The sequence below is a fragment of the Gymnoscopelus microlampas genome (assembly GCF_963454915.1).
Source record: "Gymnoscopelus microlampas genome assembly, chromosome: 22".
Classification (NCBI taxonomy): Eukaryota; Metazoa; Chordata; class Actinopteri; order Myctophiformes; family Myctophidae; genus Gymnoscopelus; species Gymnoscopelus microlampas.
Genome location: NC_139959.1, coordinates 10,223,316 through 10,295,404, shown reverse-complemented (window position 1 = coordinate 10,295,404; position 72,089 = coordinate 10,223,316). Strand labels below are relative to the sequence as shown.

Here is a 72,089-nt window from a genome sequence, read left to right as displayed (position 1 = left end):
TGCTTCATCACTCTCTAAGCTATTGGGGTCCTTGGCCTGAAAACCCTTGAAGACCCCTGATGTAGCCTACACATGATACACCATCCATGACCATGGCATTACTTAATGCTACCACTATGGTGCCTTTAAACATGCTTTATTATTAATCAAATCATTGACAGCAAAGACAATACCAACCTGATATATATATATAGGTGTGTGTGTGTGTGTGTGTGTGTGTGTGTGTGTGTGTGTGTGTGTGTTGTTGTAAGATACATATTAAAGGGCATTATAGCCTATGATAAATCTGAGTCTGCAGCATGAGACAGATAAAGTGCATGTCATTATCACTGGCAGCTCAAACAAAAAGGTATCAAGAAACAGTTTAGAACAAACTGGTGCTACACAAAAGAATGGAAAGCAAACAAAATTGCCAAAACATGTACAGGGAAACAATAGTTTTAGATACAGAGTATAGCAGCCTATGATGCCATGTGGTGAAGTCAGCAAAGCACATTATATAATATATAGGCTATATTCATTTAAATGTAACACATGTTTAAAACATGTACCATTTAATAATAGATCATCTTACAGCCCAAATGTGATTCTTGATCATTGTAATAATGCTAATAATAATATTAACAATAACAATAACAACAACAGTCCTAATCTAGATGAAGGATCTGCTCGTACACATTTTAATGCATCAACATGCACAGAAAACGCATTGTTCTGATATGATCATAAAGTGCAGAGCGCTTTCTTACCGTACTTCATCCATTCCTTGTCATATATTCCATGTCTGAGATGAAGAGTTTGTTGCGCGTCTTTCAGACACAAATCTCGCCTTCATTTCCATGTGCTCAGACACACCACGCGCTCCATGGAGCGCTCAGGATACACTATGGCACCGTTTCCCAAACAGTGGGTAGGGACCCATCTGTGGGTCGCGGAACGATTGTTATGGGTCACGAGTAAATGTCAAAACATAAATATAAAAACATGTTTAAAAACATGTCATGAATTAAAAGGGAATAAAAGTCAATGATTTTTCAAAAGAATGTCATGAATATTTATTCATTTTTTAAATCAAAGAAATTCCATAAATTAGAAAACAAATGTTTAAGAAGTAAAGTGAATATAGCCGATCTACAAGATCTGTAGATCGGCTATTTTCACCAGTTTGGGTACCCAAACGTCTCATTTCTCTTTGGGGTCTTGAGCTAAAAAGTTTGGGAACCAGTGCACTACAGTCAGACCGAGCGTGTGACGTCACGACCAGTCTAGGAATTAATGTCCTCTGGAGGGGGGGAAGGGGGGAGGTGCACACACTTCAAAGCGGAATATACTCAAAATATTCTTCCCCACGACGACTTTTGTTATCCCCCATGTGATGTTCATCATATATCAACGTTTTGAAATTAATCAGACAAGTGATGACAGGCCTATAATAAAGTCATCAACTGGCACTCTTACAGTATGAGACATATTTCAGTGTAATTGTAATATTTGAGGCTTTAGGCAAGCCTTGCATCTCACAAATACCCAAAACATATTGTATAGGGCATTTAGGTTGTAATGTTGTGAGAACATTTAATTAGAGGTATTGTAGTGATTGGATGCACCTGTTAGTGTAATTTGTAATGCTGCCTGCTACCTGCAGTAGTTGAGGAAGTTGAATCAAAAGGTTGTCTGACCATCATTTCAGTGAACAAGTGTTAATTCAAAAGAAGGAACACTAGTTGTCTCCCAAAGTGTCTGTGTGTGGGGGGGGGGGGGGGGGGGTAATCTGTGTGGAATAGGAGTTGGTCAGTGAAATTCGTATACAGAAGTCAGAATAATGTAGTGTTTAAAGACTCATTTGTTTGCTGTTTGCTTCAGCTCTTATGTATGTTAAATGAGACATAGGATGTTGGATACCAGAGAGACTAGAAATTACAACTGGATTTTTCTCTGAGCTCAAGAGTATTCATGACATTATTCTTGTGTTACCTACATATTCTAAATGAGTCTTCCAAGAGACAAGAAGGTGGCCACACACACTGGCAGCCAAAGTGCCAATATTTTATTCTGGATGCGGAAAACTACATCTTCAGCTTACCTTGACTTCTTTTTTCTGCCCATGCACCACCAGCAACAGGTCACATCACTCATTTTCATGGCTTGTTCTGCAGGTTTTAACTCCCAAGCCAGGTTAACAAAGGCTTATTAAAACTTACTGTTCTTGAATTGCTATGTAAACATGATTCATAACCCCCCCCTTCAAGCACCTTGGCACTATGGCAGGACTTACTGATTCATGTAGCTTTAGTCTCCTTTGACACCTTAAAATAACCTCCGGCAAAAGCATACCTGTAACGTTCTGTATGTTTTCTATATTATACCTACTGTATGTATGTACATACAGTATAGGGTTTAGGCTCACATAGGAACTCTGCTCATTAAGTGAAACGTTGTGCAGATACTATAGGAATATGTGAAATGTTATGCACAGGAACAAGAGACACATTTTCAACAAGAAATTCTCTTTATATTTCAAAAGAACCTAGAACATAATGTAAAACAATACACAAAAAACAACTGGGTCTGAACTTCCAGACAATTTAGATCCAAAAATACAATTCTTAGGAAATATTATATACAAAAACATAAAAATGTATATTTTACGCCGGGCACGGAACTGTGGGTAAGGCCCATTTTTAATATTTTATTAATAAAAATAAACTTTTAAATATTTAATCCACCCATAACTTCAATTGAGGCAGTCCAACATTGAAATCAAACAAGATTCCAGGAATCCTTTTCTTTTTTGCATTTGCATGCAATATTTTAACTATACACACTCGGAACTTGCATAAAAAACAATGAAGGCCAAGATTAAGAAGTCTATTATTGATTCTCCACAACAACTCAGGTGCGAGAGTTCTGCTGCAGCAGCGCGAGCCGCTGTCGTAACAGTTCACTCCTCCTCCTCAGCTGCTCCTTGAGGGAGACCAGCCGCTGCTCGTCATCCTGCATGCCGTAAATGCACTCCGTGGCCTTCTTCAGGATGACCACCTTGGCCGCCTTCTCGTTGTTGGCCACCTCGGGGATCTCGTCCCGCAAGGCGAAGAAGCTCAGCTTGAGCTCGTTCCTCCGCTGGCGCTCCAGCACGTTGTGAGTCCTTCTCTTGTCGTAGTCCTCCGTGTCGGACGTCGCCGCCGCCCGCGGACTGGAGCACTTGCGGTTGCTGCTGATCTGCTTGAGAACTCTGCTGTGGCTGTGGTGGCTGTGGCCGCTGCCACCAGTGATGCTATTGCTGCTGCTGCTAGTCTCCAGCTTCAGCCTCTTGACAGCCGGCTGCTCCTGCCTCGTGGAAGGGGGCGCGGCGTAATTATGCTGGTGGGTGGAGACATGGCATCTCTTCAGTACGAGCGGGCTGGGGTGTCTGCTGCTGTCTGACGGGCTGGAGGAGTCGCAGCGCTTCAGCTGTCTCTTCTCCACTGTGACCACATCGATCTCCTCTTCCTCCTCATCATCCTCCTCATCATCGTCATCATCTCCATCCTCATCTTCTAAAAAAAGGAGATCGATCAACACAAATAGTAAGCATCCACATACTGACTGACCCGAGTTGCATAGTTTACATTCCATGCTACTCTGAGTACAAACGACCACTTTCCACATCATCTGATCATAACCTTTGCAGCCCCTCACATAATCACACTAGTCTAGAATACAGCTAGGGGGTTATGCAACAAATTTCCCTGGTAAGCCCAAAATAAGGGCAGCACCTTCAAACACAAATAAAATATATATAAATCTGTACTAGATTCAGTCATGCCAGCACCCCCGCCCCCCCCCCCCCCACCTGTTTACTGTACATATTTTCCCCCCCACCCCGAACTGTTTACTGTACATATTCCCCCCCCCACCCCCAACTGTTTACTGTACATATTTTTTGTTGTTGATTACTACACATTTATATGTTTTTGCAACATTAAATGTTTCAATGAATTGAATACACATGGACCCCAATGGAAACAATGCTTTCTTGGGTTTTAATCATTTTAGCAGACCTTGAATAGAACTGTACTTTCTGTGCTATTCTTTTTATGCAAACTGTTAAGTATTCAATCAATCAATCAGTGAACATTAATTTCCATCTAACAGTGCCATCAATAAATTGCAAATGCAAAAAAAAGACATGCAGCAGACATGCAGCAGACGTAAATAAAGACAGGGTGTGAAGGGTGTGTGATTTAATGCTTATTCAGCAATACCTGAGTCACTACAACTGCTGCTGCTGCTCCCGCTGTTCGGTGGGGTATCCAGTGCCAAATCCTTAGGTGGCGTGACTGTGCTGCTGCTGCTTGGCTTGCTGTTGTTGTTGGGGGTCTCGGCTATCGGGTAGGGGAAGACCACCGAGGGGTCGATGCATTCCGACGCGGACGTGTTGAGATCCTGCAGGTAGTTGGAGTTCAGCCTCCCAGTGGCGCCGCCGCCACCACCAGCCCCACCGCCGCCGCACACCGCGCTACTGTCACCGACGACGGCGGACTCTTTCCTGGCGGCGTGCAGCGAGGCGAGCCGCTCCGACACCACCTTCTCCAGCTTGTCCGCGGCGGAGAAGCCGCTCCACATGCAGTCCTGGATGATGATGGACTTCAGGAAGGTCTGCGAGGCGTAGTCGGCGACGGCGTCGCAGATGATGCTCTGGTTCACGGCGTCGTCGCCCAGGAACTCGGTGACCATCTCCAGCTGGTCGGCGGTGGAGGGGAACAGGCTGGACAGCGACGGCCGGCGGCTGGGCGACAGCGGCGGCGTGGGCAGCAGCTCGAACTTCTTCCAGATGTCCTCGCTGGGCGCCGGAGGCTGGAGGTTCTGCTGCTGGTTGTAGTAGAAGTCCTCCTCCTCGTTGTCGTAGTAGAAGTACGGCTGCAGGGAGTCGTAGTCGTAGTCATAGTTTTTACTCGTCAGACTGGAATTTAACGGCATGGTGGCTGTGGCTGCCGTTGTTGTTGTTGTTGTTGTTCTTTTTCGTAGAGCTGACTGAAAAGAATGCAAGATATTAGTGGATATTCCGTAGAATTGTGCTGGTTTTCATGCATCAGTAGTAGTAGTATAGTAGCAGCAGCTGGCACTGACAGCCTGATCACAGTGCACACGTCAGTCCATAACACGCAGCTACTATGCACTACTACGCAAGCACGCGTTGCATGCATGCACCAAGACAGTGTTGCAGCAGGTGCTGCGTTTAACACAAAGTTGACTTGAAAAAAAAAAATGAAAAAAGGGAATTAGCATTTAGTCTTTTATAACGTGCATAATGTTCGTTTGTTTAACACTTTGCTTTTTTGCACACTGTTGGCGTGAGAACGGTATGTACAGGGCTGCCTGCCCTGCAGAAACAGAAACACCCCCCTCTTACCTTAGATGTGAAAACGTTGACAGCGGTCTATGGAAAAGCCGGGGGTAAAATACAACGCGATCCAATAAAGCGCTTAGGTGAAAAAGCGATCCAAATCCAAAGTACAGTTTGCCCCAAAAAGTATTCCACACGAGATTGTAAAACCATTAATTCCAGGCTCTGGGTGAGCGGGTGAGATGATGATCTTGTTGTTATTGATTTCAGGTGGAGTGGAAGTGGACGCATGCATGGAGTAGATCTGGCGGAGCTGCAGTGTAGGACCGTCATCAGCTGCATGAGAATCACAGCTGAGGATTCCTTCCGCGGCGGTCAATAAAAAGCTCGTTTTTAGTGCTGCCTGCTCCCCGCGTATCCGTCCGCCTGATTTTCCCGCTAAACGCCGGTGGGCTATTTATTTTTTAACGTTTACCTAACCGAAATATATCAAATGTCTTCTTGAATAACCTTTTGCTTGCAGAAGATTACGCACGGCCGCGGGACATTATACGCGCCGGGGGTTAATTGGGCTTTATGAGAATGACTGTGAACTGGGACTATTTGTTGCGGAAGGAGACTGAAAGTGGGAGGGGTTAGAGTAGAGTAGTGAGATTCGTCCATTGAAGCGCACAGCAGTCAGCCTTATATTACTACTACTGGAGCACAAGATATTATTAGACCTAAACAGTGGTGTAAAGTAACTAAGTACATGTACTTAAGTAAGTACACTTTTGAGGATTTTTTTTTACTTTACTGGAGTGTATCCAATTTTGAGTACTTTTACTTCTACTCCACTACATCTCAGTGGCAAATATTATACTTTTACTCCACTACAATTATTTGAAAATTACTAATTACTTTGTAGATTTTGATTATTATTACAAAACATACATTAACCACTTCAGTTCTATTCATTCCGATCTACAAGCTTGACTATTTTCAAAATATGTAAATACATTTAATATTTTTTATATATAGTATTTCTACATTGCGGTATTGATACTTTTACTTAAGTAAACTAATTGAGCACTTTTACCACCACTGGACCGATAAGATACAACTCCATGAACACTAAAGTACTCAAACTCTTGTCAAATGTGTCACGTTTTATGGTTTGCCAAACTTGCAGTGGAAAGGGATGTTGTCTCTCCAACCCCTGATTAAAACTCTGATCAGTGTTGGCAGACTTGCAGAGTGCAGACACTGCAAAGTCTAGTTAGAATAATGCCAAACAGTACATGTTAAGTACATGTTACCCTTAATTGGGTCACTTTGATTCAAATAGATTTTTCAGCGACCTTTTCGAAAACAACATTTATTATATTGTGAAAGTAAAATGTGTTGTTGTTTGGGAGGGATCTATCTGACCCATGAGCATAACATGTTTGACAAAATCAACATTTTGCACACATATTTTCCTTCATTGGTTGCTTGTATACACAATAAGGACACAGTTGGTGACCCAAGATAGTCCACTGTTATGACCTCCCCCCCCCCCCCCCCCCCCCCCCACACACACACACACACACACACACACACACAGACAGACAGACAGACAGACAGACAGACAGACAGACAGACAGACAGACAGACAGACAGACAGACAGACAGACAAACAAACAGACCCCAACCCCACCCCCTTGTCATTCTGCAAGTACAACAATACTTATCAGTAATGATGCTTCTCGCTTCTGATCAATTCTAAATTGCATAACCAAGTTTGGTGCTGCTGTTGATTCAGTGTTGAAAATGACAACAACCAGGCAGAGCTTTATGGTGAAAATTAATGCAGAGGGGCATGATTCATGTGTCTGAAGGATAATGCATGCTATGGATGGAGGACCCTTATTATGAGGCTTCCTTTGATGAGGGTGACTCCCCTTTGGGCGTGTATAATGTTTCTTTGACTCCCCCTTTTGTATGTCTTTCAAATTGAATGGGAAAATGAAATGCAACATAGAAGAACCTGTTTTAATTAGGCTAGGCCTATATGAGATATATTTTAATAATAGTTTCATTATAATCGTTTTAGAGACCCCAGGCCCAGACGTAAGAGGGTAATGCGGATTTCACCATAAATAGCTACACAGGACCACAATTTAAACAAGACCCTATGGGGCTTTTTGTATTATTATTATTATTATTATTTTTGTGTTTGGGCTTTTTTCATGATTGTATAATAGTATCTGTACTTTTTTTTTGACAAACTATTAATAAGAAGTAGATTTGAATTATTATTACAAAACATACTTCAGCCCTATTTAAACTTTTGCTATGTGAAAATAGCCGATCTACAAGCTTAAAAGGCATCATGCTTGTGAGTTTGTAGATCTGCTATTTTCAAAAGATTTTAATACCTTTTATACACAATGATACCTTGTGAAACATTCTAGTACTACTACTACTTTTACTCAAGTACATTTTTAATTCCAGATTTTTAAATTATAACAGAGTATTTCTACAATGCAGTATTGTTACTTTTAATAAGTAAAACATTTGAGTACTTTTTCCAGCACTGGTTGGGTGGGGCATAACATAAAACTAGGGTGATTTGTAAGAAGCCTATAACTTAATTGCCTGCAGAATGCATTGCTCTAATCAGGCAGTTATGCTGCACATAGTCTCGCGTCACCAGACTACTATTCCACAATCTCTGAATGCTACATTTGTAAATTGTGGGAGGCAACAGTCTGGCCACGCGAGACTATGCTGCACATGAAGCCTGCCTTGCTCGCACTCAATAACTCAGTTAACAATCAGTTACAGAAATCAAATCAGATGATGGAGAGAACTATCGCATTTAGGCAGTGGTGGAAAAAGTACCTACTCGCATTTTGTACTTAAGTAAAAGTAGCAATATCACAATGTAGAAATACTACCAGTATTCAAAATAAAGTAAGTAAAAGTACCATTTAAGTATCGGCATCAAAATATACTTAATAAGTAGCCTACTACAAGTAAAATTACTCATTATGCACAATGTTCCAATTTCAAGTTTCCAAATGTATTTAAAAAATCCTTTGAAAATAGCAGATCTACAAGCTCACAACTTGCATTGTGAGCTTGTAGCTCGGCTATTGTCAAAGTATATAGGTCTGAAGTGGTTAATGTATATTGTACAAAATAACTAGTAACTAAAGTTTTCAAATAATTGTAGTGGAGTAAAAAGTAGGCCTACAATATTCTTCCTCTGAGATGTAGAGGGGTAGAAGTAAAAGTACTGAAAACTGGCAATACTCCAGTAAAGTAAGAATACCTCAAAATTGTACTTAAGTACAGTACTTGGGTAAATGTACTTCGTTACTTTCCACCACTGCATTTAGATGGAAATTGGCTTCTCGGTCGGGAGTGATACTTTCATGGGCTTAGAGCGCCCTCTGCTGTATGTATTGTTATAGCACCACAGAAAGTAGTCAACAACAAATTCACATTTATGACGTTGTGCCCAACACTAAGAAACTATATCACTAAGAAATAATGATGCTAACAATAAATAGTTTAGTCTTTTGAATGTGTAAAACAATAAAGGTGCTGTTAAAAAAATATAATAATCCTAATCATTGTTATAGTGTTTGTTCAGTAACAGGGATCTCCCAGAGATAACTTCAATAGGAGTAATTCGAAATAATGCTAGATTAGTGCAATATGTTATTAAAGCTGATTAATATTGTAATGAGCAATGAAGAAAAGTATTAGAGATAGTATGTTTCTCAGGCCAAGGACCCCTAAGCTGAGAGAGAGATGAAGCAGGGACCCCCACTACATATTGGATTCATGTTAAATGTGTATTTTCAGACATTTAATGACTTAAACCCTCAATACTTTGTAAACTTGACCTTTGGCTCTGTACTTGGTCTGCTCTTTTTTCCCTCTACACCAAACCTCACAACGTGTGAGCTTGTATACTGCTATTTTCGGGCTAATGTTCCCCCCAGAATAGGGATGCGAGGGATCAAAGTGGTTAATGTAAAAATACAAAAGTCCTTATCACACAAAGATTTTGGCGGCCCCCCCTGCAGTATCTCTGAGGACCACCTGTTGAACTGTTATTGTTGTTGAGGTCTGTTGAAGACCCCTGCAGTAGCCTACAGTACATGGTATGTGATATCCTGTAAGTAAAACTATCAAATAAATTACACATAAAGGCGTACAAAACTGTACACCACACCTAACATCCACAAGGTTATATGTTACAACTGTATGCATTTACCTAGTTATTGTCTCCGCCAGGCCGAAAGGCATGGCGAGAGAGTATGTTTTACCCCCTGTCTGTCCATCCGTGTGTCCGTCCGTCCGTCCGTCCGTCTGTGTGTCCATCTGTCTGAACAGCTAATCTCCGGCACCGTTGGCCCGGTCGCTGCGAAACTGTGCACACACACTCCCTGGATGCCAATTCAGAACCTCTGCCCCAATTTTTATACATGGCCCTTTTATAGCGCCACCACCAGGAGGCCAATTTTGTGCAAAATCCATTTTTTTATATTGCTCATACAGATTTTATCTGTGTGATTTTCCAAATTCCATCCTGATTGGCTAAGGTTGGCTTCCAAAGTTTGCAGGATTGGTCCGTTTTGAACTAAATGCCTCAAATCATGAATGCAGCATGCGATTTCCGTGAAATTTCACACGCTCATTCCCACTAGGCCGGGGAAGAAATGCAACTTGAAAATGTTCACATCAGCCTCATGGTGGCGCTATAAAAGGCCGATTTGCGTTTTTAACTATAACTGCACCGATCTGCGTGAAACTTTGCATGCATACTCCCTAGAGGCCAAGGAAAAACATCTGCCCTGCATTTTTCACATTAGCCTTTTATAGCGCCACCAGGAGACCGACTTATGTAAAACACAATTTTTGAAATTAAGCCTTCAGATTGTATCCAAATTTCACGCAAATTGTACACATGATCTCTATAGTCATGTGATCAAGATGGATCTGTTTGATTTTTCATATTCCATCCTGATTGTCTAACATTGACATCTAATGTTTGCAGGAGTGGCCCGTTTTCAACAAAATGCTGCAAATCATGAAAGCAGCGTCCGATTGTGGTGGAACTTTGCACGCACATTCGCACTACGTTGAAGAACAAACGCCACCCTTTTAACTTTGCCGTATTATAGCGCTACCAGGAGGCCAATTTTTCTTTTTTATATTACTCATACAAATTTTGTCCAAACATCATGCAAATCAGTACATTATCTCTATAGTCAAGTGATCAAGATGGTTCCGTCCGATTTTTTATATTCCATCCTGATTGGCGAATTCCAAACATTGCTGGCCCACAATAACCTACCTGACCTGGCGGAGACCTGTGCTCCGAGGAGCACTTTTTCTAGTTCGTTTTTGTACTTGTTTTTCCTTTACTTAGTCCTTGTCATAATTCTATGTTTGTCTTGTTGACAGTATGGACATAGTCCTCTGGGGTGGGGGGATATGGGTAGAAAAAAAGAAAAGAGAAAGGGGGGGGGGGGGGTATTCAAGGTTGTCTTTCTATTTTGAGGCTGTATACAAATCATAAAAAAACAAAACCATAAAGGCAATGTCTGAAACCAGAGTTTAACTGACAGAGTGCCCTGGTCAAATGTTGAATACTCAAAGTATATCTTACATAGTGGGGTTTATATAGGCCTACCTGTGTAGCGTGACTACCGACTTATGTTCCTAAAAAACATGTTGTTGTAACCCTGCTAAGGAAAAACGATCTACACTCTACACAAAACTGGGTGTAAACCAGTGATGGAAAGTAACCAAGTACATTTACTCAAGTACTGTACTTAAGTAACATTTTGAGGTATTTTTACTTTACTGGAGTATTTCCAATTTTCAATACTTTTACTTCTACTCCACTACATCTCAGAGGTAAATATTGTACTTTTTACTCCACTACAGTTATTTGAAAAATGTAGCTACTAGTTACTTTGCAGATTTAGATTATCATTACCAAACATACATTAAACACCTCAGCCAGCTATTTAAACTTTGGCTATTTGAAAATAGCAGATCTACAAGATCATAATGTGTCGCATCATGACGCATTGTGAGCTTGTAGATCTGCTATTTTCAAAAGATTTTCAAATATTTTGCAAACATGACATTAGATATTGTGGATAATGAGTAGGCCTACTTTTACTTTTGGTACTTTAAGTATATTTTGATGCCAATACTTTTGCACTTTTACTCAAGTACAACTTGAATACAGGACTTTTACTTGTGACAGAGTATTTCTACATTGCTGAAATGCCACTTTTACTTGAGTAAGAAATGTGAGTACTTCCACCACTGGTGTAAACAAGACTTGTAAGCCCCCTGCACGCACGCACACACGTGCACCCACCCACCCACCCACCCACCCACACACACACACACACACACACACACACACACACACACACACACACACACACACACACACACACACACACACACACACACACACACACACACCTTGTAAATGGTGTCACAGGGTACAAGGTGTCAAATGCTACATGAAGATCGGAAAGGTCATGCTAAGGTTATCTGGTCATATGACACCACATGGTACAGTCCATATCGGTCCACCTATATCTTTGGTTAAACTGGGTTAAAGCTTGCCTTCAAGTTCAACCACTGTCTGCTCCTTTGTCTTTCAGACCCCTGGAAGACCTGGAAGTTCTCTCTTTTGTGTTTTGAACAGAGACATCACTGTGGCACTTAACCAAGCCCCCTTAAGGGCCTTTCCCATGGGAAGCGGCATGCATACTCGCATGGATACGTGCGGGGGCGCACTGCGCTCCTCGATGCATTTCTACCAGTGGTGGAAGAAGGACTGACATTTTTTACCTACAAGTAAAAGTATCAACACCCTATTGTAGAAATAGTCTGTTACAAGTACAAGTTCGGTATTCAAAATTTCCCATTTCCCAAGTTTTCAAATGTATAACATGTATCAAAAATCCTTTGAAAATACATTACATTACATTACATTACAGTCATTTAGCAGACGCTTTTATCCAAAGCGACTTACAATAAGTGCATTCAACATAGGTAGGGAACGAAACTACTACGAAATAGCAGATCTACAAGCCAACAATGCCTCGCTTTGCGACGCGTTGTTTAATGTAGGTTTTGTAATAATAATCAAAATCTACAAAGTAACTAGTAACTAAAGTTTTCAAATAATTGTATTGTGGAGCAAAAGTACAATATTTGCCACTGAGATGTAGTGGAGTAGAATAAAAATGATTGACAATTGGAAATACTCCAGTAAAGTAAAAAATACCTAAAAATTGTACTTAAGTACAGTACTTGAGTAAATGTACTTACTATCCACTGGATGCATTTCCACGCTTTTCGTAGAGAAAAACATTCAACACAGTTCAACTCTTGACACGGACGCGTGTGAGATGAGCATGAACAATAGGACCACAATGGAAACAAGTCCCCAAGACTGTTTTGTGTTATCCTTTTAGCCCAAGTGTTAAGGCTACTGTACTTCCGTATATTGTTTACATCTTTGACTAATAAAGTATTCAATCAATCAATCAATGGTTGCCTATTGAAATTGATCTGTAAGGAGATGGGAAACAAACATACATTTAGGCTTCAGGTCCTGGCAGAGGCAACAACACATGTATTACAGAACGTTATATGCAGGACATGTGGTGGGCTCACAGGTCACGGGGTCATGCAGACAGATCTCTGACCTGTCGCTGTCCACAACATTTCCATGGAGCTGTGTTTATCCTGAATACATCACAGGGAGGTCAAAACAAACATCATCACACAGGAGTTACTACAACCACGAAAACCCTCTATAGCATGGGTCTTCAACAGGGGGTCCGGGACCGGGACCCCTAGGGGTCCTCAGAGTTACCACAGGGGGTCCGCCAAATCTTTATTTTTATTTTACACTAACCACTTGAACCCCAGCATTCACCGAAAATAGCTGATCTACAAGCTGACAACGCGTTGTGCTGACATGTTGTCAGTTTGTAGATCGGCTATTTTCGGTGAAGAAGTTTGGTGTAGAGGGAAAAAATAAACACCAAGCCAAATGTCAAGTTTACTAAGTATTGAGGATTTATAAGTGGCTAAATGTCTGGAAAGTTCATCAACAAGAATCCAAAATATAAAAAAGTGGGTAAAAAAAACACTGATATGATAGTGCTGTCAAAACTAGAGGTTCAAGCTGCTACGCGGCCCTCACATCTAGTAGCTTGGCGCTCACATCTGTAGCCTATGATATCGGGGGGGTTCGCGGGGGGTTCGCGAAGGGTCCGGACCGGGGGTCCGCAAAGCATTCGCTGGCAGGGGGTCCAGACGCTGTGCTCCCCGGGGGTGGTAAATGGTAAATGGTGCATTTATATAGCACTTTTATCCAAAGCACTTTACATAGATTGTGCATTACATTCACCCATTCACACACACATTCATACACCGATGGCGGAGGAAACCATGCAAGGCACTAACCTGCTCATTGGGAGCAATTAAGGGTTCAGCGTCTTGCTCAAGGACACTTCGACACTAACTCTGGGGGAGCCCGGGCTCTGCCGCCATCTTGGAGTGCAATCACAGTCAGTTTGCCTCTTTTCCAGTGAGCTGCACATAACTGGAAAGGCTCTGTTCTAAATGAATCAAAAAATAATAATCGGGTGTGAGCAACATTTTCGGGCACATGATCACTTGATCACCCAACTAGTGCCAGACAGTGAAAACCATCATTGCTGTTACATATTATCATAGACTGCTAAACAGATCAAGAAGCACAGAATAGTCAATCATTTCATTATAAAAATAATGAGTCAATAATTTAGCATGAATAATACATTTAGCATTTGTATAATGTATAATGTATACAATACTAATGTATTTAAGTTCTGACTGTTATGTCTGGGGAGAAAAGTTACATTACAGCACTGTCTGATATGCAGACTCACGTGTACATTTATATTGACGCAGTCGCTTAGTCTTTTGTAACAGTTTGTCATTGTTGTCAAGTCAAATGTAATTAGAAAGCACATGCAAAGTGCTGTACAGAGCAGGATCACTAGCTACAAATACAGAAACCATCATCAACGTGAACGTTGTGCCATATATTTCTATTTGGTACATTATATGTAACTAAGAACCCATGAGTTTCAAGATTAGTTTTTTTTCATGAATTAAAATCTGAATGAATGTTAGCTAGGCTACTGTAAGACGCACATGCACGCGCGCACAAGCCAAGTGCGTGCACATTCTGAATTAATGTTAATGAAACACCTAATACACGCACATAAACATGCGCGGTCGCAGCCACAACAACACGGAAGTCCAACAACTAGGCGTTTGTATTAATAGAGATATAGAGATATGTAGTGGGGGGGTCCCTGCTTCATCTCTCTCTCTCAGCTAAGGGGTCCTTGGGCTGAAAAACCGTTGAAGACCCCTGCTCTATAGTGTCCCTATTCTAGGCATGTCATAATAGGTGAACATTCTGTGAAAATAGCCAAACCTTACTGCCTGATAACAGCTTTACTTAATATGTATGTGAAACGTGGCATACGACTACTTGGCTAGATCATTGTACTGTATGTCTACAGCAGATGCTCATGCCTCCCTGGATAATATAGAGATTGTGTACGCCGGGCTAGCCACTTCTCATCACATACAATTGCTATGTTGATTAATGCTGAGCATGTACCCCAGCTGACTGTTACTGGTGGTGCTGTTAACAAAGGGAAGCTGGATTGGACAACACTGACCAAAGAGGACAATGATAGATATTCTATCTTGTCAGATAATTTATTAAATAATATAGAACCGCCTAGGGATTCCCTAATGTGTTAAACCCATTAAGACCTGAGGCCGATTCTACAAATGTATTCTAAATCCTAACAGTTTTCTGAAAAACCTATGTTGCTATATATCGTTGCGTCCATATTTTAACTTTTTTGTGTTTTTTCTTAAATTAATGCCTTAAACTTGATCATTCTACAGCATCACACAAAAACATCAGAAGTAGCAGATCCACAAACTTGAAACGCGGCACAAAGTGACGTGTTATGAGCTTTTTTGAGCAGTTTTGATGTGCTAATGTTGCTACTTTTGAATTTGAATCCTGAATAGTACTATTCAAGATTAACAGTTTTGGACATATGAGCTTTCCACCCGACAGAGACGATACATAGCAACATGACTTTCTTTAAAAAATCTGAATAAAAAAAACGTAGGTTAGGATTTAGAAGTTATTTTTATATGAACTGTACAGACCCACATCATGCTACTCTACTGAACTGTGTGGCAATAATTGTGTCAGCTTTAATTGCCTCTAGTGAGCCCTTCTGTAAATAGCCTATAAGAGCAAGGTTTTTAACATCAAACCTGGGTGGAATGTGGCTGAGCAACACTCTGAAGCCAGGGAGGCTTTTAAACTCTGGTCTGAGGCAGGTAGGCCTAGACAGGGGGTCTTGCTTGAGCGTAAAAAAGAGAAGAAGCAACATTTAAACATGCTCTTCGTTTTATGAAGATAAATGAGAACACAATGAGGGCGGATTCGCTTGCTAGGAAGCTGCAAAAAAGAAACTATGATGACATCTGGAAAGAAGTCAGGGTTATGAATAACTATAAAACCTCCTTATCATCTGATATTGAGGGTGTCTGTGGCCAAGACAAGATAGCTAAAGTGTGGCGGGAGCCGGGAGCATTAATGTAATCTCTTTAGCTGTGTTAAAAGCAATGCAGTGGTAATCAGTGATGGAAGAAGTACTCAAATGTTTTACTTAAGCAAAGGTATCAATACCCTATTGTAGCAATAGTGTGTTACAAGTACAAGCTCGGTATTCAAAATCTACTTGAGTAAAAAGTACAAAAGTATTGGCGTCAAAATGTACTTAAAGTACCAAAAGTAAAAGTACTCATTATGCAGAAGGTACCATTTCACATGTTTTCAAATGTATAAAATATATAAAAATCCTTTGAAAATAGCAGATCTCCATGCTCACAACATGTCACAAAGCCACAAGTTGTGAGCTTATTGATCTGCTATTTCAAATTGCCAAAGTATATAGGTCTGAAGTGGTTTTGTAATAATAATCAAAATCTACAAAGTAACTAGTAACTAACGTTTTCAAATAATTATAGTGGAGTAAAAGTATGATATTTGCCTTTGAGATGTAGTAGAAGTAAAATTATTGAAAATTGGAAGTACTCCAGTAAAGTAAAATACCTCATAATTGTACAGTAGTACAGTACTTGAGGAAATGTACTTAGTTACTTTCCACCACTGGTAATCCATAATGTTGACCTTTCTGCAAACATGGTAGTCAAATCAGCTGATGTTGGTATCTGCTGCCATCAAGTTTCTCAACAATAACAAGGCTTGTGGCTTGGATCGTATCACTGCAGAACACCTACAGGTTGCCAGCTAGGCTCTGCCCACTGCTTTCTATGTGTTTCAAAGCCAGGTCTCATGGTTCATGGTGTCCTTCCTCAATCCATGTCTGTACTGTTGGTGCCTGGCCTTAAAGACATGCTGTTGTGGAAATTCAATAATTCCTCGGTGAGAGAATGAAGTGTTAACACTGAAATATGGTTTCAGTAGATTTATTAAATACAACAGATGACAATAATTCCTATGTAATATAATAATGAGAATAATAATAAATAACAGAGAGGGAGAGGGAAAAGGGATGGACGGACATGGAGGAAGGGAAAGGTGGACAGGGGAAAGGGATGGAAGGAGATGGGGGAAGGGAAGGTGGACAGGGTCCGGTTGTCTCAGAAGGCAACGGGAGTCTGACCCAGATCTGTATTTTGGGGCAGCTTAAATACAGATTCTACAAGGATACATACACATTGTTAGGATAACACTGAGGACTGACATTCTTCTGTCTGACCAAAAAATGTGTTCTCAGCACTTGAGTATGGAAGGTCAATTCTAGCCTGGTAAACCCCCCTCCCTCCGGAAATCACATTTGCATTTGATTTCAGGAAGGAGGTCTGGGATCGCTCAGGGAGTAAAGCTGCCCGAACCGCTGCGTGTTCGAACCCATCAGCGGCTGCTAGGGGCGGGATCATCCAATCACCTGCCAAGTAGCTTGAAAAAATGAAAATGCCGTCTGTCATCGATTCTGCTTACGGAGTCTCAGATGGAAGTAGGCTGTGAAACAAAATGTGTGTCGCAAGCTTCTTCCATTTGACAGTCAGGTTAGGTCAATTCTGCCTGACTATGAAATGTGCTGCTCCACGCTCAGCGTCCATGAGCGGCGACACTACCCTGACCAACTATAAACATGTGTTCCATTCTCATCGACTGAGAATGGAAGGCCCACTGCTATATGCCGATGCCATAGTCACTGCCCTAGCCAGCATACTGACGCCTGATACTTGCGTTCATAAAACCTTATAACTCGTCGTCTTGCTGTCTAGGTCTGCCGCTTGCCTACAGAGGAATAGCTATTTGACCTTGCTGTGTGAGCCTGCTGCTTAATAAGTACACTGAGGGTGTACTAAACTCATAAGACATATTATCAGACTAATTTACTTCTCTTGGGACATTACATTCGGACAAATCAGCATACATATATATGTATATACATATATTAATATAACTGAAGCAAAATGAATACTAATGCATAATCAATAATCGATAAATCAATAGCCAAAAGGGAATATAAATTGTATTTCCGTTACACATGCTAAATAGCATGGACAATTATAGACATATTGCCCTTGCCAGTATTATGTCCAAAATATTGGAAAGAATCCTCCTAACTAGGCTGGAGATGTTTTTTTAATATATGTTTATTTGACAGGGACAATACAAAAAAAACAAGGTATCAAGTTATAAAACATGAAACCGTTGCATTGTATATGGGGTTTAATAGCCAAGGCTGATTTGCGACCCAGTCCCTGTTTATGTGTTCTCACTACTGATAATCAGTTTGGGTTTAAAAGAAAACATAGCACTGATGTATGTATTATATGCCTTAAAGCAGTGGTTCTCAAACTTTTTCATGTCAAGGACCCCCAAATTGACACTTATTAGCCCGCGGACCCCCATTTCAAAAGATATGCCTCAGGGACCCCCATAAGAGAAGATTTTTTAGGTCTCTAGCAGTGATTCTGAACCATTTTAATTTCAAGGACCCCCAGTTTGACATGCATTAGGCTACTGACCCCCATTTAATGGCATTTCTATCACTTGGACCGCAATTTATATTGTAAAATATTTGTCAATTTAACTCTCTCAGAGTTACAGACCCATAAGGGTCCATTTGGTGCCTAATCTATCATTTAGCTGGGGACCCCCTGGAACTGCCTCAAGGACCCCTGGGGGTCCCCGGACCCCACTTTGAGAACCAATGCCTTAAAGGAGTTGCCAAATCCAGAAACCCAAATTCTTCTGTATTTTTGTGCTTTATTGATGCTTCTAGAGCATTTGATAGAGTTAATCATGCCAAGTTATTTATGAAATTGTTTAATGTTTATGGATGACCTGTCAAAACAGTTGAATGGATGCAACTCTGGCTGTCTTGTGGGTGCCACTGTTGTTAATCTTCTCATGTATGCTGATGATTTGGTTATAGACTACTCTATACACGGCTGGGCTTCAACAATCATTGAAGATCTGCAGACAGTATGGTAGAGATTTTGACATAAAATATAATGCCTAAAAAAAAGTAACATCATTCATGATCGTGAGAAGCAGAGAGGACAGGAAATTATATTTCCCTGCTTTTCAATTGTGTGATAGTCCTCTCATAATATGCAAGGAAATAAAATACCGTGGTCATGTCCTCACTGATGATTGGATAGAGATGTCTGCATTTTGATTTTAAGCATATTTAGATTATCCAATAATATCGTTAATCGCAATTATTTTTGCCACAATAATTGTGACATGTAATTTTCATATCGCCCCATCCATAGTGAGGAGTATGCAGACTGCAGAGGCTCAGAGTGGCTTATAATGATGCTATGAGGTTGTTGCTCCACATTCCCAGATGGCATAGTGCCATTCAATTGTTTGTGTACACTGGTGTGCCTACATGTGAGGCACTACTAAGACAGCTGATGTATCATTTCATGTGTCGTCTTGATGTGTCCGAGAACAGCATCATAGAGGCTCTAAAACCAGCCCTGTCTTTTTAGCGGTGCCAATACTGCACACACAAACACACGCACACACACACACACACACACACTTGACGTCCGTATGAGCACGGCGTATGAGCACGGCGTATGAGCACGGCATTTAAACAGCTATAACTCCAGTTCGCAGCATGCTATGGAGTACAAATTTTGTACATGGACTAAAACCACCAACAGGGACGAACTGACATTAATTAAGCCCCGCCCCCTCTGTCTTCCTATTGGCTGGGCTTTAAACAGCCCTACGCCCAGTTTGCAGCATGCCACCAAGTCCAAATTTGGTATGTGGACTTAGACCACCAATAGGGACGAACTGTAATTACTTAAGCCCCGCCCCCTCTGTCTGCCCATTGGCTGGGCTTTAAACAGCCATTATTCCAGTTTGCAGCACGCTACCAAGTACAAATTTGGTAAGTGGACTCAGACCACCAATAGGGACGAACTGAAATTAGTTAAGCCCCGCCCCAAAGGCACCGCTTCCTTCACACAGGGTGGGATTTTTATATTCTGTGCTGTTTTCTTTTATATGGACCCATGGGTCTGAAATAAATATGATATATTCGGCTTGTTTGGCAAAGATTGTGTATTCTCTTACTTCTTTCTACCAAGCAAATTGGCTCTGTACATACCTGTAGTTCCCTTTTCTAGAAGGGGGCATAAATATTTCCTGTCAGTGGCTTCATTTGATTGGCTCAGGGAGTAACATTTACTCAAGGATGCTCCAAAAGGTCAAAGCCTCTGTCCATCTACCAAGTTCCACAGAAAATGGAGTTTTCCCATTTGGAAAAACACCCCACCAGCTGATCAGCATGGGGAAAGGAATGGGAGTCCAAGGAGGTCCCAAACAAACACCTGGTGTCAGACAGTCAGACCCTACCCAACAGGTCCCTGGCATCAATCTCCCAAGGAAGGAGACAGTGGTCAACCCTTAATAGATTCAGGACCGGACGTGGCCCTGCCCGCTGCTTGGCCAGCCTTCACAATGGGGCAGCTAGCAGCACTCGCCCACTGTGTGCTTGTGGAGAGGAGCAAACAATGGAGCACATTATTGAAGCTTACCCTCTCCAAAGACTAAAAGGAGGACTAGTCATCCTCCACACAGGCTGACACAGCAGACCAGAAGGCAAATGCTTTGCTCAAGGACTTTGCATACGCTAAATAAATAAATAAATTGGCTCAGCAGCAGATTTAAACCGGAAAGACATATGAGGGTGTCATGTGTTCGTGTTCCAGTTAAAATGTCACTGTTGTGTTGGGTGGGGATATGGGCTAAAATGTGTCTTTTTGGTAAAACTTGCTATGCATCCCATGTCTATAATGCATTATAATCAGCTGTATTGATTATAATTATAAGAACTCATATACGCATAACCATTTATAAGACTGTTTCTCAACCAATTGTCCATGGACACGTTCTAAAATAATAACTGAAATGTGAAATATTATGCTAGTGAGCAGAGCGTTTTTGAGAATTTATCTCATTTTATCCAGTCTTCTATATTAAACTCATGTTAATGATAACTAAGGCAATCCGGTACACTTCCCCTTCTTGAGATTCTTTTCTGTGGAAGTTCTTGACCTTATCTTACACCTAATTGTGTAAGATAAGATAGGCAGCATCAGGCAACCAAGTAGGCATACCCAGCTACAACAACAGTAGAAACTTAAATCATCTCCCCCAAAACAAAACAAATACAATACAAAAGAACAAAAATAACTAACAAATCAAATACGAAATATTTCAAATATTGCTTGAGAGTGCAAATACAACCCATAGGTGGTGGTACAGTCAAGTGTTGCTGAAACAATCCCATAACTAAAAAGTCATGGGATGCACTTTACTCCAAGTGTATGATGGCATAGGAATGTAGCAAGGAATGTAACAAAATAGTCTCTATATTATGATGGGCCTGGGGGCGACGCTGGCCTAGTGGTTAAGGTGCATACCATGTAGGCTCTAATGCAGCCTGACAGCGAGTTGCAGGTTTGATTCCCAAGCGTGATGACCTTTGCTGCATGTCACTTCCCATCTCTCTCTCCCTGTTTCCTGTCCCTCTCTCTACTCTGTGCCTTCAATAAAGGCAGAAAAGCCCCAAAAATAGGGTTAGCCCCTAACCCTATTAAAGGTTTCATGACGTTCAGTTTTACCACACATTAAAAGTCTTTGTCATGGTCCTTCAAACGTGTATAGAAAGTTTTAACAAAAAAATCCACTCCATTGATCCATGGCAGGTGTTTTTCTCTCACATTTCTAAAGCCTTAATTTTCAACTGCAATGAAAAAAGAAATCTTTGCCTGCGGGTGTCGCTGGTGAGGGATTTTGCCTGTCAATCATCGCCTCTGCTCCGCCCCCCCCCAAAGGAAAGGATAGGGGAGGGGAGGGGCGAGGAGGAGAGTGGGCGGGATTAATCGACAGTGACCTCACTGTCGAAGGGCCAAGCTCAGATTACTTTTCAGCCTAATTATTCAGAAAACCCCAGACCACAGAAAATCCACTGAATGTTCAAAGTTCAGATTTTGTGGGTGTACACAAAATCCACTTGCAGGTGCCTGACTACACCTGCAAGTGGATCACGGACTTCGTGTCCAACAGGACCCAGCGGGTGAAGCTCGGGAAGTCCATCTCCGAGCTGAGGACCATTAGCACCGGTTCCCCGCAGGGCTGTGTCCTGTCTCCCCTTCTGTTTTCCCTCTACACCAACTGCTGCACCTCAAGCCACCAGTCGGTCAAGCTCCTTAAGTTCGCGGACGATACCACCCTGGTAGGACTCATCTCCAGGGGGGATGAATCTGCTTACAGGAGTGAGATCGACCTGGTGGTCTCCTGGTGCAGCCGGAATAACTTGGAGCTAAATGCTCTGAAGACGGTGGAGCTGATCGTTGACTTCAGGAGGAACCCGCCCCCTCCCTCTCCAATCATACTGGGAGGCACTCCAGTCGCCACAGTGGAGTCATGCCGCTTCCTTGGGGTGACAGTCTCTCGGGACCTGAAGTGGGGGCCCAACATCGACGCCCTCACTAAAAAAGCCCAGAAAATACTGTTTTTCCTGAGGCAGCTCAGGAAACTCCACTTCCCAAGGTCCATGCTGGTGAACTTCTACACTGCCATCATCGAGTCCATCGTCACCTTCGCCATCATCATCTGGTTCCCCGCTGCAGCGGCCAAGGACAAGGCCAAGCTGCAGCGGGTGATACGCTCGGCGGAGAGGGTGATTGGCTGCCCTTTGCCCCCCCTGGAGGCCCTGTTTAAAAGTAGGGCTTTGGGGAGGGCCAGGAAGATCATGGCTGACCCCGCACACCCAGGGCATGGTCTCTTTGCCCCGCTCCCCTCAGGCAGGAGGTTGCGGTCATTAAAGACTGTGAAGGCACGACACTCACACAGCTTTTTCCCCACGGCCATCCGGCTACTGAATGCTGCTGGTGCCCCCCCCCCCTGACCTGACTACTGAACACTTGATCTTTTTGGCACTTTGGCACTTCTCTTATTTATTTGGATTTTGTTTGCACTATGATGTTGTTTGCACTGTCTTGTCCTGTCTTGCACTAGTCCTGTTGTAAACTGCACTCCTCTGTACCAAATCAAATTCCTAACATGTCCTCATGTAATGGCAATAAAGTCTTCTGATTCTGATTCTGATTCTGATTCTAATTGAGGTCATAAAACCCCCCAAAAAACATAAAAAATAAAAAAAGTGAAAATGAATGTCATAGAACCCTCTTTTTTAATCATGGGCCTACCATATTCAGGCTGGAAAAAAATGTTTTTTGAACTCTCAAATGGACTAATGAGAGTGAAACAGCCTGCCTCTTCTTTAAAGCGACTCTCTCGCTGATCGCTTGGTTATTTAGCTAAATGTCTACTCTAATCTGTTGTTGTTGGTTGAGCAAAATAGCCTTGCCATAGCTTTAGTCAAACACTGCTGCAAGGCCCTGTACATAGAAGACACAAGCTAAAGTGGCACAAAGCCTCAAAACCAAACACCAAACCAAGCTAAAGCTAGTGTGGCAAGCCTGATCAGACTGGGGACCACATAATCACCACTTATCCCCTGTATAGACCACCTTCGAAGGCCAGCCTCTTCCACATGGGACCATAGAGAAAGGCACTGAACTGGACATAAAAAAAGCCTAGGATTGGAATCTCAGTCAGAGCCATCTAACAATAATTACATTAATAGTCATTTTAAATAATAATACATAATTACGTCTAAACGTTTTGGCATTCCCTGGACTAGTCTTGAGCACCTGCGTGTTGCATGGTGCAGAGATGTACAAACCTTGAACACCCTGTGTTCACTGGATCTTGAGTATTTAATGATAAAATGCCACCCATTATATCCCCCTTGCTAATTTAGTGCAGTCATTGTTGTTGTAGTTTACACACACACACACACCCATGAGCAGACATGCAATTAAAGGATAAAACTGCATTAAAGGATCTACAGTTATCAGAGTTATCACAAAATCGGTATAATTTTCATTAAATTCATTTGAATGATCCCTGTCAGTCAATAATAATGTGGGAACTGGGAACACAACCTGACAGAAATCAGAAAGGGTCACATTAGTCTGCCTACTTACCCACAAGATCTGCCTCCATACAGCTGATTCAAATGAATGATCAATGGCTCTTGACACTTGCTCTAGCAGTAGATTAACTCCCGTCCTGTGTTTCATTCTGACTGGCTGCTGTTACTACTGTGACACCTGAATCTCTGCATGGGGATTAAATGGTGCATGTTAAGTGACTTGATAATTAATAAGCATGGATCATTCATTTGAATCAGAGTGTGGAGGGTGATCACATTGACATTGTTGGCAGACTAATGTGACCCTTTCAGATTTCTGTCAGGTTGTGTTCTCACATTATTGTTGACTGATTTGATCCCTCAAATGAATTGAATGACTGACAACAACAACAACAACAACAACAACAACAACAACAAATATAGCTGCAAGCAGCGATAATACGGGGCCAGTGAGAGAGAGACAGACAGACAGACATGGAAACTGGAGAGAGAGAGAGAGAGAGAGAGAGAGAGGAGAGAGAGAGAGAGAGAGAGAGAGAGAGAGAGAGAGAGAGAGAGAGAGAGAGAGAGAGAGAGAGAGAGATGGAAACTGGAGAGAGAGGGAGGGAAAGAGACACAGAGAGAGAGAGAGAGAGAGAGAGAGAGAGAGAGAGAGAGAGAGAGAGAGAGAGAAACTGGAGAGAGAGAGAGAGAAACTGGAGAGAGAGAGAGAGAGAGAGAGATGGAAACTGGGGAGAGAGAGAGAGAGAGAGAGAGAGAGAGAGAGAGAGAGAGAGAGAGAGAGACATGGAAACGGAATAGATTGAAAAGAGACGTGGAAATGGAATAGATTGATGAGAGAGAGAGAGATGGAAACAGAATGGATTGATTGGACATCTCAACCTATTGCCATTGACAGGAATCGAATTCTCAACCTTCGGACTAATAGGCTTCAACATTACCTATAGTGCTATAGCTTTGTCCAGGCTGATGTTGTCTGTTGAAGATCATAAACTCTTGCCTTCTGTCATGAACCAAGCCAACACTAAGATCACTCGTTCACAAACCATTTACCAATAGAGAAATTGTATGTCTCCTCGCAACCGAAAACAGTGAAAGCAGCTGATCTACAAGCTCAGAAAGTTCAATACTGGCTCCTGCTCGACTAGACTAGACAAGACAAGACAGGACCAAGTTGCTACTTGCTACACATGAACTGTGACAAATGTGCTGGCTTGTCCAGCAGGAGCCGGTATCGCACTATCGCCTTATCTCCTGACTCCCTTCAATAAAGTGTCATTTCTGTCTAGGGAAATGCCATATGTTTCCAAGCCAAGAAAGCCTATATAGCAATATAGCACCCTTCTGAATCTGTATCAGTATAAATACTGTATCTTTGAGTGTGACAATAAACTTGCAGTAGCCTTAAAGGTCTCATCATGAGACCATTTGATGGAGAAAATAAAATACATGAGACTCATGTCATATTTTTTTCTTCAAATGTGTTCCTAATTGTTGCGTTAGCGTTCATGACAACTTCTTGTTTATGCCCCAAAATGACTGGATATAGCCTACAGCTTTTGTAGCAATTAGACGTCAATTGTGGAATGTTTAAGCATGTTCTAATCATGTCCTTCTTAACTTAACATTTTCCAAATATCTTTATTTTTAACATTTTGTGGAAAAAGATCAATTTTACATCGAGGTGCCCACTCTTTCTTAGTGCCCACTCTTCCTGTTACCGTCTGGACGAATACCAAAACGCTCGCCCCAAAACACAGTCGTCCCGGGGCAAATCCAACGACCTCGGAATGGTCACCTCGCCACCTGGTATTCCTAAACGTAACCTCAGTAAACTATGCCTACACCTAACCTTATTCCTAAACGTAACCTCAGTAAATTATGCCTACACCTAACCTTATTCCTAAAACGTAACCTCAGACAGTATAAACTATGCCTAAACTAAACCTAACCTTATTCCTAAACATAACCTCAGTAAAACGGTGCCAAAACTTAACCTTATTCCTAAACTTAATCTCAGTAAAACTATGCCTAACCATAAATGTATTTCTAAATGTATCCTCAGTAAAACAAATGCAAGAATCGCTGGGGGCAAGCGGTCCGGTCCGCGAACAAAAAAAAAAGAAGAAATGGGGGCGAGCGTGTTTTGGGGCGAGGCTTCTGGTCACCGTCTGGACTTGCAGCGAGATGATGTCACGTGCCGGTGCGAATCTGTCAAAGCACGTGTCACGTGCGGTACCGTTTGGTGGTTGGAGAGCGCTAGCCTGGGAGGGTCGAGGAGGAGATGAGATGCCGAGGCGAGGCGAGCAGCAGCACACACACATTCATATATAGCTACGGGCCGCAAAACACACACACACATTCACACATATAGCTACGGGCCGCATACACACATTCATATAGCTACGACGGGCCGCAAAACATACATACACACACACACACACACACACACACCCTGATCTTTGAAAGGAAGGAACACATGAGATGTGTATTGTTGTGAGATCAACCCGGGGACAGGCATAGGAGGATCGAATATCGGATACAATCGGATTGATTTGAGGCTTCGTTTCATGTCACATCGTTATTCCCCCTCGTCCTGAAGAAGATGCGCTCATTTCTATTGACCTTCGCCGCCTGCGCGCATCATCATCATCATCATCATCGAAGCAGCAGCATTTCCTCCTAACAACCATACGCCGCCGGAGGAGGAGCGTCTGTTCAGTTGAATCATCCGCTTTTTATCATCACTATACAGATACAACAAGTGCTTCTTCATCACACATCATCTGATCTAGAGCCGCCGCTATACATCCGTCCTTGTGTGATCCGTTTAAACCCCCCACCGCCATCATTATCGAGACCAGACCGAGGCAGATGCCCGTCGTCCTGTCCTACCGGCTGTACCATGGTGGAGTTTCCATCTCTCACTCCCTACTGGCCTCTCATCCGCTTTCTGGTGCCGCTGGCCATCACCAACGTTGCCATCGACCTCGGAGAACAGGTACCAGAAACACACACATATATAGACCTAGGAGAACAGGTACCAGAACCATTAAATACATAGACCTAGGATAACAGGTACCAGATCCATTGATACATAGGATAACAGGTACCAGATCCATTAAATACATAGACCTAGGAGAACAGGTACCAGAACTATTAATACATAGACCGAGGAGAACAGGTACCAGATCCGTTATTACATAGACCGTCACCTAGGAGAACAGGTAGGCTACTAGAACAAATAATGACAACAGCCAAACGTTTCATTTGTTGTGCGTCTTGTTGTGCGTCAGTCATTTAAGCAGCACCGATGATCGCAGATTGCTGTCGGGTGGCTAAACCTAACCTAACGGCTATTCTGCCTCATAGAATAAGGTTCCTTTTTTTGGGTCTTTTTTTTGTCGCACAGAACAGCTACCTAGTGACGACGAGCCTAGCTGAGCACCGGCATCTTTCTTTTTGTGTGTGTGTGTGTGTGTGTGTGTATGTGTTTGCTGTCCAATTTAAACACCGTCATATACTGACAGTATATATCCACCACCACAGCACCCTGTAGGATCATGCGGGGATGAGCTATTTTTAATCCTGATTTATCCTCCCAGGTTAAAGTGCTGACATTATGATGACACTGAGAACCGTTACCTTATGCTCTAGCTAGCTATGGTGGTCTTAATGTCTAGATATCAGGGGGGACACACACAGTGAGGCTATTGCTATAGGAAGGAAATGCATGTTGAGATCTTCAATCTGTAGGAAGGCCCTTGTTTATTCTGGCAAACCCGGAAGGTATCCGCAACACAATAGCTGCTAACATCTAAAGCATTCCGGGCTTTGAACCGCAGCAGTGCCAATGTACTGTAGCGTACTGTACTGTAGCCTAACTGTACACCCCATCTTATGCATGTTAACACCACACGCGGGAGGAACAGGCTACAGCCTTCCTGTAATTCCTTCCTTTGCCATTTCATTCATCACTAAATCTGTATATCTGTTGTGAGCTTGTTGATCTGCTGTTTTCACAATAGGCCTATTCACCTCAGTGTAACCGAGTCAAACTCCTACAATTCCAAATGCTTGTCAGGGTGGGGGGGGGGTCCCCATTTCAAATATGATTATTTTTGGAGGGTCACGGCCTGAAAAGACCTATTTGTAAATGGTAGCCAGATTCCACTCTGTCTGCAGGGCATAAAAGGAAAAAAATAGAAAAACACCAACCACTTGTGGTTGATTGTGACATTTGTGTGGGACCAGAAAATGTGACATCTTGTTCATTTTCGGCCAGATGACTGATCTTGTTGTGGCTGAGTTGTAGCTCGTACCCATGTAGACATCATGGATAGATAGATCTTTGTAAAACAATAAAACACATTGAGGCTCAGAGTGAGAGGTTCGGATTATGCTTCTTATGTAATGGCCGTGTGTGCCGGCTGGTATAAATAGCACACATTGCCTGCAATGGAAAAGGGCAGCTGTTAGTATGGATGTTCTCTAAAAGTCAAAATTGGGGTAGAAGTGATTTTATTTTACTCTGTGATCTAGCCTGTGTATTCACATACTGCTCAAGAGCTGCCTTTCCATCTATATATCTGTTAGTCGGTGGTTCTCAACCTGTGGGTCAGGACCCCCAGGGGGGGTCCCCACATGATTTTTGGGGGGTCTGACAATTTAAGGACTTTCAAGACCTTTTTAATACCCCCAAAACAAACTATAAGAACTGGTCGAACATTCAGAGTCAACTATTTTGAAAATAGGCGATCTACAAGCTCACAACGCCTCGTGTTGCGAGGCGTTGTGAACTTGTAGATCAGCTATTTTCAGAATATTCATCTGTGGAACTGAGTCAAACAAAATGTGATGCCTCAACTCCTATAATTCCAAGTGTTTGTCAGGGGGGTCACAGCCTGAAAAGGTTGAGAACCATTGTGTTAGCTGACACTGACAGTATGTTGACGCAACATTGCTGTTTGCAATAACTAAAGGTGTTTTCTTTAGTGTCCTCGCTATCGACACACAGATTCAGCTCCCTAACACATTTCAGTTAAGTTTGGGCTCTATCTTGAAAAGGCAAATGTCTCTTTTCTGGTCAGATAAATATGGGCTAAGTCATGGTCATGTGGTCTCTATTGCACTTCTCTCTTTTTCTCCCTTACATGTGTGCTTGCCTGTCCCTTACGTTCCCTCACAGCTCCCCCTCTGTCTCTCACTCACCACCACCCCTCTTTTAACAGGCTCTGAACAGGGGCATAGCCACAGTCAAGGAGGATGCAGTTGAAATGCTGGCCAGCTACGGCTTGGCCTATTCTCTGATGAAGTTCTTCACCGGACCCATGAGCGACTTCAAGAACGTGGGCCTGGTGTTTGTCAACAGCAGGAGGGACAGGAGAAAGGCCGTGTTCTGCATGGTGGCGGCCGGCGCCATCGCGTTTGTCCTTCACATCCTCATAGGTGCGTGTCGAAGCAACACACGCGCATCATCTCGCAGTTTGACTCGCATCCTACTTAATGCAGTGGTGCAAATGGTGCCAACTGACACACATTTTAGTTGTTCCGATACCGATACCAGTATGGTAAAAGCTACTGATACTGCCTAAAATGCTGGTATAATCGGGATCGGCGAGTATGCCATTCTGATGCCACGTAATTTATCACATGATGTCATTTACAGTAATATTTTGAATGCTTCAGTTGATGTTGCATGACTGTTTTATACTCTTACTGTACTATTTACATTATTATTTTACTAACTTGAAGCTGCACTTTAACTATTATTAATGGACTTTACAAATGTGTGTACAAATGGAACCAAATGGTCAACTCAGAATTACAGACTTGTTTGGGTTCATTTGGAACCCCTTCACCGCCTGGACCCCACTTTGAGAACCACTGTCCTAGATTTGTTTTTAATTACACACTGGTATCGGATCAGTACTCAGTTACTGTATCGACCGATACGTAAATTGTAGGTATCGGGAAGGAAAAAATGGTATCGGTACATCTCTAACCCATCCCATGATTCATTGCTCTTTACTGTAGGCATGATGCCTTTCATTTTGGGGGGGTTAAAATCACACCCCGTTGTGGTTATTTGTGTAATCCTGAAGTTGGGTTAATATGTTAATACTGTATGTAATATGTTTAGAAAAACGGTATGAAATCGTATCTTCCTTGCAACCTTAGTCACCCTGGCTTGCCTTTGCCTCCTTGTAGCTCACACAGATTTAGGCTACTACATCATCAATAAGCTGCACCACGTGGATGAGTCTGTGGGGCTCAAGACCAGGAAGGCTTTCCTCTACCTGGCTGCCTTCCCGTTGTTGGATGCAATGGTGAGTGTACAATACGGCTGGATTAGGGTCCTCCATGAGCCAGTGCACGAGCAGCCCACAGATATAATTATGGAAGAGATGGTTTTAACGACACGTGGCAGCGTAGAAAAATGTTGGTTATAATCCTCCGCCCGTTGCTAGTTCCCACCCAGAATTTCCTATCGCATATGTGATGGCATCCTATCATCTGTTTGTGGTTTTAGAAGACATCTAAAATGGTCCTATTGTTATTTCTTTTTTAATCCGAGGACTTGGCGTTCAAAGGCTAACATTTCTGTGTGTCTTGTTGTCATTTGCAGGCATGGATTCATGCAGGGATTCTTCTCAAGCACAAATACAGTGTCATAGTAGGCTCGGCCTCGATCTCTGATGTTGTGGCTCAGGTAAAGCCTTGATTACTTTACCTTACTTACTTATAGTGGGTCTGAAAACAAAACAATTAAAAAGTAATTGCTTCATCTTGTGGATGTGACTGGTTGGCCACTTTGGGTCATTTCCTTTGTGGTGTTTGGTGACAGCTGTCCCTTTGTTTTGTTTTTTTGGCAGATTGTGTTCGTGGCCGTCCTTCTCCACAGTAACTTGGAATGTGTGGAGCCTCTACTCATCCCCATCCTCTCCTTGTATATGGGTGCCTTGGTCCGTTTCACTATCGTAGGTCTGGGTTACTACTGCAACATTCATGACAACATCCCAGATTCCAGTGGACTGGATGTAGGGGTAGGTTCTGGGCTGGGGATTTGGGATTGGAACCCATTTTGGTCTTGCATTACTAATGCATGCTACGTATAGAACATCCTCAGGATGAGTGTTCCATTAGAATTATAGAGTCTGACCTATTATTGCCTGGGAGTACATCTGCGACTTAAAACTCCTTTCATTTCTGTAGGGTGATGCCACCATCAAAAAGATGCTGAGTTTCTGGTGGCCTCTGGCCCTCATCCTGGCCACTCAACGTATCAGTCGGCCCATCGTCAACCTCTTTGTCTCCCGCGACCTCAAAGGGTCCTCTGCTTCTACAGAGGTAAGCTAATACTTCTATCATAGCGTTGTCTTTTGAGTTTTTTTCTTGGATATTAGATGTTGTGTTTTGTCACCTCCTTCATTTACCATCCTAATAATGCCTCAAATAAAAAGTATTAACTTTGTTAATGACAAAATCAGGGGTCACACCTGTATCACTGCCACACAGCAAAATCCTCGATGTTATTTTAACTCGGAAAAGTACAGAAATGTATCCTCGCGGTTCCATTTGGTTCCACTCATTTAACACTGATGTTTTTGCTGTCTAGGTTTGTGAGGCATTGAGAAAAGTAGAGCTCGCACTCCAGCTACACAGAAACTTGACAACATTTCGACCCTCTAGGGATGTTCTTCAGATTAATATTGACATGAAGGAGATCCCTAGAGGGTTGAAACGTTGTCAGTTTTTTTTTCTCAAATAAACTCAATAAATAAACTAATTTCTCAATGTTAGCCTTATCGGCCCAGCACCCATAGTCAATGCGTGTTCAAGCATTTAAGTTTGCTTTGTAGGTTTGTGAGGCAGTCATTGTTTGTGAGGTGTGTAATTAGAATCACTTTATTCTAGAAGATTTATACAAATTATCTTTGGTAATAAGGGTGTACGAACGATGTAATTGTGTAATTATGTATTTACATGCTGACAGATATACTGTCGTATATCAGAACAGCCAAAAAGTGAAAACACTATTGCCTTATATGAAAGCTTGAACTGTCATTGTTATATCATTACTAGGAGCTTTTAAAGCTGCTGTTGGAACAGCGGGGCTGACTCTCCCCTCAAGTTATTGCAGATAAAAATGCCAAAAATGTTAGCCGGTCTCCCTCTGGAGCTTTCTGGCTTCCAGGGACCCTACCTGCTAGAGACAATAATACAAAGCTGTTTACCGGAATGAACTGGAAATCATTCACAACACCGGCTGGCAGTGGTTTGGGTGATTCACCATATTCATGTGGAACTCAAACCCAGAGGATGATTACCACTGAGTGAAAACATTCCCGTGTGGTGCAACTGTTCCCTGACACTGCCTGTTGTTGTTTCGTGAGACAATGACATGCCCAGAGGCCGTTATCTGATCACAAACCTGCGGGAAAAAAACACCACACGCCCACTGTGAAAGTAACACGGTACATGCACGTGGGCTTTTATGTATGCTTTTGCTTAGTCATTTGTCATTAGTTTGGCAGCGTAGCCACGCCGGGTATTTTGAACGTTAAATTATTTAAGTGCCATGACTTATGGTTCCTCCGTCTCTGTTTGTTCCAGGCTGTTGCTGTACTCACGGCCACGTATCCGGTGGGTCACATGCCCTACGGCTGGCTAACTGAGCTGAGAGCAGTATACCCTGCCTTTGACAAGGTGAAAATGAATACCTTCTACAGTAAATGTATTTATCTCTAGCAGCCCTGCGGCAATGTTTTGCGTATCACTTAACTTTCTGTTCTGTTCTTCTAACCAACAGAACACTCCTAGCAATAAGATGAATATTGACACCCCCGTCACCAAGTCACACATTAAAAAGTTTACGGCCTGCTGTCTGGCTCTGTCACTTACGGTAAGATGAATGCTCTTTTCTGTTGTCTTTTCTGCCTTTATTTGGATAGTACAGTTTAGATTGACAGGAGAGAGAGAAGGGAAGTGACTCGCTGTCAGGCTGCAAATAGAGCCTATATGTGGTATGCATCTTAACCACTTGGCCATCAGTGCCCAAGATGATTGCTCTTAAGCTTCTCATCGTCGCAATTCACACATTTAGTGCTGCAATCCCTTTTCTGGCACAGAGTATAGCGTCAGTGCCCTGAAGGTATTTAAATAGAAAAGAGGCGTTGTCATTAGTTTCTATGTATAGTACTGTTGCAGTCTACAGTATGTGTTTGGAATATGGGTCTGTAAACTGTAAGCAGAACATCATGCTGGAAAAATGTCACCACGGTGGATATAATAAATTGTGGCAATTTCCTGACACAATGCAGCTATTTCAAAGACGAGCAACTGTACGGCAACCTTGAAACTTGATTTTGCTGTGTTAATCCCTCCATAACAGGTGGTCTGTTGTTGCTATCGCCTTTTCCCCACTTGTGGGAAAGTGTCTGCTGTTTTGACAATAGTTCCACTCCTCTTAGGACTGTCTCATAACCCCCCCCCCCCTTTCCCTCTAAAAAAACATCACCTTTTTCAGAAACGCAGAATCATATCCTTGAGTAGAGGAAACCATGCAAACATTCACCCCTTCCGCACACAGGGACAATTAAATCTCATGAAAAATAAAAACAGAACAGTGGAGATGTAATGTTTTTGCATAACACCGACTTTGGGATTTTAGTGGCTTTCTCCAAAAAACAGCCCAACTGTAGACAAGGACACCACTGTCTCTCCCGCTATGTTTGTGTTCCTACTACTGTGTAACGGATAAGATGACAATGTTGTGCAGGTCAGGTTTAATGGTCGCCGCTCACGCAGCAGCTAGGACATTCCCTCCTTCAGTGTTCAGTGGGGGCACGCTTGACATAACTTTTTCCACGCCTCCTTGTAGTCGACCCCTGTCATGTTCCCCCAACTAAATCACTCTTGAACGCGGTCTGCTTGATTAGACCAGGTCTCTTCAACGTTTTTCAGCTCAAGCCAAGGACACATTAGCTGAGAGAGGGCTGAAGCAGGGATTCCCCCACTACATATTGTATAAAATTGTGTAAACCTTTTTTCATAGATTTCATAGATGGCTTCATAGACTTGTAGACAGTGTTGGATTCATGTTAAAACCGTCAATACTTCACCTTTCACTCTGTACTTACTCTGCTCTTTTTTCCCTGTACACAAACCTATTTGCCGAAAATAGCCGATCTACAAGCTCACAACGCCTCGAGGTGTTGTGAGCTTGTAAATCTGCTTTTATGGCTAAAGTTCTCCACAGAATAGGGATGCTAGGGTTCAAGTGGTTAATGTAAAAAAAAAATCCTATCTCACAAAGATTTGGCGGCCCTACCTATAGTGACTCTGAGGACCCCTAGGGGTCCCGGACGCACCCCCTGTTGAAGACCCCTGGATTAGACCTTGCAAGTCAAGGACATTTAACAGAATTGGTTCTGAGTTCTCGTAGTAAAGAAATCTGGCACCAATTATGCCGTTTGGTACAGGTACACTGATGTTTTGGTTTGCGAGTTTCACAATGTACTGGTGGGCATGGCAGAGTGCACTTTTCTTTAACAGACCCCCCCCCAGGGTCTCAGGTTGCACAGAAGGGAGAGAGGAGGCACGTTGGGGTGGAATTTGTGAGAGGCTGTGGCGCTTGTTTTGTTCCCAGCTAACACAGACACTACCCAAGCTTTAGGAGCTTAATAAAGTAGGTATTCACATAAAACCTATCGGTTAACAGATTCAAGAAGGTCTTTGCAAAGTGTACCTTACGGCAAGTAATGAGTGCTGTGAGGCATTTAATTGCCTAATATTTTCAAAGATCTGCTTCGAAATGAAAATGTCCATACTGCACCATGAAGTGCTTGCACAATTAGGTATAATCTGGAGGATTTTATGTATCGTCCCTGTCGGGTGGAAAAAAACTGTTACTTTTCAGGATTTGAATTCAAAAATAGCAGATCGACAAGCTCAAAACTCGTCGCCCCCGTTTCGAGCTTGTCGTTCTGCTATTTTGGATGACGCTGTAGTATGATCAAGTAGGGCATTAATTTACGAAAAACACACAAAGTTGAATTATGGAGTTAAGAGGTTTCTGATCGACAGCAACTATATATATATATAATTAATTAATTATATGAGGGTTAGAATACAAAAGATTAAACTTTTCCCCAGATTAGCTGAAGTTGTCGTAACGTGGAAAGGAAAAACAGGAAGTTTGTGGCCAAGATTTAATCTCTTATAGGTGGAGTGAGAGGAGGGTGGCTGGCTTGCCAGATCTGGTTGTAAACAAGCATGTGTGGGCGTGGCAAGGCACAGCATGTCATGATGGGACAGATAGACCCTGGGACGGGTACGGCCCACAGGGCTGTTGGGGAAAAAAACACATCAGGATGATGACCATCGTGTCAAGACTTGTCCTGGATGCATGTGACAGAACAGCAGCAGAACAAAGATTCAGTGCAGAAACATGAATATAGAAATAACTCAGGAAAATGCATAGTACAGAAATACCATATACCAGTGGTTTCCAAACTTTTTAGCTCAAGACCCAAAAGATAAATCAGATGTTTGCCCGGGTCCCAAACTAGTGAAAATAGCAGATCTACAAGCTCATAGCACGACGCGGATCTGCTATTTTCACTTCTTCTTAAACATTTGTTTTAAAATTTAGGGAATTTCTTTGATTATTTTTATTCTAATCAAGAAATTATTTTTGAAAAATGTTTGAATTTGTTTTCAACTCATGAAAATGTTTTCAGAAGAAAATATTTTATAATAATAATTATTGACAAAATGTAGGAAATAAAAGGATATTCACTCGCGACCCATGAAAATGGACCCACTGTTTGGGAAACAGTGCCATATACTGTATATATATATATATATCATGGAAAACATGATCTGCAAGAAAAACAGAAGTAAATGATTTTCTGTCATGAGAACCACGTTTGTGGAAAGTATTCAGGACGGTGTGAGTGTGGATGTCTCACCTTGTTTAGGGAAACCACACATGAATCAGGGGGAAACTGCAGCTTAGTTTGCACCGTCACACATCAGTAATTATCTTCCCTACTTATTGCTCACATAATGATAGATGGCAGATCAGAGAATTTTAACCACAACATAAAATTAGAAGCAGACTTGATGTGTGTCGGAATTGCTTCAGCATCGATTAAATTAAGTTATTAAAAAAACACAAAGTTTACTCATGAAAATGAATCTTGTCAATCTTCACGACTAGGCTACAAGGAGACGAAATGTCAACAGGTGACTACACGGAATCTAGTAGAATCATCTCATAGCTCAGGGCATTGTTGAGCTTCTTACTGGAACTGAGAGTGGTTTTGCAACATTGCATACAGTATGTACGTAGTTTCAAGTTGTTTTTCACATGGTACATTCACATGGCAGTTTACAAAAACGTGAATATTTACACTATTCACAACATTAAAAGCACAAATACACATAAATAGCCTGAACAATAATGAGTATGTTTATAATGTGGCATTCTATTCTGAAGTTGGCATTTAAAAAACGTTTTAACGTTTGGAATGGGATGGGCGATTTTCCGTATCCTTCTGTTCTCATTTTGAGGATCTGAAAGTTTGGAGTGGTATTTCTGGTTTGCCGACTGAATATTTGGGTTTGGTGGCGGTGGTGATGGGGGGGAGGTATGGGGGGGTAGCCAGGTCCTGAAGTCAGAATGCAGAAGGCCTAAGCCGCTGCACAGTGTGCTGCTTATGTCTTGGTGGATGGGTAGTGACTAGTGAGAGGGTTTGGAATCATACCATCTTGGTAACTGGAATATGCCCTGCCAAACATTTCTGACATGCTCTATCTGATCTGGTTACCATGGCACGCTAGGCAGGCGTATTCCAGTGCCAGGCCCACATAACCAGTTTATTGAGACAACAAGCTGTACTGGTGTTCAATTCTTACTTGGTTTTACTTTTACTGCAAAAGGCCAATGCTTTTCCTGATACTCTTAGAGCAGGGGTCTTCAAAAGGGGGTCCGGGACCCCTAGGGCCCCTCAGTGTTACTACAGGGGGACGCCAAATCTTTGTGTGATAAGAACATTTTTACACTAACCACTTGAACCCTAGCATCCCTATTCTAAGGGGAACAATATTTTCAGTAAAGAGGTTTGGGGTAGGGGAAAACAAGAGCAAACCAAGTACAAGTTTTCCAAGTATTGAGGGTTTAAGTGGTTAACTGCCTGAAAATACACATGAATCCAACACAAGGCTACACATTGACAGTACTGTCAAACAAGTCTATGAAGCTAACTATGAAAAAGTTGCATATGCAACACAATTCTATACAATATGTAGTGGGAGTCCCTGCTTCATCCCGCTCTCAGCTAAGGGGTCCTTGGCCTGAAAAACGTTGAAGACCCCTGCCCTAGAGGCCCAATGAATTCTAATGGGACGTATTGCGCTGTCCGACCATGTTGTGGTGAGCACTGTTACATTCATTTCATTTCTTTTGTTTTGCCCAGCTCTGCTTTGTGATATTTTGGACTCCTCATTTATCAGAGAAAATCCTGGTCGACATCATCGGAGTAGATGAATCTTTCGCTGACCTGTGCGTGGTTCCGCTCAGAATTTTCTCCTTCTTTCCCTTGCCAGGTAAGAATAAAAGAAAGACACCCAAACCACACTCACAAGGCTAATGTACACTTTGTCAAAATGACAAAACAGACGTGATATCTGACATACAATGCGGCCGTTTGTCAAGAGTACGGTACACATTAGCCTTCTTCAGTGATGAACTTCATCGCAGTTCTATGAACTGCCCTCTACTGCCTCTCCCATATACTTTCATTTGACACTTTAACCCACTAAGACCGGTCATTTTTAGATTAATTTGGCTGTTCAAAAATAGCAGATCTACAAGCTCATAGTGTGGCACCGAGTGCCGCACTATGAGCTTGTAGATCTGCTATTTTTGAAAAATCGGGATTTTTTTTTTGTGCAAATCTTTGAATATATATATATATTTTTTAAAGTGAACATTTCTAACTCAAATCTTTGCTACATATTTTGAGATGGGGGGGGGGGCTGTTGGACAAGATCTACAAGCTCATGATCTTGTATATCTGCTGTTTTTGAATCGCCAATGCGTTCCCGGTCTTAATGGGTTCAACGAAAGAATTACCGATTTGCAACTGATCATCGTGTCATGTTTTTCCGTTGAAAGTGATGTGTTATATCCGGCGTGCGAAGCAGTCATACGACACGATATACTGTAAGTTGGCCGTGAGCCACATAGGAGCCTGGGCCACTGGGGTGATCTTTCCTTTGTGTTTGTGTTCAGTGACTGTTAGGGCTCATCTGACTGGATGGCTCATGACCCTGAAAAAGACCTTTGTCCTGGCCCCAAGCTCAGCTCTACGCCTCATTGTCCTCATCATCAGTCTGGTTGTGCTGCCTTACATGGGGTAAGTACAGAGGGCGCTAGCACCTGTTAGGGATGGGATGATATGAAAATGACATGTCACGATTATATTGTGGCAAAAAAAAAATCTTAAAACTTAAAATGGCACTTTTGTTAACCACTTGAACCCCAAGCATTCCTAATCTGAGGGGAACGTTTACCAACAATAGCCGATCTACAAACTCGCAACACGATGTGAGCTTGTAGATCTGCTATTTTTGGCATATCTATTTTTGTAGAGTGAAATGAGAGCGTACCAAATGCACTCTTTACAGGTCAGTTTTTATCAAGTCTAGAGGGTTTAAGTGGTACTGAATTTGCAGCTCAACAAAAGCTAATTCATCCTAGTGTATGACGGAGGACAATTTCACAATAAATTAAAATCTCTGCGATACAAATTATTGTGAGCATTTTTTTTAATCACAATAAACGATAATAGCGATTATCGCCCCATCCCTACTAGCAGCACAGTTCATGTCCTTTGCTGAGTCCTACCTTATTATCTACTATCATGTGGCATTACTCACTTTTTTTGCCTGACTGATGATAAGTCCCTCCATAGATATAGTATGATTTTAAGTGTTCATTTCACTCTGAAAGTGTAAAAATGTATCTGTAAGGGATGGATTTTTTACTGTGTGGCACAGCACAGAGACGGGAATTGAAAACACCCTGTATTAATGTAGGTAGCTAGTGCATTGCCCCGTGCCTGTTCGGAATGGGCCGATTCATGGCTCCTGGTATCACTTCTTGCTACTTTCTCGAGAACCGATCGACTTCTCAGCAATACACCCTGCAAGTGTGAAGTCGATCAGGTTCTCAAGATATGCAGAAGTAAAGGCAGGCAGACAGATATTATTGGAATTTATAGATGATAATAGCAGCTCCTCTTTATGTAGCTTTATACAGATAGGATGGTGGGGTGAGTGAGTAGTAATATTGATGCTTCTTCTCATCTGTGCTTCAGGGTTCACGGGGCCACGCTCGGGGTCGGATCTCTCCTGGCTGGTTTCATAGGGGAGTCTACCATGGTTGCCATAGCTGCTTGCTATGTTTACAGACAACAGGTGAGAACGATAAGTGGAGCCTTCTGCAGCCGTTGTGTTGTCTGTCCTAGTAAGCATCGTAGGTCAACATATTCCAGAAATATGGTCGACTGGAAGTAGCCCAAGAAAATATATGGTATTAAGTAATCACCTGTGTCCCTGACAAATACATTCCCACGTTACAAATGATGATGCGTGGGATGAAATATGATTCACAAATCACTCAAACTTGCAACAGCCACAGGCATTCACGCCGGAGTTCTGCCGCAAGTGTGAGAACATGAAACCTCTACTTAAATGTCATGCCCCTCATTCCTTACTTGACACCACTGTGGTTGTTTCCGCAGAAAAACAACGAGATGTCCAATGATCTGGTGGTGGAAGGAGAGGACGCGGCCCCCATGAGCGAGGTGTGCTCCCGGACGCAGATGGAAGCGATAGAGGAGCTACAGGAGGAAGAGGAGCAGCTGCAGTGAGGCTTAGTGGAGGTTCCATGAGAGGAGACCCACAGAAGTGTTACAGTACTGGAAAAGGGAAGAGGACCCCCGAGCATGATTTACGTTTTTGAGAGGTCCTCCCGTGAATGAACTTTAAACCATTGAATGAACTATCACACCAATAATATTGAGAAAAGTGTTTTATTTTATTTTTTTTCTATTCTTTTTAGAAGATCGCTGTCTTCTACATGTTGACCTATCTCTGCCATTGACGCACACTGTAAAGAAAGCCATGCACACCTCCAAGTGTTTATTCATCAATGTAAATACCTTGATGTCTTCCGATCCTCTGGACAATTCACTTAAAAGTTTAGCATCAGAGGGTTGCATTTAAACCTTCATGTGTTTACTGGTAAAAATCAAAACAAGGGAAAAATGACAAAGGAGAACGTTTTACTCCTCCGCACACAAACAAGTTAATGTCTGTTAGAGTGGTAGTGGACTTGACAAAATACAGAGCTCATTATTTTATGTTTTTTTTTTCTTTTTTTCATAAGATAAAGCAACAGAGCCTTGGTTGACTTAAAAGTATGGGGATACTTTTGTGGGACTTGTTGGGCTGTGCAATCGTAATTATTTACATAACATGGTGTACAGACTATTGTTGTTTTATATGGGTGATGCAATATGTATATTTAATTGACCAGAGGGATCAGGAATCCCTCGTTATATATCATTGCGTGTTAATTAATGAATATTACTATGATTGTCCACTTTCCATGCAGTCTGGGTGTCCATATCTACTACTCTTTGCCAAGCACTTCTATTTTCCTGGTAGCGTATTCAGACTGTCATATTATGTACTGTATATACTGTATAGGCCTTATTTGGCAAATAAATTGCTTTATTATTTGCTTGTCTAAGAGACCTCAATCATACCAAATGTGTAGAAAAAAGGCTCAAAGACTGGTGTAGCAAACTGTAGGTTTATTTCACCACCAGAGCAAGGACAAAGTTTCTTCAAATGGCATAATTGTGAATGTTAGCTTATCGCCCTCACTTGCTCAGGATTAATGGTAAGGAAATGGCCTTAAAAAAAAGGGGAGGGAAAATCACCAATCAATTAAAAATGTTAATTCTTTATTGTGCATTATTACTAAGGCAACATGGAGAACCAAGCAACGCTTTAACTACTGTAGATCAACCCAGTGGCTGGTGGTTGAGAATGTTGACAGCATTTTGTAGCAACATTGGCACGTTTTTTTTTTCTCCAAGAGCAGCTTGGTTAAAGGCAACATATTGGAGACTTCGAGAGTCTCTCGCACGCACACACACACATAGACCAATCATGCCTCTGACACAGGGACAGGTGACTGATCTTTTACAAGTCTCTTTCCAATTTTCCTCTGAATATGCAGGATACTGTTAAACCTGATCAAATCATAGGTCAACTCACATCAAACTAATCCAGGTGATTAATAGTAATCCTGCAGAATTACTCATTTGTCCTAACAGACTCACCACACCTAATTTACACGTTAGTAAAATGTATGATTTAACATAAAGAAAAACTTATATATTAACAATCTTATGTACGAACAAAAGAAAAAGTAATCCAGTGTTAAATACCCACAATCTAGATTCTGTTGTCAATGATATTGTGCTGCTAACCACTGTAGTGTGCGGACTGTGACCGTTCAGATTCTATAAATAATCACTATAGACTGAGTTCATTCCTGATATGTAGTAGCATGTGCTTTTTTCTTCCAACTGTAAACTTAAATTTGCACATTTGGCAAACCAATTTCAATCAGATCGAGCTGATGGCATCAGCGCCCGATCCAGATATCTTGGCACAAAATGGGTAAATCAGGTTCTGCAGCGTCTCTCAAATGGCCGTGATAAAAAACAAATTGGCATACATGTATTAACCTTAACCCATTAAGACCGGGAAAGCATCTGTGTAATTTTAGATTCAGCGTCACACAAGCTCGAAACGCGAGCTTGTAGATCCGCTACTTTTCCTGTTTTTGAATTTGGATCCTGAACAGTAACAGTTTTGGACATAATGAGGTTTCCACCCGACAGAGATGATATGTAGAACCGGCCTCAGGTCTTAATGGGTTAACCAACCTGAGGAGTGTTATGTTGCATGGCAGGAGATTCTCCACAGTGGTTGATATCAGCTCAAGGCGAACTCCTCTGCTAGTTCGGTGGCCTCCTCACCGACCGGGACGACGTTGTAGTGGCCGTCGGCCTCGCCGACCGGAACGTTGTTGTGGCGGTCAGCCTCCTCTCCGACCGGGACGTTGTAGTGGCGGTCGTCCTCTGTGACCAGGCACACAGAAGGCCAGTCCTCCTTATGGTCGTCCGGGTAGTATGTGAGGAACTCCTCCGTGTCGGCCATGTACAGTCTGTAAACTTGAATGGTGCACTGCAACGTGTAGCCCAGGAGAAACATCTCCACCTGCAGGAGGCATGGATCAAAGCAAATTATACAACAGGTAGTTCCGACAAAGCTGATTCGTTGAAATAGGCTCTCTACCCGCACTCAAACGAGCATGACAGTACACCTAATCAAAATATAGAAGTCGTGGCGACTGAGAACTTCAATCCATGAAGAAGGAAGAGTCACAGAGCAGGGAGAATAAATGGCGTAACAAGGTAAAAGGTAAACATTTTTAACATTGCATAACTCAGAGTGGTGCCACCATTAACAGTGGGAGCAACCCCCCTAATTATATAGAGAACTTTTTTTTACTAGGGCACTCAAGTGAGTACTATTATCCCTGGGGCTGTAAGTGTCATGAATTAGTATTAGGAGTTATGATCATAGGCTAAACACCCAATCTCATAAAATGTGTCCTTGTGACATTGTTTTGCTGCAGCAACATTGTGAATGAACCACGATACACCAGTGTCATAATATAGATACAAGAAACAGTGATTGATGTATTATCGAATGGTGCTCTTTGTCGAGATGTAGAATATTTTACTGATTAAAAATGTTAACATGATGAATGCGTGCAGTAACATTGGCTGCAACATAGAGTGGTTGTTTTGTAGCCTGGCATGGCCAGACGAAATCTGCCAGAGCTAAAAAGAAATAGCCCTACGTAGTGATTTTGGTCTGGCCCAGCAAAAGCCCTATCACCCCTTTGCTTCTGCTACCCCAACCCTGTGGAGTGCACTCCCCAATACTCTCAGAGAAGCCTCCACCCTCCAAACTTTCAATACCACTCTCAAAACACTATGGCTTTCCCCAGCTAACTGCACACCCCCAGGTCTCACCATTCCACTGTTTTTATTTATTTTACTCCATAGTCTTGGCCTTTTCTTAGTGTTTTTCCTAATAAAGTTTATTTTGTTGTTTTACTTACTTAGAAAAGCGCTATATACATTTTAGATATTATTATTATAGGCTTTTTTGTAGCTGGTATCTTAGTTACAAAGAGATTGAGCTAACAATCTGATTGTGTGGTATTGATTCAGTTTGGGAAGTCACAATGTCATATTTAGCTCACAGCCATCTCAATGTGTCTGGGCTGGCTGAGTAAACATGGACTAGTTATTGTGTCAAGTCAAACCCCATGTTACAGGGAACATTCCAGGGAATGGAGATAACACTCGCAAAAAGGTTATTTTGAGAGCAAATTGCCCCACAATATGAATACATTTAGAAGACCTGTTTAATTTTGATGGTAGCTGTTGTGTAACCGCAACATTACACTCGAGGGTGTGCTTTACGTCATTATTGGCACTTCAGTGATGCTAGTGGAACTCGGCATCACTGTTGTCGTGCCAATAATGACGGTACACACTCTGCACACACTCTTGTGTAATATTTCTTAATTATATGTGTGATTATTATTGGGGAAACCTGTGACAGCGGATTAGATGCCCTACTTATAGGCCAGTTCAGCCAGTCTCTCCACCAGAAGGTCTTTTTTCAAGTGAATAAATTATATTTTGACCAATCTGTATGGTAGAGTATGATGTATGAAGTGGTATTGCCTGAAGGTCAAGACTCAAAATTCTGTATCTCCCCTGAGCAAGCAAACAGGCATGCTCTATTGGCTCAGTAATAAACATTGCGCTCGGGTGGTGCAGTGCTAAAGTGCCTGCCCACCACCGCGGAGGTTGCGGGTTCAAATCCACCGTGGGGCATCCGGCTTTGTCGGGCATCTACACTAACACAATTGGCCCATGTTCGGGGACGCGAAGCCGGGCGGGGAGGGTGGTAATTGTGCACGTAATACTGCACGTAATCCTACGGGCTGGGGCGGCGCGTGTCAGCAGGGAGTGTTGGACGGGAGGAGTAGGACGAAGGCTCTACCTCCTCCCGGCGGGGGCTCCTTACTGGCAGGTGAGTCAGTAAGATACAACAGCAGTGAAAACACAGCAAGGGTGTGGGGAAGAATCAAATGGCAGAACGACTAAATTGGGGAGAAAAAGGGGTAAAAAGCAACATAAAACAAAACAAACTAGAAAATGTGCTCCTCGGAGAAGATATAAATGATCTTTTGAAGTGACACACCTATTTATAGGTCTCTATTTCATCATGCGTCTCGCTAGCCGATCAAAGCACACCCTTTCAACATATTGTCACGTGTCACGTGAAGCTTGACCAATGTTAGCTTGGTGGACACACGGAAGGACGAGAACGAAAACATAGTCTCCTGGCGGAGACAAAAAACATTACAGCACATGCGTGGGGGATCCAGTTTATAATCTCTGGCAGGACATGAAAGGCACTGACTGCAGCCATAAGTGGCTAATGTGTGTATTTTCTCCAAGGCAGAATGGCGCTTTACTGACGATGAACCCTGTGATTACCTCCAATCTGGGAGGAACTATGGTTTTCATTCCTGTGTAAACGGTGTGCTGTCCTGCAGTGCTGCTGCGTGAGGAACCCCTCGCTAGAGGTGTTAACAAGACGCTGCAACATATATACTGTACGTACAGACAAAAAAATGTTCGAGACGGTGTAGCCGTTTAAAAAAAGCCACGTGTGGCTATGGCATTCAGTTCAAAGTTAAACCACCGTTTCCCATATGTGGGTCGCGGACACATTTTTATGGGTCGCGAGTAAATACCCCTTAATTTTTTGTTCCCTACATTTTGTTTTTAATTATTAGGGTCAGGTCTACAAGCTCAAATCTACAAGCTCACAACACGTTGCATTGCGACGTGTTGTGAGCTTATAGATCGGCTATTTTCACTACTTTTGGGTGCCGGGGAGACATCAAATTTCTCTTTTGGGTCTCCAGCTAAAACGTTTGGGAACCACTGGGTTAAACAAAATAAAAAGGGGGCAGAGTGCACAGCAGCACTTTTTTCTCAGCCAGGAACAAATGCCACACATGGTTTCTGTTTACCTGCTCCAGCCCCCCGCTGAAGCCCACACGGCTGAGGTGGTTGGACAGGAAGGCGCGGGGGCACTCGGAGGAGTCGCGGGCGAACAGGAGCCAGCAGAACACGGGCACATCGCCTCCCCCCTGCATGCAGCTGTGTAGCTCCACGGCCCGGGCCAGCATCAGCAGCTTCAGGGCCTCCAGCAGACCCAGCTCCTCCTCTCCTCCCTGGAACACCCGCTCACACAGCTGCTGGCGCTCCGCCACGCTGGAGCAGCCCACCGCTGCCTGCCACTTATTGACATGATAAAGAGATTACAATATTAGCATGATGATTGTCTATTGATCACTGATTTAATAAATTACTTACACACAACAATACAGGAAAATGGGGGGGGGGGGGATAGTCTACAATCTCTTCAATCAATAACATGAACACAGGTGCATATCGTTGTTGTCGGGCAGAAACCTCCTATGTCCATATATTAACTTTTTGTGTTTTTTCATAAATGCCCTACTTGTTCATACTAACTACAGTGTCACACAAAAGCATCAAAAGTAGCAGATCCGCAGGCTCGAAACTTGGCGTGAAGGGACGTGTTTTGAGCTGTTACTTTTGATACTTTTGAATTTGAATCCAGAAAAGTAACAGTTTTGGACATATGAGGTTTCCAACCGACAGAGACGATATGATGTTAATGTTCTAAATATCATGCATCATTATGTAAAAGCTATCTGCTTTCACATAATGCTATCTGATATACTGTGTCTTTATTTGTTCCATTTTAAACTGTTTTCTATCTCTTTGCTCTCACTCTATCTCTGTCTTTTCACAGAATACTACAAAACAATTGAGCGTGCTAAATAAATAAATAACCACCCACTGCTTTACACCTGTAACTGTGATGTGACAAATAGATTTGTCACATCACAGATTCTGAAACAGATTCTGATTCTCTTCAAAAGGTACCACAGCTCCCTTTTTCATTAATTTAACTTATGCTGGGGGGGGCATATATTTAGGCTCTGAGGCAACCTGACAGCGAGTCCCGGGTTCAATTCCCAAGGTGGAGCGGACCTCTGCTGCGTGTCACTACCTGACTCTTTCCCCATTTCCTGTCAAATCTCCACTGTACCATCAATAAAGGCAGAAAAGCACCAAAACAAACACAAAGCTTGTGCTATCAGTCCCTTTGATGTCGCTTTTGGAAATAAACCCCCACACGCTTCAACGCTAGTACCACAAAACCTGAGAGTCAATTCATACACCCACAACAACAAGCACGACTTTGAAAAGAAGTGCACGATAAATTCCTGACAAGCTTCAAATGGTAACGAGAGCCAATAAAACGTTACCTGGGGCCCCATGTCGTTATGGTATAAAGGTTGTGCAGTTTGCGTCACTTAAACTGTTCAGTTTCCTTGAACTTGAGGGTTCCTACCATATATCTAAACCCTCTGGAGGACTATTAGACTGTTGTAATAGCACACAGAAAGCCATACGTGGGGACTGGGGAGTATGGCAGGACACATGTGCTGTCAACATATGGTAGCACTCAAGCCAATGTGCCATCAACATAAGATGCCACTCAAGCCAAAAACAATGCAGGTGAAACGCCTTTGGATGGCCTAAAAATACAGTAGTGGTTTAGGCATGTAATCATCGCTGTCGGGCAGAAACCAACTATCTCTGTTATTTTCTTTAATACATCAGCGCTATTGAACACCCTTTACGCCTGTGTGTGGGTTTTACAAAATAAATATTGAACCAATGAAAAGTATTATAAAGCGCTTCTGACCAAACCTCCGTACTAACTCCATTGGATCTTCAAACTGCCGTTCAACTCCAACTTAGGTAGTTGGTTTCTGCCCTGCAAACTGTTTCCAGTATACAGTGTTGGATGTATAGGAAGGAAGTACCCTATTTCGGAGGAGTTCCATGTAGTATTTTAGCTGCTGGGTGGCATCTCCTGTCCCGTCCACCTGCTGGCACTCTCCAGGAAATGTCCACTGGCTCACCAGGCCGTCCCTGGCTTCCAGTTCCTTTGGCAGCTGGGAACACAAAGGGATTACAAAATATATGATACATAAAGGTCCAGAACATGGATTAAAGCAAAATAAAATGTGACTGAAAAAAATGTGTATGACCAAGTACTATTATGTGATTTGTGAAACAGTGTGAAAGCCCCCCCCCCCCCCCCCCCCCGAGACCATTAGGCTTTTATGGAAGATGCTTCTAAACATAATATTTCTAGTTTGACCACTTCAAATGCTCTAATTGTTTTTTTTAAATAACCGAAAATAGCCCATCTACAATCTACTATATACTATCTGAGTGTAGATAGGCTATTTTTGGTTATTTTATTTTTAGGCTATTCATGTAGCTCGTAGATACGATATTTTTGCAGACGCATTGAGCTCGTAGATAGGCAATATTTGTAGATAGCCTAAAAATAAAATAGCCAAAAATAGCCTATCTTTGTAGCTCGTAGATAGGATAGTTTTGTAGATAGGCTATTTTTGCAGACACATTGAGCTTGTAGATAGGCAATTTTTGTAGATAGGCTATTTTATCTGAGCAACATGCTTTCATATAAGACATGCTTGGCTTCTATGGAATCCAAATGACTGAAATTAGTCGTGGCTGAGAACTTTAATCCATGGGTTCGGTATTTGGGTATTTGTAGTGCGCCCCCCCCCCCATCCAGTATTACACTGGCCCGGGGCGCAGCCCGTAGGAAGAGAAAATGGAAAACGTAGGAGAAGACAGAGAAGTCTAGACTAGGACAAACAAGAAACTCAGTCACAGTCTGTCAGTCAGTCACAGCAGGAGGGAGTAGAAACTACACACACACACACACACACACACACACACACACACACACACACACACACACACACACACACACACACACACACACACACACACACACACACACACACACACACAAAAGTGAAAGTAGCACCTAAGAGTCCTCTACAGTGAAAATCTTTAGCATGTGTAATTCAATTACACAGATTGAATCAACTTTCAACCTGTCGTCCCTTTTTCGGGCACATCATATAGGCAAACATTTGTATAGGTGAAAAGCTTGTAGATCGGCTATTTCTGCTCTTCATTAGAGATGTACCGATAAAAAAAAAAATCACACCCTGTGTGAAGAGAGTGGTGCCTTTGATGAGCCCCGTATTGTCATCACCCGTGTTGTCATCAATGTTTGTTTATTGGACATACATAAATACGGACACACGGACAAAGTCAGATATAGGAGTGGTTGGCACCATTCAAAAGATCTCTCCCGATACCGATTCCGATACCCATAACTTGCGCATCGGTCAATACAGAGTACCGATCCGATACCAGTGTGTAATTTAAACACATCTAGGACAGTGGTTCTCAAAGTGGGGTCCAGGGACCATCTGGGTTCCTTGAGGGGTTCCAAATGGACCCTTACAGGTCTGTAACTCTGAGAGGGTATAAATAGTTCCATTTGTACACTGCGAGTTATGGGGGTCCTTGAAATGAAAGGTTTTGAGAACCACTGATCTAGGAATAAATACAAATTCCATTAATAATTGTTAATGTGCAGCTACAAGTTAGTAAAACGATAATGTAAATAGTACAGTAAGAGTATAAAACAGTCGTGCAACATCAACTGAAGCATTCAAAATATGACTGCAAATGAAATATCATCATGTGATAAATTACGTGGTATCGGAATGGCATAGACTGGCATACTCGCCGATACCAGCATTTTAGGCAGTATCGGCAGCAGTATCGGAACAACTCCACTCTTTATCGTACCATAAAAAATATACAGTAGAGCCTATAGTGCTTAAACAATCAAGTTCAAACAATCACTGGCTGTGTAAATATGTACCATGATAAAGTCTTCCTGCAGCAGCCATGTAGGCAGCTGGGTGCTGTTGGAGAGCACCTGGAACAGAGTGGCTCGGAGGGCACAGTAGTTGTCTCCTCTGACCCTCCTCAGGCTGCCAAACCGATGAGACATCTCCTTATAGCCCTGTAGGACAAGCAAATACCACAACACCGTGAGACATATCCTTATAACCATATGGGAGAAGCAGATACGACAACAAGTTCAATTTGGATCGCTTCGGTTTTTTTCCCACCCACAATGACACAAAATAAATAACAGTAAATGTACAGACAAGGTCTAATACTGGCATACAGTAGCTTCCCCGTGGATCTCTGATATGGAGGGAATGATCATGGTGGATCTGAGATTATGAATTCACAAAATATGAAGAATAATCGCAAGACATTCACACACACATAGGACCTCTTCTATATCAGTGGTTCTCAGACTGTGGCCCGCACCCTTACAGGTCTGGAACTTTGAAAGAGTACCAAATGGAACCAAATGGACCCGTGTTGTACAGTTATTGAGGTCCTTGAAATTAGAACGTTTGAGAACCACTAGATGACCACACCATAAAAAGTACAGCTAGAATGATTGCACTCAATAGAGTGAGTGCATACCTAGGTCTACCGTCAACACTATACAATTGTCAATGAAATTGTAAAGTCATATCCACCAGAGATACGTCATTTTGACCATGACCTGATTGATTGTGACCTTTTTACCTTCTTGACCAAAATGTGAATCTTCTCTTCAGGGCAACATACTGATCATTCCCATCAAGTTTAATAAACATTTCGCCAATCCATTCTCAATTCTGACATTGCCCTTTACTAATGTGACCTTGACCTTTGACACTTTGGACTGAAACGTGAATCATCTCTTCGGGGCAGCCTACTGATACTTACCACTAACACTTTCATGAAAATCTAAAAAGAAAAATACCTGGGCACTTCAAAAAAGACAACACAAATAAAATACCGGAGCACTCGAGTGCAGACTGAGGAAGACGCAACCGTCAGTCACCTCCTAGGGCTGTCACGATTAAAAAATGTAAGTTGACGATTAATTGTCATACAAATAATTAATGATTTCATTGCGTTTTTTTGGCATAGCCATAGAGCATTGGACCATATGAATACAAATGTAATTTCTGTTTGCCTTTTAGGATTCCCAAACAAATAATTGCATAGGGCAGATATGACCAATAACTGGAATATATAAAGAAATTACTGACATATTTAATAATTAATTTTATACTTTCAAAAACATTTTAAAATGGCGAAAATAGCTGATCTACAAGCTTATAACGCGTCACAAAGTAAGCCTGTAGATCAGCCATTTCCGCTACTTTTGGAAAATGTTTGAAAATGTATGAACATTTTTCAACATGGAAACGATTATGACGATTATGCAAAATAATTGCGATTATCTCAAATAATTGCGATTAGGCGATTATTATGTGATAATTGTGACAGGCCTAGTCGCCCCTGCAAATTATTAAGACGTGCAGACCCAATTGAGTGCTCCAGTATTTTATTTGGCTAGTATCTTTTGAAGTGCCCAGGTATTTTGTTTTTTATATTCAATTTGGCTGAAGCGTGTTGGGACTTTCCTCTTAATGATTTCATGAAAATCTGTCTGTCCGTTCTCTAGTTAGGGAACAAATGGGGCACAAAATACAACCCCATCCACACTGAAAGTTGAGAAACAAGTTAATTTGTGCTGGCGATATTTAAAAACACCAAGAACAAAACAGGCTTATAAAACTTAACAATGCGCAAGACAGAGACCAAAACAACATAGCCCGTAGAACAACAACCAGCCACAACCTGAAAAGATAGCTTGCCATTGCCACATATCCACTGACCTTTCTAATCAGAGTACTTTTGGCAGTATTTCCTTTCCACTCTCTCTCGCTGTAGGACAGAATATCCACGGCTGGAGCCAAGCTGCATCTGTCCTCCACCTTTGGAACTATGTGTAAAAAGTAAGAGAATATAATTGATGGAACAAAAGGGCTATTGTTGTGTGTATTCCAAACCTCAGAATAAAAAGTACCACAAGTGTGCATTCCATGTTACAAATAGCTGTCGTTGCACTTTTTATGATTTACTAACGTGTGATTTCAAACAGAGGCACAGGTTCCGTGGGTTTGACTTGCGCCGGGGGAAGCTCCTCGGCACCACGATACAGGTCTTCATCACTGCATGGAAAACAATGGTTTCAAATATAGCGACACACACTGTGACATACTTATCTCTGCTGTCGGGCAGAAACCAGCTAACTCCAAAATGTTAGCGGCTGAATGGACCTCCAAGCTCACAATGAGGTTGGAGGTCAAAAGGGGGTGGAGCCTGGAGTCAGCAAAACTAGCTAACTCCACCCCCCTTTGGTGGAGTTAGCTGGTTTTGTCAGAAGTTTTTTTTTTACCAACACACAGACGTAAAGGGTGTTCAATAGCACTGATTGATGGAAAAAAAATGCAAAAGCAACAAAATGGAGTTAGCTGGTTTCCTCCCCCCGCAGATGGGGATGATTGATTGTATGCCCTATAAAAAGGGACCATGTGAATGTGTATTCATTTTAAGCTCTGATGAAGGCATGACACCGACATGCGTCAGAAGTAAAGAAAATGGTAACTGATTGACAGTGTCTTGCAAACCCTTATTTTGGAACGCTTCATTTCACCTCGGTGGATTTCATCTTATTGAGTTAACCTTATCAGCATTAGTACCCACGCCCAAAGGCGCTCGGAGGACGCACAGTTTCAGTTTTTTTTTTTCCTTTCCCAATTTTGTCATTATTATGCCTATTAGCCCACGTAGTCCCTGTCAATGCAGACACAACCACGTGTCACCTTGATACACATGCTCTCACCAGCTGCTTCATTTCACCTGACAGTAAGGAGTTTCACCGGGAGGGCTTAAAGTTAGCAGAGGAACACTCTATCCCTCTCAGTTCTGCTCCCTGCTGAACAGGCGCCCAGACCAACCAACCAATTTCATTCATTGGAGCACCCCGATGCACCACGGAAGATTCAAAGCCCTGTCTCTATGTTAACCATGGAGTCAGGGCAAGTTTGCAAATGTACAAACCTGTTCCCAACTCCCTCCTCCTCGCCGAGGTCGTCCTGATGTGTGACGAGCACCACCGGCACCTCAGAAGAGGTGATGGACGCCAGTTTCTCTGTTCCGTTTAGACCCGGCAGCTGTCCCTCTGTGTCACCCGCAGAGGAGGCACGCTGGGTCTTCTTCCCCGTTACCTCCTCCTTGTCCTCGGACACGTCTCGGTCTTCTTCTTCTGCTGCTCCTTCTGGCACAATGTCCTCCTCCCCTCCGTCTCCTTTTGGCACAATGTCGTCCTCCTCTGCGTCCTCCTGCACAACGTTGTCTAAGCAATCTACCTCCTTCAAGCTGATGGATGGGATGCAGTGAAGTTCTAGACTCACATCCTGGTGGGAGTTCAGACTGGAGAGGAAATGGAAGCTTTTTATTGAATTCATGTAAATCATGTAAAGTCTATTCTTCAAATCTGAGAAACATAATGGTCAAGTCAAATGTACAGGGTTCCCACACATTTTTACCAATGACTTTTCCATAACTTTTCCAAAGTATTTTACCACATGTCAGGCCTATAGCAATCATACAGTGTAATAATGGGTGTGCCATCAATGGCCCAAGACAGACTCGAGCGAAGGGGTCAAGGGATAAAGATAATCTACAGCTAACAATGTATCACAGTGCAACGTGTTGTTTGCTTGAAGATTTATTTATTTTTGTCATGTGACGTCCTGTAGCCTATACATTAGGCCACGCGTATTTCACTTAATGTTAGACATGTTTTGGGACGGGATGTTTTTTTATGAACAAAATCAATAGCCAAAAACAATGTATATCCAAACATTTTCAAAAATATTTGATTAATTCCAAACCTTTTCCAGGCCTGGTAAACTGTTTTTCTAATTTCAAAATATGTCCTGGAATTTCATGACCGTGTGAACCCTGAATGTATTCATATTAACATTAACATTTAAAAACAACTCTTGTTGACCCAAAGTGCTGCACAGACCAGGAGGTAGCTAAAATCACAAATACAAAAACCATAGACCTACACGAAAAGACATAAAGCTCAAAGGCTCAAATAAACAATTTGCAATAAAAACAGTAAGAACACAAATAAACAATTGTGAGTAAAACACAATAATGCTCTGCTGTGTCACGCTTAATCTGCTACATGAGGATCATGAAGCAACATACAGCCTATTTGTGGATACAAATGGTGAGTAAGGATAACATTTCAGGCCTTGTTTTACCTCAGTAGAACCTGTCTGGTGATGAAGACACAAACATCACATACCACAATTTCTGTCCTGCAAAACATTTGCAGGGAATGTTTGACAACCCGGCATACCCTTTCACCCACAATGTTTTCACACCCCCTCGAGGCCATACTATGCAGACTGAGCCAAAAACATATGGAAGGTAAGGTTGAAAACAAGTTAACAACCTCCCGTGTTTTTGTTGTTGTCAACACTAAAATGTGAACCGGCTCACCTCTCACTGGCTACAGGAGGGGGACTTGTGGTCACCGAATCCCCAACGGACCGGGTGGAGATGTGTTCCGAGTCTGGACCGTTTTCATCGAGGCCTCCTGTGGAATCCGATTCTGGAGATGGTTCAGGAATAATATCATGGCTCATTGTGTCCTCGGGGCTGGTCTCCTTGTGTTCTTCTGGCCGGCTTTCATTCTCTGGATCAACCTCCTTGGTCACAGCACTGAATCAAAGAGGACATAAGAAATACAAGGTACTGCAGGGGCTTGGTCAGGAGACAGTGGTTCTGTACTATTTTTTCTTCCTGGAGGAACGGTATGCATTTTTAGATTCTTTTGAAGCCCAGGGTGGGGCCAATACATTCTCCAATACAGCTTTTAACTTAACTTATAATAAGTTAATTTATGTCTTGTAATGTTTTCAGTATTAAAGCGGCACTATGCAACTTTAAAAGGAATTTTGTCTAATCTGTATGGTAGAGTATGTTTAATACAATATAACTTATACAATCAGGGTGGTTGTATTTTATCTCCCTGGTCTTCTATTTAGACGTTTAGATTGTGTCAAAGGTCATGTCTCACCTATTGATACAGGATCTGACATGAATTTTGACCTGATGGTCGAGATTCAATTTATCCCTTGAGCAACCAGGCAGGCTCTATTAGCTCAATGGTAAAAAATGACAGCACTTGCTAATTAAAACACCTCCATAGAAGTTGTTGGAGGTTAAAGGTTCATTGTAAATGCAGGACGCCACAAACCATACATAGAATGGTTACATACATACAATGATACATTATGATTTTGTAGAAATCCGGGAATGAAACCACAGACAGTGGCAGTCAAACAGACATTTCTCTGCCAAACACACGCACGCACGCACAGACACACACACACACACACACACACACACACACACACACACACACACACACACACACACACACACACACACACACACACACACACACACACACACACACACACACACACACACACACACACTTTGCTGATGGCACAAGTTAAAACGCTCTCCACTACAACAGTGGTTCTCAACCTTTTCAGGCCACAACCCCCTAAAATAATCACATTTTAACTGGTGACCCCCCCCCCACCCTGACAAGCACTTGGAATTGTAGCAGTTGAGGCATTATATTATAGATACTTGTTTGACAGATAAGTATTGTAAAAAATAGCTGATCTACGAGCTCACAATGCCTCGCAATGCGAGGCGTTTGACTCTTTCTTATACTATTTGACATTTTGTTGTAGGTATTAAAAAGGTCTTAAAAGTCCTTAAATTGTCACTTCACTGTCATGTGGTTGAGAACCACAGGTTGAGAACCACTGCACTACAGTACAACATTCCATTAGGCCACGTGCCAGTGGAGAAACTCGGCGGCCCGGTAGCCCATATTCTGTGAAATGTACCGGGTTCACAGACCAATGGTTGAGAAGATAACCACTGTGTTAATGCACAAAACACATACACACAGTGCTTGCACACACATTGCACACACAGGTTCACATATTTTCATGTGGGATCTCCTCAACTCAATTGTCACGTCTCACTTCATTGTAATAATCAGGGTGGGGAAATGATGCTGGCTGTCTCCAACCTAGTGCTGGCACATTCTGGGTATGGGGGAATTCAGGCCTGAATCTGGATGTTATATTTGTGAAAATGGCTGGTGAATGTGGATGAAAAAGATAAATTTGAACAAAAAATCCCAGTTAAAAAATTAAAGGAGAATTCCGGAGTACCTTTTTCTTACCTTGATATGATGTTATTAATATATCCTAGGACGAGTGGTACAGTAGAACATTTTCATAACTCCAGCCCGAGTCCAACGCAGCTAAAAACGTGAGAGGATGGGCCATGCGCTAAATTGTGTATTTATATCGCTCGAAAAAAGTTTAATTTTTTCTTTATATCTGACGTTCGTATCGACAGAAAACTCTGCAGTGTTTTTGTCCAAAATGGCCCACCGTAGTGTTTGCAAAAGGACTTGGATGAAATCACGGGTGAAATCCCGTCTTGTGAGATGTCCGAAGGGGCGCAGCTAACACAAACACTGTAGAGAGTTTTCTGTCAATACGAACGTCAGATATCAATTGTTTTTTTTCCCTGAGCGATATAAATACACGATTTAGCGCATGGCTCACGGTGGACTCGGGATAGAGTTATGAAAATGTTCTACTGTACCAAACGTCCTAGTATATAATATCATATAAAAGGTAAGAAAAATGTAGTACGGGATTCTCCTTTAACTATGACATCAAAGCCAGTGACAGTGGCTGCTTGCCTTTGTCATATTATTATGACTCACCGGCTCGGGGAGGCAGAGCAGCAGGAGGGGGAGTGTGAGTCAGGGACACTTTCAGCGAGGTTCAACTCTTCTCTGACCTCCTCCTCCTCCTCGCTGGACACAGGCCCTGGGGAGGACGCACGACCACAGGCCTCTGCGGGTATCTGAGGAGCATCTGCTGGAGATGACACTTCATCACATGGAGGAGAAGAATCCCCTGAAGGAAGGCCCAAGGCGTGAGCAGGCGACGAGGAGCTGTCATCTGCCTGTTCGTCATCATCACCACCACCGAGTGCCGCTTCTTCTTCTTCTTCCGGTGCGATGAGCTCCGTCTGTACGTCCGCCCCGAGGGAAGGGCTGTCACCATCACAAATTTAAGTTTGATGACAATGATGATTAATTGTCACACAAACAAATAATAGGCTCTATTCACAGTAGCCATATTATGAAGACATTCACAGGTTTTTACCAATGATACTAATGAAGGCTCTGTTCCATTCTGGTCAAACAGAGTCAGGGTGCTGATATTGTGCATGTTGGCTCACTGGAAACACTCTGTTACACCAGTGGGTCTACAGTTGGGGTCCAGGGACCCTCATGGGCTTCCAGATGGCCCCTTGCAGGTGTGTAACTCTGAGAGTGTACAAATGGAACCAAATGGACCCGTAAGGGTCCATTTGGTTCCATTTGTACACTCTCAGAGTTATGGGGGTCGCGGAAACCACTGTGCTGGACTAAATGGAACAGAGCCTTCATTAGTATCATTGGTAACATCTGTGAATGTCTTAATATGGCTGCTGGGAATAGAGCCTATTGCGATTAACGATTTAATTGTGTTTTTGGCATTGGACATTGGAACATATGAATACAATAGTTTTTGCCTTTTAGGCTTCGTACCCACAAATTGCACAAGGCAGATATGACAAATAACTTAAAGATACAAAGAAATTACTGACACATATAATCATTTTATACTTTAAAAGAAATGTGAAAAATAGCGGAATTAGTTGATCTAAAAGCTAGCTTGTAGATCTGCTATTTCTGCTATTTTTGGAAAAAGGTTTGGAAACATGGAAACGGTTATGACGATTATGCAAAATAATTTGGATTATCTCAAATAATTGCGATTAGGCTATTATGTAATAATTGTAACAGGCCTACCTGAGGGAACGGGAAGGGATTTCAGGGCACACTGCCTCCTCTGCCTCTTGTGAGACGCTTGTTTCGGGGATTGTGTCCTCCTGTACCGCGGCGGGCAGTTCCCCCAGGTGTACTGGCTCCGTTGTTCCAGCACATACGTCCGACTCCGCGGTCGCCTCATCCTGTTCTTCAGGCGGAGCGTCTTCCGTCTGCGAGGGTTCCAAAGTGCATGGCAGACATTCGGAGGTTTCCTGTGTGTCGTTGTCTTGTGCTATGTCGGCTACGTTTTCTTTTATTTGGGCGGCGTTGTTGTTGGCGGTATGGCGCTCTTCCTCCGTGGGTTGAGATCCTCTGTGAGTGGGTCCGTTCTCCAGAGGCTTGGCAGGCTCTGTCACTCTGGCTTGGGGACTCTGCTTCACCTGCACCATGTTGACCTTCCCTTCTTCCTTGATCTCAGACTCATCACTTATTTTCCTGAAAAAACATGACAAACATGTTATTACATAATACAATGTACAACTTTAGTCGGTGCTATGTGCAATGGCATGCAATGCTATTATGCTGCATTGCATTTATACAATTAATCAAAAAACTATTTAAAAAGCACATTTAAAAACAACTCACGTTGACCAAAGTGCTGTAGCCGTACAGAACAATATAAACAATGAGCGGGAAACTTGGCTCAAATCTGAACCCATTTGATTTGGCGTTAGGGACCCTTGCGATGGCGTTCCCTTGCTGACGTCGACCACGAGTAGGGTTCGAACCCACGACCTTCCGCATGAAAGGCATTATGCTCTAACGTCTAACCGCTACACTAGATTTATAAAAACAATGTGTACACTACCATTGTACAACAAACTATAATACAGTGTTGTTATTGTTAATTGGTTAATCAGACTAATCAAATTTGTGTCGATTATTAAAAAAATCGATTGGAATGTTTTTGTGTCAATTCGTTGATATATAAAAACAATATTATTTTGTAAGTCGGTTATTGGTTCTAAATATCGGTTTCAATATATTTTCGGCAACTTGATCAGCCCTATGACCTCATATTCCCTGCAAGTGTAAGGTAGTGGTTCTCAACGTGGGGTCCAGGGACCCCCAGGGGTCCTTGAGGGGGTTCCCAGCTAAATGATAGATGGATTGTTAGGAACCAAATTGACCCTCATGGGTCTGTAACTCAGTGTGTACAAAGGGAACCAAGGTTATATTTGCACACTCTAAGAGTTACATGAACACTGATGTTACAGTAAAATTGGGGTCCCACAGATAAAAATGCCATTAAATGGGGGTCCGTAGCCTAATGCATTTCAAACTGAGGGTCCTTGGCATATCTTTTGAAATGGGGGTCCGCAGGCTAATATGTGTCAATTTGGGGCTCCTTGACATGAAAACGTTTAAGAACCACTGGTGTAAGGACGTACCCAGATGTCTTGACTGATTCATCTCACCTTTGATCGTCATCTGCCTCGGGACTGTCTTGAAATGCACCCACCACCCCTCCTGTCTCCGCCGCGGGCACCGCGGGCTTGGTGGCATCCTGCTGCAACAAGCCACTTCTCTCTTCCACAGTGTCACAGGGGCTAGAATCCGTGCAGCAGTTCCCCATCTGCTCCCTCTACTACCCAAGGCAGATTGCAGGACCCCTAGGCCAAGTGTCTGACCTCTGGGTCGAGAAATCGTAAACGGTCTTTGACCCCGCCTGATGATGAGTAGCGGTTCTAAGTTCTAGTACAGTTCTTAAGATTTCAAAAGTTCATTGTGAATTGCATCACACAGCTGGCGCTAGAGCAGGGAATGTATTCATAACTGCGGAGATTGTTAAAGGGCAACACAATATGTATGAATATGAAACATCGGTCTCATTTGTTAGTAATAACAACAGATGGTGTTTACATGTGTTTCCCAAGCAAGTGACAGTAATTGTATCATGTCATGTCTCAATTACTACATAGGACCACAATAGAAACAAGTCCCCCAGGACTTTTTTTTTTGTTATCCTTTTAGGCCAAATGTCTGACTGTACCTCGTGCTGTTTATATTTCTGTCTAATAAAGTATTCAATCAATCAATCAAACTGACATTATAGGCTTGCAGCCAACTGTATATTTGTATTATACAGTGCTTATATCTAAGCTTCCATCTGTACTGTGGTATGTGAAATAAGAATGATGCCTGTACCTAGTCTGTGATAGTGGAGATATTACCCTCCAAAACGTTTAATATAAATAAGAATAAAGCCTGTACCTGGTCTGTGTGTTAGTGGAGATATTAACCTCCAAAACGTTTAATAGAAATAAGAATAAAGCCTGTACCTGGTCTGTGTGTTAGTGGAGATATTAACCTCCAAAAGGTGTTACTTTCATCTGTCTTTTTTAGACAACAGCATTAGCTAGCTAGCTTATCGTCCAACCAACCCACTTTACTACTAACATGCATGGCGAGAGCATTAAACCCCAGTGGTGTCACGTCAGATCCCTTCAGTACCTCTCTCACTATGCTACCGTTTATTACAACGCTTTACACTTTGTTGAGAAACAACGATATCGATCAATTCTTCTGCTGCTGCACGAAACATCCGAATAATGATGATTGTACGCCCTGATTCCTCCACCGCCAGGCGCGGGTCTATGACGTCAGCTCCGTGACGCAGTGAGTTGGGGTTTTTCTTCTTTCTTCCGTCCTCCACGCGCACGCGTACTACAGCCTACAGGCACGGCTGTGGGGTCCGGGGACCCCCAGGGGTCCTTGAGGGAGTTCCAGGGGGTCCCCAGCTAAATAACGGGTCCATTTGGTTCCATTTGTACACTCTCAGAGTTAAATTGACATAGATTTTACAATAGAAATTGCGGTCCAAGTGATAGAAATGCCATTAAATGGGGGTCCTTAGCCCTAATACATGTCAAACTGGGGGTCCTTGAAATTAAAATGGTTGAGGATCACTGCTAGAGCCGTAAAAAAAATCTTAACTTATGGGGGTCCCTGGCATATCCTTTGAAATGGGGGTCCGCGGGCTATTAAGTGTCAATTGGGGGTCCTTGACATGAAAAAGTTTGAGAACCACTGCCATAGCAATGATTACTATTAGAATATTGAGCTACTATTAGCCTACTAACTAATACCTTTTTTTGATCACTTTACTGCAGTGGTTCTCAAACCTTTTCATGTCAAGGACCCCCAAAATGATATGTATTTGGCTGCGGACCCCCACCTGAAAAATATATTAGAGGCAGGGATTTTTCAAAAATAGATCTACAAGCTCATAGCGCGGCTCGGTGTCGCGCTATGAGCTTGTAGATCTGCTATTTTTTAAAAGCCAAAGTATAAAATATGGTTAAAGTGGTTAAAATGATTGTGACACTGTTAATCATAGCATATTTTAATGAGTTCGCCTGTCTGCTTATAAACAGTGAATTGTTGTAAAAAGTAGCCATCTGTACAATTAGGCTTCTTGTGCATTTTAGTCTCCTCATAAATTGTGGGGGGGAGCAAGTACAATAGTAGAATACAGGAAATGAAATAAAAGTTAGTGCCCACTCTTCCCCAAAGTGCCCACTTTCCCGGGTACCCATATTTCCCGTGCCCACTCTTCCAAGGTGCCCAGAATGTTTTGGTGCCCACATTTCCTGTTTCCCAGTAGTAGTGTCAATAGGATTTTCATAAGCATGTGCGGTGCAATGTGATATGAACCTGCTCATCTACACCTTGGCTAACAGTATGCCAAGAGGGAATCCCCCTTGGCCAGGGGACATATCAGATGTTAGTGGGCGTGTTGTGGAGCCAGCAACATTGCTACTGTGCATCTACTGTCTAGGGTGGGAACTGTGTCTGAATGTGAAGATAAGTGAATGAGGTGGGGAGAGGCAACCACGTCCACTTAGGAGACCAGTATGTGTAGTGTACCATTTCATACCTAGTGGCGAACTGTGGGATGGCATATCTTCCTAAATTACAGTAAGGATCTTTGGTTCAGTTTAAGGCGAGTAGAGTACCAGCCTACCAGTACTTTGTATAACTAGGTGTGGTTATGTGATTGGCAGTGCCAGAGGTAGAGGCTGGCCTTGAGCTAGCTATATATTGAGCGATTATGCTATCGATTAATCGAGAAGCGTTTTTATATTTTTATACATAAACAAATCGATTAACCACTATTATACTTTGTAGCACAATGGTGTTGTGCAAAAAATAGTGCAAACAGCTCATCTACAAGCTCACACTACATTGCACGCGTTGAGCTTGTAGATTGGCCGTTTTCTCCTTTCCCCTATGACACAAAAATTAAAGGTATCGATTAAGAAAGCGCCAGTTGGGTTACTGGCGCAGACGCTACAATATAATCTGTTGATCCAGGGATTGAAACAAGAGTGAAAAGTAATCAGGTAGCCAGAAGCCGGTATACATGCACACACACAGTCCATTTCCGAAGCTACTGATTGTCTTTAGATCAGATAAGCAACCTTGCCAAAGTGAATTAATACCAGTCTAACCTTGCTGCCTTGCATTTGGATGCTGTTCATAATCTCAAACATATTATTTGTATCTTCATATTTTTTGTTAGATCGTAGCTAAAATAGCAAATACAAAGATCAAAGTCATGTCTGTGGCAAGTTAGTCAAAAGATTTGCGTTCTTAGCAATAGTGAAATAAAAAATATAGTTTTATTGGAATAGCAGTAAATATTCAATATTCATATTTGTCATGTACAGATTAGAGGAAGGAAATGGCTTCACTGGTCATTTTCTATATTGCATTTCTATATTTCTATTATTGACTATGAGAGGCACATGTCAACACTTTTAGTCATGCATCATTAAACTACTGAACTGTTTGTCCTTTTGCAGAGATCAGAATGAAAACTCTTGATTCTGGTTTCATTTTAAGTTTGCGCGTTATCGCTCTCATTTTGATTGAAAGGTGAAAAATATATCTTTACATACATTCTAAACCGATAAGGCGGCAGGATTATGATCTGGTGGAACAGCCAGTTAGTGCTCCTTGTGAGCCATGAGGACCAGAGTTCTGCCACCCGGTCTCGTCTTGCATGTCTCTCCTGTCTTTTCCCTTGGCTTCCTCTAAAGTCTTCTAGCTAAGAAATAAAGCACAAAAATGCTGAAAAGTTTACTTTATGAAATGCATTAAGTCTTCAGTTGATGATTCATAACATAGAATCTATGTTATATACAAATTAGTAGAAGAATAATAACAAAATGGTGCCATCAGCTGAAATATGAAATCATGTGTTTCACACAAATAACAAATTGAAATAACCTATTCATTTTCTTCCCACAATTGTTGCGGCAAATGTTCACACTGTTCCTGCGGGAGTTGATCAACATTTTTGGGTCAGTTCTCAGTGACATTCTCTAAGCACTTCAAGGCTTGTAGGTGCTGAATCAACCCCTGAGGCAGTCCCAGTTCTACCACTACATCCATACAGCGTTGAAGGAGCTGATTCCACATTATTTCCCCTGAGTGGGAACAGCCTGAATACGTCTTCTGTGGCTTTTCTGGAAACTCCAGGTCCATGTTTTCATTGTCCTCCTTGCAGCAGTCCGCCGCCCCACACGCCCCCTCTCCCTTGCAGCTTGCACTTCCCCCTTCCACCTCTAGAGTCTGCATGTTTTCTGCGACGTCGCTCACGCTGGGCGGTGGGCTCTCGTAAGTCTTTCTCATTCCCTCGGCGAGAAAAGCCTCGTGTTGCTCGACCCGCTGGAGCAGTTCGGTCACAGCGGCCGGGACGGGCGTTTCTGGATGCTGGAACTGGTACCAGCACTGTATAGCACTGTAATAATGTCACATACACACAAAGGCACAACAGTTTCAGATACAATGGGAGAGAGAGGGAGAGAAGCAACTGGGGCAGTGTTGCCATGTCTGCGTATATAAGCGACTTTCGTGGCTTGTTTTTTGTAAATATGCAGTAGGCTGTTGTGGTTTGTGTTTTTTTGGGCTTGTTTCTAAAGTGTAACTGCTTAGTTGGGCTTGGTTCCCAGTAGGGTGTTCTACCGAGTTGCGCTATATACGTAGTATACCCTCCCAGACAATTTGAGAAAAATCGTATACCTAGACGGTATACGATAAACATTTCATTAGGTGATGGGGTACGGGGAATAATTGAGGTATGCATTTGTCCACCGACAATTACATATTTTGTGCCAGGGACACCCATACCAGATTTGTGTTGTTCAAATGTTTCAAAAATATTTTCTTTTGAAAATAGCAGATTTACAAGCTTACAACACGTCACATCGCGATGCGTTGTGAGCTTGTAGATCGGCCATTTTCAAATAGCCGATGCATTTAGGTTTTAAAGTGTTCATGTGGCCTAGTCACTTCTTTTGGGCTTGTTTTCATAGACCCGGACGCTTGTTTCTCTCGCAAAATTCTCTGGCAACACTGAAGAGAACACAGGGAGAGAGCACAAAGAAGAGGCTCAGGGCCATTCTGTTCAAAGAAGGACAACACAACCACACTCTGAATGCTTAAAAAATATATATGTGCATGTTGTTGTTATGTAACTACAGCAGCAAAATGTTGATGACAAAGCACATCAGCAATAAAACACACAGATCAAATCAAGTTACCTTAAAATCCCTTTGAGGCGCCCGACAGCAACGGTTTTTCTCGCTCCCTCTCTGTAACCAATGTTGAAGCCGTCTTGAAGTGAAGACTCTTTTGCACAATCGATGCCATCTACATAACCGTCCTGGAGAGAAAACATAGGAATGACTTTCTACATAACCGTCCTGGAGAGAAAACATAGGAATGACTTTCTACATAACCGTCCTGGAGAGAAAACATAGGAATGACTTTCTACATAACCATCCTGGAGAGAAAACATAGGAATGACTTTCTACATAACCATCCTGGAGAGTAAACATAGGAATTACTTTCTACATAACCATCCTGGAGAGAAAACATAGGAATGACTTTCTACATAACCATCCTGGAGAGAAAACATAGGAATGACTTTCTACATAACCATCCTGGAGAGAAAACATAGGAATGACTTTCTACATAACCATCCTGGAGAGTAAACATAGGAATTACTTTCTACATAACCATCCTGGAGAGTAAACATAGGAATTACTTTCTACATAACCATCCTGGAGAGAAAACATAGGAATTACTTTCTACATAACCACCCTGGGGAGAAAACATAGGAATTACTTTCTACATAACCGTCCTGGAGAGAAAACATAGGAATGACTTTCTACATAACCATCCTGGAGAGTAAACATAGGAATTACTTTCTACATAACCGAGAGTAAACATAGGAATTACTTTCTACATAACCATCCTGGAGAGAAAACATAGGAATTACTTTCTACATAACCACCCTGGGGAGAAAACATAGGAATTACTTTCTACATAATCATCCTGGAGAGAAAAACATAATGAATGTAATCTACATTTAAAAAAGAAAGTGTTTATCATAATGTCAACAACCTGAAGCAGGCTGCAATTTACAATCACTATATTCTAAACACAATTGAGTCTCCTCCTGACATACTGGAGATTATTTTATAACGTTACTTTTCCCCCCCAGTAAACGTTCATCTGATCTCTTCAAGTTCCGTAACATTCATCTCTATATTTATTATTTATATGATGTTTCCTCCAGTAACATCAAACTCTATATTTATGTACTTTTCTCCCAGTGTTTTAGGTGTATAAGGCTTTGACTAGGCCTGTCACAATTAATACATAATCGCAATTATTTGAGATAATCGCAATTATTTATTGTATGATCGTCATAATCATTTCCATGCTAACAATTTCAGATGTTTTCATTTTAAAACATTGTGGATGGCAGATCTACAAGCTCAAAACACCTGGCATCCATTTCCAATTAAAGTTATTTTTTTTTAAAGTATACAGTTATTAAATATGTAAGTTAATTGCCATAATCTGCCCTGTGCACCCTTTGTTTAAAAAGCCAAACAGAAACAGAAAACAAAATATGTAATATAATATAATAAATATATAATATAATATAATAAATACATAATATAATATAATATATACAAAATATAATATATACGTAATTTAATATATAATAGCTTGGACAGCGTTCTATTTACCTTGACGCGCTTCTTCATGTTAGACCTCCATTCTTTACCTGCCAAACCCAGGTCATTGGCATCTTCATCAAACACATTGATTGATTGATTGATTGATGTACTTTATTTAGTAAGACATGAGAACAGTACATGACAGTACATAACAGTACATGGAAGTACAAATTCGCAATACAAGGTCTACTAAACTGGATAGCTCAGTTAAGCACGTAGCGTAACATCTTCTCCATTAAACGACAGAGACTTGATCCAGGACATCATGGACTTTAAAATATGAACTTTACACGATTGTGATGCTTTGAAAACACCTTTTAAAGTTTAGACGCTTATTGACTAACCTCGTCGCAATATCTCGTGGGCCTACAGAAAGGGACGTCATCATCATGCGCAATATTTTCTTATGCGTTGCCAGGTGTTGTGAGAGAAATAAGCAACAAGGTCTATGAAAACAAGACCAAAAGAAGCAAGCCCTTCGCCCATTAAACATAAACATTTTCATCCAAGATTTAAAAAAAAAAAATAGCCAATCTATATTATACATTGACTATTTTCAAAAAAATCTTGGATGAAAATCTGAAAAAAATTGAATATTATTTGAAACATTTTAACAACAAAAATCTTGTATGGGAGTCCCTGGCATAACATTATTTTCAGATGGGGGTCCACAGACAAATAAATATCCATTTGGGCGTCCTTGACTTGAACACGTTTGAGAACCACTGATTTAAACAACATTAGGAAACAAGCCTAAATAAGCAACTACACTTTAGAAACAAGTCCAAAAAACAACCCCAGCAACCAAGAAACTTAACAGAAAAACAAGCCCACGGTCGCTTGTGATAAGCGGACATGGCAACTCTGCTTGCTAAGGTAAAGGGGGATTACCAGTATAGAAAAATACTGCCCCCTACCGACACAACACTTCAGATACAATATACTCTTCTACCTGCAGGGGGTGGTATAACCCTTATAGAAGACTTCATGTCTGTGCAAATTCATCACAGTGGTGGAAAGTACATTTACTCAAGTACTGTACTTAAGTAAAAATTTGAGGTACTTTTACTTTACTGGAGTATTTCCAATGTTCAATACTTTTAATTCTACTACACTACATCTCAGAGGCAAATAGTGTACTTTTTACTCCACTACAATTATTTGAAAACTTTAGTTACTAGTTACTTTGTAGATTTTAATTATTATTATAAAACATAAATTAACCACTTCAGCCTAAACTTTGGCTATTTGAAAATAGCACATCTACAAGCTTGTAAATCTGATATTTTCAAAAGATTTTAATAAATGTTATCCATATGGTACCTCCTTGTGAAACGGGACATTCTGCATAATGAGTACTTTTACTTTTGGTACTTTAAGTATATTTTGATGCCAAAACTTTTGTATTTTGAACACAGACCTTTATTTACTTGCAACAGAGTAGGCTACTTCTACATTGCAGTATTGACACTTCTACTAAAGCAGGGGTCTTCAACGTTTTCAGGCCAAGGACCCCCTAGCTGAGAGAGATGATGCAGGGACCCCCTCTATATTGTATAAAATTGTGTTTCAGATAAACTTTTGCTGCTCTTTTTTTCCCTCTACATATATAACTCTTTGCCAAAAATAGCCGATCTACAAGCTCACAATGCCTGCCAGGGCGAGGCGTTGTAAGCTTGTAGATCTGCTATTTATGGCTAAAGTTCTCCTCAGAAAAGGGATACTAGGGTTCAAGTGGTTAATGTAAAACAAAATAATCATATCACACAAAGATTTGGGGGACCCCCTGTAGTAACTCTGAGGACCCCCTAGGGGTCCCGGACCCCCTGTTGAAGACCCCTGTACTAAAGTACTTTTTCCACCACACTGCCTACCGACGCATCAGATACAATACGCTCTTCTACCTGCAGGGGGCGGTATAACCCTTATAGAAGACTTCATGCCCGCTCACACGTTGCTGTGCAAATTCATCACTAGTATCAACAGCATGACTGATGCCATTGGAGATCCACCTAGTCCTAACCATATTTTAAACAAAACATTAAGATATAGACCTACACACAGTGAAGGAAAGTACACTTACTCATACACTGTAACTCAGAACAATTTTGAGGTATTTTTACTTTGCTGGAGTAGGCCTATTTCCAATTTTGTGTACTTGTAGGCCTACTTCTCCTCCACTACATCTCAGAGGCAAATATTATACTTTTACTCCACTACAATTATTTGAACATTTTAGTTAGTAGTTACTTTGTAGATTTTGATTATCATTACAAAACATACATAAAACATACATTACCCACTTCAGCCCTATAAAGATTTCGGCCATTTGAAAATAGCTAATCTACAAGCTCACAATGCTTCGCAAATGCAATACTTTTACTTAAGTAAAAAGAAAATAGTACTTTTTCCACCATGCCTACACATTCATTGAAGTGAACTCCCAATCCCACAATAATTTTAACACCAGAAATCGTACCACTGTACTATTTGCAAACTGTTAATAAAGTAGTCAATCAATCAATCAACAAAAAAAATGGATGAGTAGAATTCATCATCATCATCATCATCATCATTTTATTTATTTTTGCAAGTTTTTGAGGAAAGGCTGGCATACAATAATGTAACTGCCTGCAATATATATCTACCAGTACATGTGACAATAAACACCTTGTACTTGAACCTTGAACTGATTGCATCTACGCCATATCTTTGTATCCGTGTTTTAACATCCATCTCACTGCTTGTTTGAACAAACAATTCTAAAATTGGACTTACACTGAACAAGAAAAAGATATTCGATCTATATTTTTTTATTTTTCAAATAAGATAGAATAGAATACAAAATAAGCAAATTATAATAAGATGTATATTTTATCAGTTTAAGTTACTTGTGGACCATCAATTAATACATGAATCCATCAATTAAACCAATCATACTAATTCTATCAAATCATGATCTATCTCAATAGCAATGACTTATAATTAAAGCACCACATTAACTTTTCTTCAAATCTGTATGGTAGAGTAGCCTATGTATAATATAACTTATACAATTGGTTGTATTTTGTCTCCCTGCTCTTCTATTGAGACACTTAGATCGTGTCAAAGGTCATGTCTCACCTAGACACAGGATCTGACACGAATTTTGACCTGTTCAAGATTCAATTTATCCCCTGAGCAAGCAGGCCGACTCTATTAGCTCAAAAGTAAAAATGTCAGCACTTGCACAGGAAACGGGTTCAAATCCGGGGTAGAAGAGGAAAGTTACATAGTGGTGCTTCAAGTTGAAGACCTGTCTGTTTTCTTCTGCAGTTCACAGAGCTTTTCTTTGGAAGACATTTCGTGATGTAGCAGAAGGTCAGAATTTAGTTTTTTTGGCCCCAAACCATTAAATGCTTTATAACAGTATAATTTTTTAAATACAATATTTGCCAGACAGGGAGCCAGTGTAAAGATCTAAGAATTGGAGTGACATGATGCACTTTCTTGCAATTAGTAAGGACTATTAGCATAAGTATTCTGAATCAACTGCAGTCATCTGATCAATTTTAGTTAATAGGGAGATCTTTAAAGACACACAGTCCACTGAAGATTAATGAATCTTTCCAAATCTTGCTGAGACAATATGTGAAACGTTGTGTATAAGGTATGTTGGAAAGTCTGCAGCATCGAGCATCCTTCCAAATGTTTAGTTGAAAACGAATGAGCCGTTGATATTATTACTGTCCAGAGCAATTTCCTGTTTTTCCAAACAGGAAAATGTCATCCTTCATGTCAAACACACACACCCATTCATCAGCAATGCATTCCACCTCCTCTTCTCTCACCGTTAAGAACAGAGAAAAAAAAAACACCTTCCTTGTTTATTTTCAGATTTCTCATTCCGCATGCCGCGTTTTATGGAAAACACAGGAGACCTGTAACTGTAGAAATGACGGGCAAATGCATTTCATCCCAGGTTAGAATGCATTTGCAGGAGCTGGACAACAATGGCCTTGAGAATACTCGCTTGGCCACGGTGGAGTTGTCTGAGCTCTAGGAAATGGAGTCGGGGGCCCTCGGACTCATTCACTGCAGCCACACCTTCAGCCCGTCCCCCCCCTCGCTCAAGAGAGCAAAACAAACCAGCCAGGGCCAAAAGCCTGACACATTTCCATCCAATTTCCACTGCAGAACGTGTTCATTTTCAGCCTAATGGCATGTCATTTTGCCGGAGCCTTTGGTCAAGAATTAATCCTGGAATCAAAACAGATTTTCCGGGGAGCAATCTTCCATCAAGTATTGATTTTTTTACACTCACGGAGCCTGTACTCCCTAATTTAACCTGACAGCCAGCAGCACAATGGACTGGGAGCACCTTGGTATCTCAAAGGGAACCGTCTCTCTCCCTCCCTCTCTCTCTCTCTCTCTCTCTCTCTCTCTCTCTCTCTCTCTCTCTCTCTCTCTCTCTCTCTCTCTCTCTCTCTCTCTCACTCCCCTGACCCTCCTCCATGAAGTTAGAGAGAAATAAGGAGGAGAAAAGGACTCCTGGACACAACGAAACAAAGAGAATTGGTTGCAGAAAACAGAGATAAAGCTTCCACCTCTCTGTTTTACCTCTAATTATGTTTGTGCTGTGTATGTATGTAATTGCACTTGAATCCACGCACTCAAAGGTGCCAAAAGTGTCCTTGTGCATGTCAGTCCAAGCACCCATAGGTGCAGGAAAATGTTCTTGTGGGAAAAGTGTGGGTGTGCCTTCCTAGCCTGGAAACCAGACGAATCTGCCAGTGCAAATTAAAAAAAAATAGCCCTCGGCAGATTTGGTCTGGCCCCGCTCAGTTGTGTGGATTTCCCTGCCCGCAAAGTTGTGGGGCACCAATCAGGGGCCAGTATGCAAATGTGGGGCGGGTTTATCACCAGAGACATTTTTTTAATTCACCCCTTGGAAATTCAGGTTCCACACAGAGATTCCAGACTAATATCTACGCAGTGATAGTAGTCTGGCCATGCCAGGCTAGTGCCTTCCACACTAAGGGGTAGGGAGAGAAAGAGGGAAAAGTGAAGCGTGTTCATTCTGGGGCGATCATTGTGGGATTTTTGGACATCTTCCTGTCTTTGAGTGATTCTCATCTATGGTTCCCTTACCCCGCCCCTTTTCACAGATGCAAAGAGAGGGTTTCATTATGGTCCCCTTAAGAGTAAAAAGGCAAAGTGTTCATACAGGGCAGCCAAGCAATCATCCTCCATCCATGTCTCCTCTCTGAAAGCTCAGTTTACACTTTGTTGCAAGATGGTGTTGCTCACTGAGAATAACAAGATTTTCAGTGAGCAATACTGATGTAAAACTAAGTACCTGTCGTACCTGTCGGTGCCATGTTTTCATTTCTTGATAGTCAGTGTGGCATATCAACAATAACTTTAATTATGACAACACATAAAAAATACATTTTAAGAGATTTTGGTTGTCAATATACATTGTCTTTCACATCAGGACACTGTAATGATCATTAGATCATGAGAGGAATAACCCCCACCAACCTCCCCGACTCCCACCCCATATAATTAATCAGTCAGAGTTCAGAGTTTGCAAACCTGGACACGTCACTTGCCTTGTCTGCTTGATCACTGAAAAAAAGAAAGAAAATCCTTTCTCTCACACTTATGCCAGTGTGCCAATGAATACCCTTCCCTGTATCAATGATGACACCCATGCCTAAGGTTGCCTAGTATGCCTACCCCTGCTGTTAATAAGCTTTACTTCCTTAAGAGAGGCACAATTTCCCCCTCTCTATCTCTCTCTCTCTCTCTCTCTCTCTCTCTCTCTCTCTCTCTCTCTCTCTCTCTCTCTCTCTCACACACACACACACACACACACACACACACACACACACACACACACACACACACACACACACACACACACACACACTCTCTTCCCACCTCTCAGTCATGAGTATCTATAATATGTTTTGACTACACAGACATCTTATCAGAAAAAGAAAAACATCTCAGCGAATCACAGGGCTGGCTATTTTCCTCCGGCTATTAAAGGCCCTGTAACCTGCAGACAGAGCCAGAGGAGTTGCACTCTACTGCCAAAGGGCTTTCAAAGTATACAGCTCAAAAAGTCTCTTGCTCTGTGAAACACTTTTGCTGTTTTCTCCATACAATATACGTATATTGCATTTTGTTGACAATGCTATATTGGAACCCGCCCAGAACGGGCCCCAATAGGGGTCTGGGATAATGACACAATTGTAGTACCTCTGACAAGAACTTAAAAGTGTCACTCCACAACTTGTTTCGCTTGAGAAAACACCAACAGAGGTGTCCCAGACTGCCTTCTGTGTGGAGCTACATTTCAGGCACAATGGGGAATACAGAAGCATAGAACGAGTGCAGGCACAGGAATAATGTAGTCTTCTTTGGAATACCTTAAACTGAACCAGTTTGTTGCCTGGAGTTTATAGAGCAAAATGTGAATGACTTTAAGATAAGTTTACCCAGCATTCGTCACTAATTGTTGGAGCAAGATCCTTTCCCCAGGCAGGCATCTTTCAAACTTTGTCACAACTTTGTCAAAAGGGGCTCACCTAACCTCACATTTCCTGCATGCACGGCGTGTGCACACTGAATAATTCATGGAGACTGTATAGCGTCTTAGTACAGTAATAATGGCAAAGAATATTGACATGATCTTCATGACAGCACAAATAAGGTAATGAATAAGGACCCAATCACTGATTAACCGCTCAAACCCCAGCATCGATATTGTGGGGAAAGCTTTTGCAGAAAATAGCAGATCGATAAGCTTGTAGCGATAGCTTTTCCCACAATAACAGAAAAGAGAAAAGACACCAGTATAGA

General features: G+C 42.0%; 4 protein-coding genes across 4 annotated transcripts; 1 reads left to right on the top strand and 3 right to left on the bottom strand.

Annotated features, from left to right (window-relative positions):
• Positions 1-2,508: 2,508 nt before the first annotated feature.
• LOC311039356 (transcriptional regulator Myc-like) lies at positions 2,509-5,661 on the bottom strand. Its single transcript, XM_084049179.1, has 3 exons — positions 5,393-5,661; positions 4,245-5,013; positions 2,509-3,536 (listed from the first exon to the last, which is right to left on the bottom strand). Exons 2-3 carry the CDS (start codon positions 4,957-4,959, stop codon positions 2,893-2,895), a joined length of 1,359 nt encoding a protein of 452 aa, XP_083905305.1. The 5' UTR covers positions 4,960-5,013; positions 5,393-5,661; the 3' UTR covers positions 2,509-2,892.
• Positions 5,662-26,272: 20,611 nt separating this feature from the next.
• Positions 26,273-40,828, top strand: LOC311039225 (progressive ankylosis protein homolog). The gene is made up of 12 exons (XM_084048903.1): positions 26,273-27,010; positions 29,241-29,457; positions 30,220-30,338; positions 30,638-30,721; positions 30,885-31,055; positions 31,225-31,359; positions 32,626-32,718; positions 32,822-32,914; positions 37,494-37,623; positions 38,312-38,435; positions 39,399-39,498; positions 39,825-40,828. Exons 1-12 carry the CDS (start codon positions 26,915-26,917, stop codon positions 39,951-39,953), a joined length of 1,491 nt encoding a protein of 496 aa, XP_083905029.1. The 5' UTR covers positions 26,273-26,914; the 3' UTR covers positions 39,954-40,828.
• Positions 40,829-40,886: 58 nt separating this feature from the next.
• On the bottom strand, positions 40,887-59,770 carry LOC311039224 (uncharacterized protein). Its single transcript, XM_084048902.1, has 11 exons — positions 58,614-59,770; positions 57,178-57,630; positions 56,038-56,373; positions 53,709-53,930; positions 52,251-52,622; positions 51,273-51,358; positions 51,023-51,129; positions 49,150-49,293; positions 47,189-47,320; positions 45,293-45,562; positions 40,887-42,381 (listed from the first exon to the last, which is right to left on the bottom strand). The coding sequence occupies exons 1-11, from the start codon at positions 58,769-58,771 to the stop codon at positions 42,097-42,099; spliced, it is 2,565 nt and encodes an 854-aa protein (XP_083905028.1). The 5' UTR covers positions 58,772-59,770; the 3' UTR covers positions 40,887-42,096.
• A 2,031-nt stretch (positions 59,771-61,801) lies between these two features.
• Positions 61,802-65,592, bottom strand: otulina (OTU deubiquitinase with linear linkage specificity a). The gene is made up of 4 exons (XM_084048584.1): positions 65,465-65,592; positions 65,247-65,323; positions 63,747-63,868; positions 61,802-62,944 (listed from the first exon to the last, which is right to left on the bottom strand). Exons 1-4 carry the CDS (start codon positions 65,502-65,504, stop codon positions 62,506-62,508), a joined length of 678 nt encoding a protein of 225 aa, XP_083904710.1. The 5' UTR covers positions 65,505-65,592; the 3' UTR covers positions 61,802-62,505.
• Between the last annotated feature and the right edge of the window lie 6,497 nt (positions 65,593-72,089).

What these genes read in the sequence shown, in the direction of transcription:
- LOC311039225 (XM_084048903.1), top strand. Translation starts at nt 26,915, where the DNA reads ATGGTGGAGTTTCCATCTCTCACTCCCTACTGGCCTCTCATCCGCTTT. An exon ending in TCTCTGATGTTGTGGCTCAG is followed by an intron (nt 30,722 to 30,884) that starts GTAAAGCCTTGA and finishes TTTTTTTGGCAG; the next exon opens with ATTGTGTTCGTGGCCGTCCT. An exon ending in CTCCTTCTTTCCCTTGCCAG is followed by an intron (nt 37,624 to 38,311) that starts GTAAGAATAAAA and finishes GTTTGTGTTCAG; the next exon opens with TGACTGTTAGGGCTCATCTG.
- LOC311039356 (XM_084049179.1), bottom strand. Translation starts at nt 4,959, where the DNA reads ATGCCGTTAAATTCCAGTCTGACGAGTAAAAACTATGACTACGACTAC. An exon ending in CAGCAGTTGTAGTGACTCAG is followed by an intron (nt 3,537 to 4,244) that starts GTATTGCTGAAT and finishes TCCTTTTTTTAG; the next exon opens with AAGATGAGGATGGAGATGAT.
- otulina (XM_084048584.1), bottom strand. Translation starts at nt 65,504, where the DNA reads ATGATGTCCTGGATCAAGTCTCTGTCGTTTAATGGAGAAG. An exon ending in TCTGTCGTTTAATGGAGAAG is followed by an intron (nt 65,324 to 65,464) that starts ATGTTACGCTAC and finishes ATCAATCAATCA; the next exon opens with ATGTGTTTGATGAAGATGCC. An exon ending in CGCCTCAAAGGGATTTTAAG is followed by an intron (nt 62,945 to 63,746) that starts GTAACTTGATTT and finishes ACATTATTACAG; the next exon opens with TGCTATACAGTGCTGGTACC.
- LOC311039224 (XM_084048902.1), bottom strand. Translation starts at nt 58,771, where the DNA reads ATGGGGAACTGCTGCACGGATTCTAGCCCCTGTGACACTGTGGAAGAG. An exon ending in CCTCCTGTAGCCAGTGAGAG is followed by an intron (nt 52,623 to 53,708) that starts GTGAGCCGGTTC and finishes TTTCCTCTCCAG; the next exon opens with TCTGAACTCCCACCAGGATG. An exon ending in GCCTCTGTTTGAAATCACAC is followed by an intron (nt 51,130 to 51,272) that starts GTTAGTAAATCA and finishes TTTTACACATAG; the next exon opens with TTCCAAAGGTGGAGGACAGA.